This window comes from Cornus florida, unplaced genomic scaffold (assembly GCF_030987335.1).
Source record: "Cornus florida cultivar Cherokee Brave unplaced genomic scaffold, ASM3098733v1 CherokeeBrave_3.0.0_Hap2_Chr08, whole genome shotgun sequence".
NCBI lineage: Eukaryota > Viridiplantae > Streptophyta > Magnoliopsida > Cornales > Cornaceae > Cornus > Cornus florida.
In genome coordinates, this window is record NW_026775578.1 from 37832648 (window position 1) to 37897908 (window position 65261).

Consider the following 65261-nt stretch of genomic DNA (forward strand, 5'->3'; position numbering starts at 1 on the left):
TCGGTAGTTTTGCAACTTGCCGACCAATCCATTAAGAAGCCTAGGGGTATAATTGAGGATGTTTTGATAAAGATTGACAAATTCTTCTTTCCCGTTGATTTCGTTGTCATCGACACGGAACCGGTCCCCAATCCTAAGAGCCAAATTCCCGTTATCCTTGGCCGTCCTTTCTTGGCAACCGCTAATGCCAGCATCAATTGTAGGACGGGGATAATGAAGATCTCATTTAGCCACATAAAGGTGAAGTTGAATATCTTTAATCCCACACCCAATTCATTTAACAAATATGAAGGAGAGGTTGACGTTGTAGATAAATGTCATGATCTTCAATGTCAAGGAAATGAGCTTTTGTGTAAAACCAAAACCTCCAAAGGATCATCTTCAACCTTGCATTCTAAAAGTCTTGTTTCAAAATCTTGCTTTGAAAGGGCATGGAAGCCCAAAGGTTGTAATTACATAGACAAAGGATCAAAAGTTTCTTTTGAGCTTAATCCAACAAGTTCTTCAAAGAACCATTTGTTGGGTGGAGTTCAAAGCATCTATCACCCCAACAAGGAGGGGATGCATTATAAGATCTTTGATCCAGGCTAAAAGAGCCCAATGTCTTGCTAGAGACGTTAAAGACTAGTAAAGACATTTCGTAGGGTGTCAAAACCCTATTCCTCCCTCATTTTTATCTTTCATTTCATTTCTTGCAAAGTCTAGATACTTGTTTTTGGTTCTCATATGCATTGAAAGGAACTTTGGTGAGGATTGCATGAGCTTTCATGTCATTATTGAGCATTCTGCATAGTTCGATCGATCTCAAACCTGAGCTCGATCGATCGAACTCCATTCTGCATCCAACACTTAGAAAAAAAATTGACCTGCAGAAACCTGCATCCAAATCACCTCTCTGTCTTATCGTTCAAACTAATTCTTAGATCGATCAGGAGACCTTCGATCGATCTAACTTCCAAGTTCGATCGATCTCATGATTCAACACTTAGAAAAATTTTGAGCCTGCATCAACCTGCATATTTTACCTCTCTGTCTGATCGATCGAAACATTCCAAGATCGATCTAAAGTTCTTCGATCAATCCAACTTCAAAGTTCGATCGATCTTCAAGTTCCAACACTTAGCCAATTTTCTGAGCCAAAAACCTGCATATTTTTGCTCTCTGTCTGATCGATCAAACTCTTGTTTCAATCGATCTCAGTTCTTCATTTCATTATTTTGACTTTATTTTGACTTTTCAAATTTTCAAAAATCCAAAAATATTTTCACTTTTATTTTATTTTCATTTCATTTCATTTTATTTTATTTTTCAAAAAGTTTTCAAAAAAAATCAAAAATATTTTAATTAGTTTTAAATTATTATTGTTTATTCAATTAAAAAAAAAAACCAAAAATATTTTATTTTATTTTATTTTACTTTATTTTCCAATTTTTAATTTTAATTATAATTTCTAATTTTTAATTTTGCATTTTTCAAAAATTTTAAAAATCCAAAAATACTTTGAAGAGAGTTCATCAAAGTTCGATCGATCTAAAGTTTCAATTCGATCGATCGAACTCTGTCGGAAATGTTTTTAAAATAGACCTGGAGGGTCTCAAGATCGATCCAACCCTCCAAAACCCCAACCCCTCTTCGTCGCCACTGAGCAATCTCATTTTCCTCATCTCCGGCGAGTTCTCCGACGAGATCTAAGCGCCAATCTCTCTCTCCCTTCTCGGATTCGTCTTCCCTCGTTCATATTTCCACTTCTTCCTTCGATTTGGGTAACATACGAGATCTCACTTATGATTTAAGCTTCAATATGATGATTAGATGCTTTATATGTTGCATTCTTGCTTTATACATGATTGAATTTCCATTTTTGAAGCTTCGAAGCATTGAGTTTCCATATATATATATATATGTGTATATGTTTCATATATATGTGTATGTGTTTGATCTATTTTGGGAGTTTGGGCTTTGAAAAGTGATGATATTTGTTGATGTGTCGTGTTGATGGGCCCACGAACACGTTCGTGTGGGCCCCGTGCTTCCAAAGTCACAGATCTGTGACCTTTAAGTTTTCACCTTCGCACAGTTCGATCGATCGAAGTTGTATCTCAGATCGATCTTGAGAGATCGATCAAACTCATGTCTCAGATCGATCGAAGTTGTGAGATCGATCTCACTTATTTTCAATCGATCCAACTTTTGTGATCGATCTCACTCCTTTTTATGATCGATCGAACTTCTCAAATCTCACGCACACACTTCATTCATCATATCTTATGTTCATGCTATCTTATATATGCCCAATGCCTGTGATATTCCACATTGGATACATTTCATACTTACATTGTTTAGCATGTTTCATATCTTGCCACTCGCATAGATTCATGTCATATTTGTTTTGTCTATTTTACTTGACATTCATGTTTCTATATTATGCTTAAAATTTCTTATTCTGGCACTAACTCATATTACAAATTTTTCTTTTTCTTTTTGCAAGCCATGGTTAAGAGGAAGACCGTTGCCAACCGGCAACACGGGCCCCACCGACACATTAGACCACGGACAGAGGAGCCAGCAGAGCCCTCTCATGCACAGGAGGAGCCAGCACAGGCTACCCCACCTCAGTCAACATCTCATGAGGCTGAGGGTGACCATATACCATCCACCTCTACGGCTCATCCTGCATTTACACCATCACCATCTCCATCACATACTGGAGCTGAGCATTTACTTATACCAGCTCAGCCAGCTCATCTAGAGCATGATAGGCTCGCGCCTAGATATACACATATGACAGTCGACCATGAGTCAGCGTTCGACACCGACTTTTCCTCCGGATCGGTGCTGACCCGATCAGCCTACCATGACAACATTCAGAGGGGCCTGGCCACTATTCTTGCCCTAGTCACAGAGCCAGTCTACTTGCGGCTGGTACGGTTGTTCTACCAGAACCTCCGACCATCCCCGCGTACCACAGCAGAGCTGGTCACTTCTGCAGATGGCCATCAGATCACCATCACAGTGGACTCGCTAGCCCGCTCTTGCCGCTGTCCACACAGATGCCCTCCAGAGCTACAGGAGTTATATCCGAGGCTATACAGGCCTTCTTACGCCGACATGGCGGTATTTCTCACAGGTCACCATGCCACTGGCGAGACCTTCGCCACCCGCACATTTTTTCCAGATGACCTATGGTTTTTTGATTCCGTTCTTTTTCGGAACATATACATGGCCGGACATAAGATTCAGCGAAGAGGAAACTATTTGACAGCCCTCTACGCATTCTACACAGGCTATTGGGTATCTGTTCCCGAGCTCATCTGGAGCGTGATGATGAAGCTAGTCGACGAGTACATCAGCAAGGAGAAGCCCGGATGGGCTAAGTCTCTCCCCTTCGGCCACCTTATGACCCAGATTCTTATAGACCAGCGCTACCCTATTCATCCTCGGGAGCACCCCAAGAGAGGTTCCTGTCACTTCCTGAAGAAAGACTGGGACAAAAGCTAACGAGCCATCATTACTCGCCTGCAGGACCACGCAGTAGTGGCTGCAGCGGAGCTAGAGGAGGAGGAGGCACAGGCAAAAGCACATGCAGCAACAGCAGATCCCGCAACGGACGACGCACCAATCAATCCAGCTGCCAAGCATATAGATATTGACTTAGAGCGCCCTACAGATGATACAGAGCAATATTCTCCAGCCGGGTCGCCCATTCACGAGCAAGAGCAGACTCAGGAGTTTTCTTCTGATTCATCTATACCTAAGGCTCCAGATCTGACCCCTGGCTTTGGAGTACACCTGCAGACTCTTGAGGATGTTGTTGTTGCCATACGAGCTGATCTCACAACCCACAGAGCTGATTTTGCTACCTTCAGCACGGATGTCGCGACTATGTTCCGAGATCTATTCAGAGATATCCGCGGAGCCCGACCTGCCCATCCTACCTCATCCTCCTGAGTTCCCAGTTCCTTCTATCTCATGATCCCTCTCTCCTATTGATACTTTATTTTTGTCATTGTACAGTACTATTATTTTTACAGCCGGTCTGTCGGCTTTGATATTTTTGTTGTACCTGCACTTTATCTATTTTATAAATCTATTTTTGCTATGGATGTCATATGATTATATTCTCATATCTGTATATTTGACTACATCAGGTGCATAACAGTAACTTCAGTGAGAAAGTGCTACCCAATTTTCAGGACCACCCTTATACCTCTCTCATTTCTTTATCTGTTTATCACATCTACACTTGTATGTCCACTGTGCACTGATTGTCCCATTTTGTTATCTGATAAGTTTATCCAAATGCCAATTTTCAGGACCACAGTTAATCCCAAGTTTGGGGGGGCCATGCCACCCACTTCGGATACTTCAGTCCCGATCATTCTTGCTTAGTTGCACTGGTATACTCTTTCCTTTGTTCTCTTTGCACATTGAGGACATTGTGCCATTTAAGTTTGGGGGGAATGGTACTTTACAGTGTTTGTTAGTTTTAAATTCAAAAATTTTGAGCATGACTTGTGTAATTGAGGGATATTTCTATGAATGGTCCATATCTAGCTATGATTTTGATCTTTTGAGGACTATATTGCTTAAAATTTAAAATTTGCTTGACTTGAGAATCCAATACTCCTTGTATGCCTTGTGGATGCCATTTATGAGTAAATTTTTCAAAAGATTGATATCTTGCTTGCACTTGTAGTCCACATCATCTTGATTTTGTGATTGTTTTGAGATTCACTCTAGTCTTCTACACTAGCACAGGCACACACTCGCATTCATTTGTGGGGTACATGCTTTGTTGATTATTAAATTGGTTATATCCCAGTTGGGCTAGTAGTGCATTGAAAGCTTTCATTCTTGATAAAGGCGGATAACAACCCCTTTTCATTAAGTAGCCAGGATTCTAGCCTCATCAAGTATTGAACTTCTCGCGCCGAAAGGTGAGGGCCCAAACTTTAGGTTAATAATTGAATTCAAAAACAAAAAAAAAAAAACAAAAAAGTTGCAAAAGTAATAAAAAAAGTGAAGACTTCTCCCAAAAGGTGAGAAGTGGGAAATGATTAGATGGAGGTTGTTTAAATTTGTAGCCTAGTTGATTTGAGCTTGTAAGTCCGTAGGGGTGTTTGAATGCCTAATGCCCTAAAGCCGTCTGGTTTGGGAGTCATTGACCTAACGCTCGACCTCATGAATCGTTAGAAACCTTAAGAGATCAACACATTGCACCATGTTTCCATCTTTGATCCTATAAAAAAATTAAAAATTAAAAAAAAAATCGAGTGAAAAGAATAAGCGCACCTAGAACAATAAAGCTTTAATAAAAGGTCCACTTTTTGTCTTGATGATCGGTACTAGATTTGTGTGCTAGTTTGAGGGTAAGGATGTGATTAATTCTTTAGTTGGCTTAGATAGCAACATATTTGATGCCGGTCCACTCAAAAGGATTCTAGAGTTGTTTTAATTTGCATGATCATTTTCTTGATGTGTGGAGGACTATATTTGCTTGCTTGATGTTAAGATTTTGGGATATTGCTTGGAAATGTTTGAAAATTTGCATACCTGAGGTAGTTTTCTTCCAATGCTTGTTTGCAATATTGGTGCCTCTTTTGAAATAATGAGCTTAATGTTTGTGGGTACCATTTCTGGAAACCCTCACGAGACTTCACTCATCCACTAGGGGTAACCTAGGGGTTTAAAAGGCTTGTTGCATATGCTAAGTGCAATCACGTTCCCTACGACAGTGGCGTTATCCATTTATTGTTTTCGAGTTCATACTTGTATAGTTGTTCATTTCATTCCTTTACTTTCTAGTTCATTGCTAGGGACTAGCAATATTTAAGTTTGGGGATGTGATGAGCGCAAATGAAGCTAAAGGTGGAAAGCAGCAAAGTTCGATCGATCCAACTTCAAAGTTCGATTGATCGAACAGTGATCGATCTCAGCACCTCAAGATAGATCCAAGCCTTGACCCAAAACCAAAAAGTCCAAAGTTCGATCGATCCAACACCACCCTTCAATCGATCCAACACTTTTGTCCTTATTCAAATGATTGATCATATCCATAGCTATACCACCCACTAACCACTTTTATCCTTTTCCCAAAAATATCTCCCAAAGTATCTCGGATTTATCTTTTCCCAAAAAAAGCTCAACCAGTTAGATTGATCCGGCCTAAGTTCGATGGATCTCAGCCAGTTCGATCGATCCAAATCCAAGGTTCGATCGATCGAACTTCCTCCAGTGCAAAAAAGTTAAATTTCCATCTCATTAAAAGTTGTCCTTTATCTAATCATTAGGGAATATTGTGTGCACGACCACAGCTCATTTTTGGGTGTCATTTGACCTACCTATATAAGGATAAGGATTGCTTTTTACAAAGTGAGCTAATATCATTTTCATATCACAACTTTAGAGCAAGCTTAAAGGAGGAGGAGGCTAGAGACACCATTGGAGTTCTTTATCAACAAGGAGCAGATTTCTTCCATGGAATTAGCCCTTGAGGGTTGGAGCAACATCACCATGAGTGGCTAGACATCCTCTTGGGGCTAGAGTTAGCCCCAAGCATGCTTTCTATATCTTAATCTTGTGTATTATTGAGGGATTAGTGTTGTAATTAATGTTTTGACACTTTGATATATATAGATCTTGTTTATTCAATTTTTATGTGGTTCAATGCTTCCAATTGATTATTTCATTCTATCCATATGTCTATGTATGCTAGAATAGATGTTCATGTGCTTGTCTCTAGATTTTGTGCTATTGATGCATGTCTATGTGTATTGATGCTATAGATTTAGAGATTGTCAAAACATAGTACTTAATGGAATACTCTTGTGATTTTCTTGATGGTTCATACTTATTCCTTGATGGATTATGCCTCTCCCCTAGTTTACTTTCATGCCAGTAGTGTAGATGTAGTGTAGTTGTACTATAGTGTTAAATGGGAGGACAATCCATGCTTGTTGTTTGATGATCTAAGCTTTTGAATACAAGTAGCATATGTCTCTAACCTTGTGTTGAATTTGGATTGTGAGCTTAATGAAAGGATTAATGACTTGCTTTGATCTATTGTGCCTTTCACATGTTGTTTAGACAATATATGCTTCATTGCTTAGATATATTGCGCCTTTCACATGATGTTTAGACAATACATGCTTAACTAGTCATCCTTGCTTGTTGAATCAACCAAACACACACACACCAATATTGCAACACACCATTTGCCCTCATTAGTCACTTGTCAATGGTATAGAAATGCATTGCTTGGTGGTGATCTCTAAACCTTAAGATCTCTCTCTCTCTTACTTACTCTTAATTGCATTCTTTTGTTATCACTTAGTTTAATTTAGTTGCTCTCTAATCAACCAACCAACCAATTGTTTGATCACTCGACTTACTAGCCCTAATAGCGATTCCACGACCTTGTTCGATCCTCACAATCCCTTGGGACGATCCTTACTCACTCTTGCTACGTTAGTGGTAGTGGTGGTAGTGGTTCTTATAAATTTAAACATGACCTAAAAGGCTTTTCTTGAACTGCACATTCACTACATCAATTTGGCGCGTATTAGGAACGGCTCTATCCCGTCGTCACTCGATATATTGAGTAGATCATACTTGTTGATATTGTTGTGATATTTGTTAAGCATGTCTCTACTTGATTCCTCTATTGATGTTTTGGTTATATCTCATGTTCCTAATTCTGTCACAAACATGCATGTTGAGTGGTCTAAGTTGAAAAAGGGATTTTGAAATTTTGTTGGAGACAGTGAAACTTGCGGAGCTTGATAGGGATATTTGCAAGTTAGAAGTTTTAGTCACCAATAAAAATTTAGAAGAACTTGGCCATAAAAAATTGAACCTTTTTCATAAGAATAATTTCTGGAAAAAGGAACTTGAACATATTAAAGGCTTTAATAAATATATCACTTGAACTTAAACTTGATAATTTGAGTAGTAATCTTGTTAAAATCAGTTAGTCTTTTTAGAAATTTGACATTGACACTTGCAAATTTGATAAGTTGAAAGGAGTAATTAAGGATACTAGTAGTAACAAAGAATTTTCAACTTCAAATGATTTGTATTTTCAAAAATCAAAAGATATTTTTGTGAAAGTTAAGGCCAAACCCTCTGTTATCATTAGTCTACCCAAAGTTATTTTAATATGTCATTTTTGTGGAGAAAAAGATCATATCAAATATAAATGTCAGAAAAGGAAAATTGAATTTGGGAAGAAAAAGAAAAATTTGGAGAGTTCAAAGTATTTGCTTAATGAGTTGAAAGAAATTGAATTGAAGTATCATGAATTGAAATAAAAATTGCATAAATTGTTTTGCTTTAATTCTATGCATGAAACTCATAAAGCTAAGAAGAAGAGAAGGAACAAAAAGAGAGTCTCTTGAGCCTTGTGACACTTTGCCTAAAACAATAGGAAAATCATTGCATAATGAATCTAAAGGTAAAAAAAGATAATGTTGATAGGATGTTTTTTGACTTTTTCTAATGTGAGTTAGGTTACAAATTGTCTAAGTTGGTTTTGTCTCAAAATTGCCAAAGGGGTTGATTGTGAGATATAAAATTATAACATTAGTATATTTCGAAGTGAAAACTTGATGATTGAGTTGTAATTGTGTTTATCTTGAGTCTTGATCTTTTGCAGTTGAAGTGCAAGTGCTTCTTACCATTGAATCCATTGAGAACATCATTTAGTACAGGTAAGTGTGTGAGGAACACTCGTGAGTATTTTTAAAGTTGGGTATGAGAGCTTTGGTTAGAAATAGCATTCAATGAAGTCCAACCGGTTTCACTTCATTTTAAAACAGTTGCACTTTATGAGCAAAAACAGCTCTCAGGGAAAATCCAACCGATTGCACTTGGAAGTCCAACCGGTTGCACTTCCAGAAGAAAAATAGGTCTTGGGACTTTTGAAACCAAATACTCTTTCAAGTGGAACTGGTTTCCAACCTGTTGCACTTTGAAGTTGAACCGGTTGCATTTTCTTTGATGTGTGAAAGATCATATTTTGGTAACTTTTCAGTTTCCTATTTTTATCCAAAGTTGTGTGGCATTCCTTGCACGATTTTAAAGGATCTTTTACATATTGTAAGGACTCTCTACTATAAATATAACATTTTTATAAAACCCTAGGGGGAGTTTTTGATTGCTTCAATTGGAAAATCAAAGTTTTCATCTTTTACTCATCATTAAAGCTTTTTAAGTGATTTTTCAGAGAAATCTGATTGTTTATTTTTTAGAGCACGCACTTAAACACGAGAGTAATTAAGGTGATGTTTTTCCATCAACACGGAATCTTCAAAGTTTACATCAGATTACAAGTTGATCAGAGCAGCAAATTTTCAACAAACCTTCACAAAATTATGATTTGAAGTAAAAGAAAATTTCGATCACACTTTGAAGGGATCAAGACATTCTTAGAGTGTTGGTTGATCTACAAACAACCTTTCTACATATATCAAGAGTAAGCCTGAAATCGAGTATCTTGAATGGGAGAGTTGCAAAGTCGTGGATTGTCAGCAATATGATGTGAGCTTGAGTCACAGTCAAGTGTATTTTGCTTCAACCATAGTGGATTGTTTCATTTCAGGCAGCGTGAAAATCCTCAAGTTTTTCCAATTGGTTTTCCTTGCTAAAAACCATGCGTCATCTCTCAAACTCTATTTTACTTGTTTTACTTTACAGTATTTATTTTTGTGGTTGTGAATGTTTAATTGATCATAATTGTGGTTAATTAATCAATAGCGAAAATTGAGCAAGTTGACCTATTCACCCCTTCTAGGTCACTTAGAGTGATAATCACAACTTAATCCACTAACAACTTCCGCACCATGCTACTCACAAATACACCCAAAACTCTTCCTCAATCTCTCACATGTAGTCATACCCATTAGCACTAAGGAAACAAAATACATGAATATCCTAAGAAATTATTGGTTGCAACGTATGTACCACGTCATCGATATAACAAACCACTTGACTTTAGTAGAATGTTTCTATTAGTTTGTTATACCAATGACATGGTACAACTGTTATAACCAATAATTTCTCGTTATAGTATCATTAATTATTATGGCTTTTCTACATAATTTTGATTAGGGGTGGCAGTTCGTGTTCTGTCGTGTCAAGATATAGGTATTATAACAAATGGGTCGACACGAACACGACCCATTTAATTTTCGTGTCGAGTAGGATAAACACAAACACGACCCAATTATTAAACGGGTAACACGACACGACCCATGTAACCTGTTTAATAATTGAGTCGTGTCATGTTGGGTTCAACCCGACACGACCCATGTAATAATTAGGTCGTGTCATGTTGGGTTCAACATGACACGACCCATTTATCATTTTTTTTTTTTTTTTAGCATTTCTGAATGTGATAAATTGATAATCATGCATGATACAAATCATACAACACAAATTTTGGAATGTATAATAGCATTTAATGAATAAACTCCCATAATTAACAAAATGTTTCATCAAAAGGCCATCTTTTTTTTTTTCTTTTCTTTTTCATAAATCATCCTCCAATCCTGAATCTAGCAGAGAACTCTCATACAGCCTACAGGAGAAGCATAATTAACAAGAATCATTAGAAATTTAAAATACTTCCAACATTATAACCAAAAAATAAAAAAATAAAAAACCTGCACTACCGTACAAATGTCGATGACGGAGGACGGCGGGACAGCGGGACAACGTCGGGACCAGATTGATGTCGATGACGATAGGATGATGTCGAGGACGGCAGGACAGCGACACCTCACGTCGACTGCAGACCGATATCGATGATGGAGGACGGCGGGACGAGGTCGACTGCAGATCGATGTCGATGACGGTAGGATGATGTCAAGGACGGCGGGACGATAGGATGACGTCAAGGACGGCGGGACGGTGGGATAGCGGAATGACGTCTACTGCAGAGGAAGGATTTGGAGGCGGTGTCAGTGTGTATCGAGGATTTGAAAGAGATGAATGGTTTGGAAAATGGAAATGAAAGACTGAAAGAGGGACTGAGGGAGGCGCTTTTTAGACCAACTCTTGCTACTTATAGTTAGGGTTTAATGAATATTAATAGTGTGTATATACAAATTTACCCTTTATTATTTCATAATTTATAATTTCACATTTTAGATGGGTTGTAAATGGGTTGGGTTGTATCCATGTTGACACGACCCGTTTAATTAAATGGGTTACACGAGTTGAACCCAAACCCAACCCAATTTTTTCGTGTTCTAATCTTGTCAACCCTTATCCGACCCAAACCCATTTATACTAAATCCAAACCCTCTTATCTTGTGTCGTGTTAGTGTCATGTTATCGTGCCGTGTCCAATTTTGCCACTCCTAGTTTTGATGATCACACTTTATAATTTAGAATTATTTTACATTTGTCAACTCTTCAAAAATAAAAATAATCACAACATTAAAATCGCATTTAATACTTTTGCTTTTCATTTCTATCTCAACCCAAACAATATGAACCTTCTCTAAGTTTAACAATTATCATTCTGCTAGAAACATTCATCTCCATTTACCTTCTTCTTTTTTATGATAATGGTGGTGACATCGTAATTTATTACGGGGCACATGTAGGGCAGAGCCAGGATTTTGTGGTTAGGGGGCAAAACTTTGAAGCAACCATAAGACTAATTCAAGCCAAAAAAAAAAAAAAAAAATTACAATTCACTATATTCATACAAATATATATATCTAGCCAAATTTTTGCCAATTTATATTCATTATATTTTTGCCAAGTTTTTTTTTATTTTATATTTTATATCAAACTTCCGTAACACAAATAAGATTTAAGCCAAAATTTACAGAAGTTTCAAGTAAACAATTAGACTTTAATTTATAAACAAATACAAATTTGATGTAATAATAATACAAATTAATAATCTAGCAAAAACTGAAATGTATAATGTGTAATACATATTCAACTATCCATCTTTCATTATTTTCAATTATCAAATTATAGTACAATTGTATAAAGAAAATAATTCAAAAGTGATGCCTTTAATTCACAGGTCTTTTACACCAATCTTTGTCAAATATAAGCAAAACTTCGTTTGAACCAGTCACCAGTCTCATATTTCGAGCTACATAAAAATAAGCATATATTATATGTATAAAAAAAATATAATTATGTAATGACGTCCATGTCATTTTCCTTCATTTCCTTTTTCTGAAATTTTACGAATAAACTTTTTTCATTGAATTTTCTTTTCTGAGTTCGGTTACTTATCACTTAGTGTCGTCTCAAGTGCTCGGAAATGGTTTCCGAGATTCTTTCTTTTAGATTGACAACTTCCTTTAAGGACCGAGTCATTTCCACATTTTCATTTTTTGGACACCTCCTGTTTGTCATTTTTTTTGCACAACCTCACTTTTCATGTTCAGAGTTGAGTTTTGACTTCACAAGTTTTCATTTCAGTTGATTTCCTCAAAACACATAGCTTTACTTTTAGATAAAAGCTCGCCGGTTGTTTTTTTTCTCCCGTAGGGGCGTGGATAAAAGGATTCTTCAAAAACATTGATATTTATTAGGATATTTTTCATAAATATCTTTTGGAGATATTTTGATTAGTGGTTTTTAAGAAAATATCTTTTGGAAGATATTTTCATTCTGGACAGTTTTGCAGTTATACCTTTTTGTAGGGAGCCATTGTGCAATTAACAAAAGTTATTGCAAAATGCCTCGTTTTGATCTTGGATCCTCGTATGGGATTCATTTTCACTTTTCATTGAGTCGTGTGCTCTTAGAATTTCCTCACGGTCGTTTTCCCCAGTTTTAAGGTTTTCGGCGCCGGTTGCCGCCGAACTTGTTCGGGGCATATCTTTCTGCACAGAACTCGGTTTTCGACGTCGTTTCTTCCGTTATTCATTTTTTTTCATTTCGGTTGCAAATTTCATTTTTCCGAACCTGGTGGGTCCCTTTCAAGACACTTTCAAGGTTTTACTATAAATAGGGGGTTATAAAATTAAAAATATTTCATCATCTTCTTCTCACACTACTGCAGATCAGCCATGGCAGCCCAAAGGGGCTGCCACCCTCTTCTATCAAATTAACCTTTTTTCCCTTTGTAAAATGTTGTAGTACCTTAGTGTTTATCGTAGGCCTTGGCGAGGCGCTCCTTTCCCCCTTATTAGAAGCTGATCTGACCATTTTTGAGTTCGGGTTTGGATTTTTATCGTGCCTCAAGGGTTAAAGTTACTTCCCTCGTAGTCCCCGACATAACGTAGAAATATTGTCAAATTCGGAGCATTTTCCTTCCGGTGGAGATTTGAGATTTCATCTCAAAGTGAGGTAGGGGATGTCTTAGGTTTACATAATTGTTGTATTGATTGTTGTATGAGTTTATACAACTTGTATGTATGCCTAGGTATTTTATCTAGAATTTAATTTAATTATTTTCTTTGTATAAGATTTAATTCTCATGGTTGTATATAACTTGGAATTAAATTGTGGCATGCTATTAAATTAAGCCTTGATATGTTCATTAACATATATTAAATTGGGATGATTTGAATAAGTATTGCAATTTTATTTAATCTTTCACTTGTATGAAAATTTAATTTACATGGTTGTAACTAGTATGGAATCAACTTGTAATGTGATATTAAATTAGGTCTTGATATGTTCTTTAATATAGGTGAATTTGAGAATATTTGGAGTTGTTTTAAAATCTAAAGAAAATTAATTAATTACGTTAATTAATTTTATTTTAAGTATTCTACTCACTTAATTAAATTTTTTACTTGATATTATTGATGAGCTTGATATGTTCTATCATATGCATTAATTTGAGAATAATTGAATAGGTTTTGAGACTCTTATTTAATTATTGTTTGTATAGAATTTAATTCACATGGTTGTACCTAGTTTGGAATAAACTTAAAATGTGATATTAAATTAGGCCTTAATATGTTCATTAACATATATGAAAATGAGAATATTTGAATGAGTGTAGAAAACTTTATTTAATTATTTTCTTGTATGAAGTTTAATTTACCTAGTTGTGAGTTAGGTAGAAATATCTTGTAAAGTGTTATTAAACTAGGTCTTGCCATGACCTTTGACTTGTATTAGTTTTAGAATATTTGGAGTTACTATATAATCATGAGAATTTAGTTATTTAATTTAATTAAATTTCATTATATGCTTCCATTGAAGTAGTTAGGTATTGAAGTTGTTTTCATGTTAACTTGCAAATTTGGAACTTGTTGTATGATTACATTATAGTATTTCATGAGTAAAAGTTATATTTTAACTTGCTTTTATACACATTATATATTTGATATGTCATACGTCATTGTAGCTAGAAGACATAGGATGAATATTGTGTGTTTTACATGAGTTGTTTGTACATGGTAGTTGACTAATATATTGTGTATATGTATTATACCTTGATGCACAACTTGTTGATTTTAGGAAAGTGTGTATGAACATTGAAATATATTACGGCTAGGGCATGGCTCTAGTACGGGTGATGAGAGCTCCCCCTATAACATTTAGTATGCACTGGGGGGTACCCTGAGGGCTAGTAACCCTAAAGCACCAACATCTCAGTTTTATTTCAGATTTAGTGCGCACTAGGTAGTACCTGGCGGGCTAGTTGTTGGGAAACGTGCAAGTTTTAAAAACTTTTTGAGGGATTTTGATTCATAGATCTTGATTCATCACATAGAGACAAGTTTTATGTAAAAATAAAATATGATGTATCATTCAAGTAACAGATTGAATACTTACATCAAAGGTCTGTGTAAACATTTAAATCTTTCATCTAAAGTGAATGTTCTCACTTATTGTAGATCCCTTAGCAAGATGTCTTCTCCTCGGATCTCCATCTTCTTGGTAATTGTTTTGCCTTTAGAAATTACTCATAAGCCTCCATGAATGACCTTGGAAAACTAGGCTTGTGGGAGCCTCCGTTAGATAAGAACATAAACCCTAATTTTCTAGAGAGAGAAAATATATTTCTTTTTCCTTCTACTAAAAATCACACCTAAAATATACATAGACCATGTATATATATAGGCAATATAAAGATAAAGAAAAGGAAACAATAACTCATTCTCAATCTCTAATTCACATGTCTCAAATCTAATAGGATTCCAATATCAAGTTGGGCTATGAGTGAGAATCCTTTGGGCTTATTATTTTATTGGCTATAATGAATTAATAATTGGCTCGGTCCATGGACCCAATTAAATTAATTCATAAATTAATTTCTACTCCACTAAAAGAAATTAATTGAACTCCAATTAAATAATAAATAACCTCTAAGTCAATGTTACACTTTGACCCCTCTGTGCATAATTAGTTATCGGATAAATAAAGCCATCAATCCGACTACTTAATTAATATATTTATTTTGGTACTTTTGAATATTTCTGGCTCGATCACAATAAAACATTTGTTTGACAAAAATAATAATTTAGATAAATAAATATATAATAAATCATTTTGTCGAAAAACACACGAAGGCCTTCGAATTTATTTTGTGATCAACCATAATCAATACAAAATAAATACAAGTAGCAATGATGCAAATATCAAAAATATAACTCTTTAACTATTAATTACATAACTACCCAAAGTGTCGGTCTAAGGATCCCGAAGAATCCGCCGAACAGATCAAAGTAATTATTAATTAATAAAAGAGTTTATACTTTTCTCATGCTTAAGAGTCTAATGCCATGATGGTGATAGGGAGCAATTACATACGACGGCTCTCGCAATATATCTCAACCTAACGTGGATCCAGTTCAAGTCTTAATTAATTATGAGTCCATCCATAATTACCGATATGAATAATTTATGATTACTATGTATATACATGTATTGATTGCCATCACATACATATATAAATATCTCTTGTAATTAAATGGACACTATCAATTCCATAGTGAATTGAAACATAATACATTGAATTCACCAATTGTATAAAGCATAAATATTTCAGGATCGTCAGGAACATATGTCACTATAATCCAGATGGGAATTTGCTATGCCAGGGTATATAAATCCCAACAGCTCCCACTTACCCTCATAGCCAATTCATATTGCATCTAACTCCAATGTTATCCAGATGACGATCAAAATTATTGATCAATGACACCTTTGTTAATGGATCAACAAAGTTGTGTTCCAATGTAATGTTCTAGCCATGAGTACATTTTCTTGCCGGACAATATCATGTAAAACATGATACTTCCTCTCAGTGTATCTTGTTCCTCTATAGAACCTTGGGTCATTGGTTTTGACTACTTCTGCACTATTGTCACAATATAGCTCGATAGGCAAGGTAATATACTCCACAACCTCTAAATCAGTGAGATCAAACCAAAAGGCTTCCTTTGCTACCTTTAAGGCTGAAATGTACTCCACCTGCAGGTTTGAGTCAGCAGTTGAAATCTGCTTAACAATCTACTAACTGATTTCCCTTCCATTGAGTGAACATACACTGAGTAATGAACCTCATAGTATCTACAACTGATTTAAAATCATAACTAGCATACTTGACTAGAACCACATCATCATATCCATAAATGAGTATGAGATTATTGGTTCTCTTTAAAGTACTTTATGATATTTTTCACAACAGACCAGTTATCAAGTCTAGGATTGGACTGATATTTTTTTACTATCCCTACAATGTAGCGGATGTCTTGTTTGGTATAGACCATGGAATATATATATGAGACTCCCATATGTCAAAGCATATAGTTCCAGTCTCATTTGCTCAATCTCCTCTGCTAGTCTTGGAAAACTACTTATTAGAGAGACCACTCCATATCAATAAAGTAAGAACTCATTCTTTGAGTTATGCATACCAAACCTGGTCAAAAACTTTATAAAATGTAAGATTATTAAGATAAGCCTATTTTCCTTTTAACCTGATCTTGCAAAAGCTAGATCCTAGGAATATAGCTTACATCTTTAAAATCCTTCATTTCAAAATAATTGAACAACTACCTCTTTACTGATGACAAAACTTTTCATATCATTCTAAATGAGTAGGATGTCATCAATATATATAGAATTAGAAAAATAATGACATTCCCTTGTACACTCATGATTTATTCACTAAGAAATCTTCTGGTATCTTTTTGTAGATTAACTTGCATTCCATAGGTATCACCCTACTAGAAAGTTCTACAAGATCCCAGATTTTATTAGAATACATAGATTCCAGCTCTGATTTCATAGCAACTCGCCAAAACGATCTGTATCCATATCGGTTCACGCTTCTGTGTAGCTTACTGGGTCCAACTCATGTTTAACAGGGATGTCCATAACGGTCTTACCAAAAAACATGATTCTGTCGGATTAGATGATAATCCTCCCACTACAATAATGTACCGATGCAGGAATCTGTATATTAGATGATGCTGACGCATCAATCGGGAATTCATATATTATTCTCAATCTTTATAATAAGTGTGTTCATATGTGGTACATCTGGTACTCATACCATATTCTCTAACATTATGCTACTAGGTATGTGATTCATAATATGATTCTCCTATAGATAAACAGTGAGTGTAAACAATCAACTTTTATCATTGAGATCATAAAATAATCCATTCTAGTGCCTTTAAAGTAGCTATCAAATCTATCATGCGTATGATCTGCTTCCAACTCATTTATCCATATCAAGCACACATGTACAAGACTACCCCATATGTGCATGTGATTCAAACTAAGATTTAGTCAAAAACACAGCTCAAACGGTATCCTTGAGACAGACTAAGATGGAATCCAGTTCTTAATGCGCATCGATATCATTAATGCTAAACTTTAAAATGAAAGAGATAATTCATCATATATCTAACCATGTTAAGCGAAATTCTGTTATTTCTATTTGACACCTAAATCAATTTAGCGTCAATTGCGAAAAACTGGTACACAACACCCTCATTGACCATATAGTCTTTGCACTATCCCAAGAAATACTCATATCCACGATTAGATCAAAGTGTCTTGATAAGTTTACCTAATCTATGCTGCACATCAATCTTAACAATCTCACAATTTACCAAAAGTTTAAGACTTGTGTCGCATCAGGTAAATTTATCCAAAACGTGAGTAAACTTGCTTGGATGTTCATAAGATCATACGTGTTTGTGTGTACCGACTCCAATTGTTCTTTATGTCTATTTCATTTAGCTTATTAAAGCCATTAGGGTTATCTATCTTTCAAAACAGGATTCACAAGTTGGTTTAGGCTCCTCTGTCTCACTAGGTTATAAACCTTCTTTGACCAATTTATGAATCTTATTTTAACTGATTATAACTCAAAAATAGATACTAAAAATACAATGAGTCATGAATAACAAATTTTCTCTTAACATTCAATCTAAAATATGCAACATTAGTTTTTACATCCTGCAAATATTAAGAGCTTGTGATTATAGTATATTAACCATCTTTCAATGCACCAGAAGCAATCGCACATCTATTCAATTTTATAAAACCAGTTTTACAAAATAAAAATACAGTTTTTATAAACAAAAAGTGAAACAAGAATTAGATTACGTCTAACATCTGTGCATAAAGATAGTTCTCTAATACTAATATCCTCATACTCTCTAATTTCAGATGTAATACTCCCACTGATTTAGCTTCAACCTTGACATCAGGTCAAAAGACAAATATATATCCATATCATCGAGGCTTCTGGATTCCTGAAATCCTTGCAACGAATTGCAAACATGTTTAGTGGCTCCAGAATCTATCCATCAAGAATTAATAGATACAACCACATAACATGGCTCAATGATTAAATATACATTTTTCTATGCCACGTCATTGCTTAGACAGTTCGTCCTTTAGTATCTTAGTTAGCGACAAAAGAAACAATTTTCTTCGCCCTCAACATACACTGCCTTATTCCCTTTAACCTTTTTGAATACCCATGTTTTGTGCTAGCCTAGTCCTATTATCATCCTTCTTCTTTCCTTTGCCCTTCCACTTGGGCCTAGAAGAAGATGGTATAGACTAGGTTAGATTGAAAAGAATGCCTATACTTTTGATTATCCCTTCATTTGTTACCAATTCTATAAGAATATCAGCGAGTGTGAACTCAAGCTGATTCCTTATTTAGTTCACTCTAAAAGAGTCGAACGAGTTTGGTAACAAGGCAATAATCATGTCAATTTGAAACTTACCATTCAAGTCAGCCATATTGACCTCCAGTTCAATTTTTAAATAATAAACAATCATTTTTCAAAATCCGATATCAAACTGGAGTTCCTCAAGCTATCTTGATAGTATTTAAATTTGACACAATACTTAGGCATATGCTCTATCTAATCTCACCAAAACATCTCATTGACATTTAACATGATGCTTAAAGAAAATAAAATAATGCAAATATTAGCTTTGGAGCATATGCGAGCTAAACTCTAGACTATTGTACCAAGTCATATCATTTGCCTTATCTAATTTATTAAAAGCATTAATGTCAAATTCGGTATCTCAAAGTAAAAGGATTAAGTTTAGGAGTAGAAAATACATTTTGTACCCTTACGTTGTGAATAAAATATCTTAGTTCTTTTTCCAGTCATTATAAATAAGGTCCAATATCATAGAATATGTAAGCAAGCGGATAAAATGGATTAGACATAATTCATCTGAATATAAATGCATTCATACAATATGCAAGGTGAATTATTAATACTATCATGCATATTTAAAATTAAAATGAGTTTGTTAACCACATAATATAATAAATCTCAATCGAATAAGAGATCATTATCATTATTGGTGAACAATCCCTTTTAATTAATGCGGATCCCTCAACTCTGTAGCATAATAAATCAACCAATCAATATGTCAATAACTTATCCTGTTGGAGGAGTTCATTATTACTATTGTTGAGATTCATTTGCTATTAGGCGAACACTTCCATTAAAATAGTATATGGGTCCCTTAACCACTGTATAAAAAATCGGATAACCAATACACCAATAACTTATTCGGTTGGCGAAGTTCATTATTGCTATTGGCGGGCAAATCCCATCATCTCCATATCTCTTAAGACAATGTTTTATCTATCTATATGAAATGATTCCCGACTATGTTTAGCCTTTCTAAAATCACCTAGTGTAGACCACCCGTTGGGGAGCTAACACTATTGATTTTAGATTGAGTGTATAACGTTGTTAATGTTCTAATGAAAAATAAAACATTAAATATCTTGACTCTTGATATTATAATCTAAACTCTTTAAATCATGCGTAAGGCCTTATTTTTAAAGATCTAATTACAATGAATATTTAATATTTTAATTTTCATGAGACAACCATTCTTGTAATATTAAGATTCTTCAAATCATGTGTGGGACCTTATTTTTTAAGATCTAATTACAATGGTTTTAATAACGAAGGCCATGGGGTAATGTATAAAAATCCCCGCTCCCACTTAATTTTTTAATCATTTATAATTAGAGTTTTTAATTTATTCATCTACATGATATGATGCATGCAAAACGTCTTGATTTTAATCCAATTAAATTTAGAAAATATTTGGACTTTAAATGATTCACTAATATTTAATTTGAAGCACACTTTAAAAATAATTTACAAAAATAAATTTTCGTTTCCCAATAAGTGTCCTCAAATTAATTAGTAATCAAATCCAATTAATTTTCATAATTTAATTAATATAAATCAAGTCATTTAATTAAATATCATGGATCCAATGTATGAACAATAATTAATTAATAATTATCTATTATATGCATTTCATACATCACATAAATAAATAAATGATAGAGCAGATAAAATGGCCAATGGATTTAGCTTTTAACATTAAAAACTAAATAATTATTAAGTACTATAATTATTGCACCCCATTAAACTTCCACTATTTTTACATAGCAGAAAATAACTTTAAAATCCAATTCGGGGCAATAATTTACTCATTAATGAGCAAAAATAGCACAATATAATTATTAAACCAAGCCTGGAAGTCCATCACTAGTTCCTCTGACCCAGCAAAAGTTTAGACCAGGTTCAATGCACCATAACACACCATCACACGCCAGCCACGCGCCTCACACGCGCTTCACGCGCATAGATGCGCTTGGGAAAAATTGTGGCGTGTGGCACGCGTTGCCACGAGCCAAGTGGCGCTGGACTTAGCTGGCACGTGCACGCCATGCGCTGTATGGTTGGGGTGCGCCATGAGCGCACCATAGGCGCTGCTGCACTGAATCCTCTCACCTGTTGATGCTGATCTAACGGCTGTAGGTGCGCGCGCATGTGGTTTGCGCCGCACCGGATTCTTCGTCCACCTTCCGGCACCGCCCTTGCTGCTGGCGACGCTTCGGTGGCCGGAAAACTACCGTAAATTCCAGAAAATATATAATAAATTCCAAAAAATATAAATTAAGCCAAAAAAATTTCAGAAAAATTTCGAAAAAATCCGAAAAAATTTCAGAAAATTCCTGAAGCCTAATTTAACTTTTGGACCTTCTTGAAGCTTCATTGCATTCTTTGATGAAGATTACATGCTTTAAAAATATTTATAATTTGAAATATAATGGAAAAAATTAAATTACATCATTAAACTTTCAAACGGCTAAATCAAAGACTTAATTACATTCATCCAAAGATAAAATTACATTCAAATAACCTATAAGCTTCATCCATGACCCAAACACACATCATCATCCATTCACAATTATACATACATCTTCATGTATCAATATATATCAATATATTAATTCATTCATCAACATACATTAATATATATATATATATATATATATATATATATATATATATATAATTTGGATCCATGATGATGATTTTGATAAATAAAAAAAACATAATCTCTACTAATGAATCAAACCATGCTCTGATACCACTGTTGGGAAACGTGCAAGTTTTAAAAACTTTTTGAGGGATTTTGATTCATAAATCTTGATTCATCACATAGAGACAAGTTTTATGTAAAAATAAAATATGATGTATCATTCAAGTAACAGATTGAATACTTACATCAAAAGTCTGTGTAAACCTTTAAATCTTTCATCTAAAGTGAATGTTTTCACTTATTGTAGATCCCTTAGCAAGATGTCTTCTCCTCGGATCTCCATCTTCTTGGTAATTGTTTTGCCTTTAGGAATTACTCATAAGCCTCCATGAATGACCTTGGAAAACTAGGCTTGTGGGAGCCTCACTTATATGAGAACATAAACCCTAATTTTCTAGAGAGAGAAAATATATTTCTTTTTCCTTCTATTAAAAATCACACCTAAAATATACATAGACCATGTATATATATAGGCAACATAAAGATAAAGAAAAGGAAACAATAACTCCTTCTCAATCTCTAATTCACATGTCTCAAATCTAATAGGATTCCAATATCAAGTTGGGCTATGAGTGAGAATCCTTTGGGCTTATTATTTTATTGGCTATAATGAATTAATAATTGGCTCGGTCCATGGACCCAATTAAATTAATTCATAAATTAATTTCTACTCCACTAAAAGAAATTAATTGAACTCCAATTAAATAATAAATAACCTCTAAGTCAATGTTACACTTTGACCTCTTTATGCATAATTAGTTATCGGATAAATAAAGCCATCAATCCGACTACTTAATTAATATATTTATTTTGGTACCTTTGATTATTTCTAGCTCGATCACAATAAAACATTTGTTTGACAAAAATAATAATTTAGATAAATAAATATATAATAAATCATTTTGTCTAAAAATACACGAAGGCCTTCGAATTTATTTTGTAATCAACCATAATCAATATAAAATAAATACAAGTAGCAATGATGCAAATATCGAAAATATAACCCTCTAACTATTAATTACATAACTACCCAAAGTGTCGGTCTAAGGATCCCGAAGAATTCGCCGAACAAAACAAAGTAATTATTAATTAATAAAAGAGTTTATACTTTTCTCATGCTTAAGAGTCCAATGCCATGACGGTGTTAGGGAGCAATTGCATACGACGGCTCTCGCAATATATCTCAACCTAACGCGGATCCAGTTCAAGTCTTAATTAATTATGAGTCCATCCATAATTACTGACTATGAACAATTTATGATTACTATTTATATACATGTATTGATTGCCATCACATACATATATAAATATCTCTTGTAATCATAAGGACACTATCAATTCCATAGTGAATCGAAACATAATACATTGAATTCACCAATTGTATAAAGCATAAATATTTCAGAAACGTCAGGAACATATGTCACTATAATCCAGATGGGAATTTGCTATGCCAGGGCATATAAATGCCAACACTAGTAACCCAGGATCACTTGCTTGGTCATTGAGACCACATGTTGATGCGACCCGACCATGTGCACAAAATAATGCACAACACTTCGGTTTTGAAAATGGTTTCAAACAGGCATCATACTTTAAATTTATATAAAAGCCGCTTAACATTTATACCGTCAAGTATAAAGTGAGAAGGGATCGTTCCTAAGGAATTGAACACGTGTTGAGATTAAACTTGATTTTAGTGCTAATGAGATTGCACAAGAGAGAGAGAGAAAGAGAGAGTTGAGAGAAAAAGAGTTTGGTGAATTGATTAAATAAATTACAATGCCAGTAAATTAAACTAAGGGATTAAAGAGACATGAAGAGAGTCTTAGGGTTAGGATTCACCACTAAGCCCATGCAATTAACCATTTACTTTCAATTAATGGAGAAATCATTTGTGTAATCATAGATGTGGTTACATTATCATCACAAATCACAATTGTAAGCATAGATTATTAACATCAAGAACGAATTGTCTACCTAATGATAATTAAACTAAAGTGTAGAACCCATTCAAAACTACGTCATAACCCACCATACACATTCACAAATATATCCGATAAGAGCACACATCAATCAAGAAGATAATATTAATTGCAATTAGAAGTATGGATTAACATAATCAAGCACAAATTGCCTACTTTACTACAATTAACTAATGACAAGTAAGCTAATTTGTAGAACAACCCATCAAGATTAAGCCTTTATCCATCAAATTAATTGACAGTTGTATCAAATAAGTATCATGCTTTGGCCATCACTAAACACAGCTATAAGGAGTATCTAGTGTAGAATATAATTCTAAAGTAATCACACATAGACATGCAATTTACATATAGAATTAATGGAAGAATTAAGTTTAAATCATCTAATGAAGAATTAAATCACTAATTAATCATACATAGATATATAATCAACTAAAGATTTCAATGAAAGAATTCATCAATACAATCCTTAATTTGTCAAATCAAGCATGTATATATAAAGAAATCACAACGCCATATAATTAATTACAACATATTAATTCCCCAAGAAAAGAAATACAAAAGTTTAGGTTATATGAACTTAGGGCTCATCCAAGCCCTAAGTGAAGAACTAGCTCATGGAGGAGATGATCATGGTGTCAACAAGCTCCATCTCCATCTTTTGGCTCATTCTTTTTCTTCTTTCTATTGTAGATAGAGAGTTTGTAACACTTCTTGAAACCCTAACTTTTTCTTTCTTTTGCTTTTTCCAGAGAGAACAATCTCTCTTACAGAAAAACTAAAAACTAAATAAATAATCATAAAAACTCTCTCTACAATGGGTCTTTGTTTTTTCCTTTAATATCCACATTATTGGAGGCCTATAGTTCACAAAATAAGCCCAAACAAGAAAATCCCGTAACCAAGTAAAAGCTAAATCCCGCAATGCTGCTAGGGGCTGGGGATCGATCCCCTAGCCTTCGGGATCAATCCCCAAGGGGTATTTTTTTGCACCTTTCTGCCAGTAGTAGGGGATCGATCCCTCACTCTGGAGGATTGATCCCCCGGTGCTAGAAATCTCTTTTAAGCCCCGTTTAACTCCATTTTGGCCCCGGACTAATCAGTTTGCTTCTTGATCGTTGGGAATATCATCAAAGGCCCGGAAAAAGGTAGAATTGACCGTTTTTTGAAAGATAAGGTCACTATACGAACAATGGGCTGTGGCCTCTTTTTGCCATTTTCTAAGTTTTTTCCGATTGTCTTTGCTTGTCTCCAAAAAGGCTTTAATGAACCAAAATTAGTCTGTTTGAACCTTATTGACCTGGAACTGACAAAAACATAAATTAGAACTAAAACATGAAAGTAAGATAGATGTAAGGACTAAAATACCCTAACTTAGTTGCTAAAATGTGCAATATTTAAGCACTTATCACATATCATTTGTCTTTCCGCCACTACTTGATTTCGCTTTCAATTCGAAGTTATTTAATATGGATTATTTATAGCTTGTGATACGGTGTTTGACATTTCAATTAGGTGTTGTATACATGTGCTTAGTATACTTGCATGCCATGCTTTTTAACACAAGTTAATAACATTAAATTATCATAACTTGTTGTTTCCGTATTTTAGATTTCAAGTTGTTAACTTTGATAATCTATACCTTGATGCGTTGTATTAAAAGTTCTAATATTAATTAAAATTGCATTGATAATGTAATTTGGGTATTAATTGTTTAATGTAGCCTAGGATGATTCCTTAGACTCATTTAGAACATAGACGTTAGATGGCATAAACCATTTCAGTTGTTTTCGCATTTTAGGTTACAAGTTGATAACTTTGAATACGTATGTCTTGTTGCGTTACACTATATGCTCCTATATTGTTAAATTGTATGAATGATGTAGTTTACGCTAAAAATGCTCTAAGGTAGCTTGGGATGCTCCCTGAGTCTTACTTTTGACATAAACGTTAGGTGGCATGACCGTATGAATTGATTTATATCAACTTAATAAGTTTATAAAACGCTAGGTTTATGCATGCTCATCTCCTACGAGTAACTTATGTTACTCACCCATTTCCATAGGATCTCTTCATTTATGTATGAAGTGTGGACAAGGGCCAAACGGTCCTTCGAAACCATTTGATAATTTTTAGTTTTAAGTTTCTCTTTTAAAATTCATTTTAGGTAAAATTTGAGGTTTAATAAGTGATATTTTGTATTTAGCGACCATTGAGGTCGTAGACCATTGGAACGCGTGTAAATATGTATATTACGTTTGCGTGAATGCTCACCTTGTACAAAATATCACTTTTATATGAAATGGATGCTTGTTGGTCTCAAGTTTTCCATTTAAAATATTTTCTTTGCATTTTGAGGTTCGGATAGGTCGTATTTTGCATCAGGCATTTATGGGGCCCACGGACCATTCACGCGCACTTAAAATCACTAAATACATTTGCGTGCATGATCGTTTTAGCACAAAACACCATTTAGGGTTAAATGAGCACTTGGTGCAAAGTTGTTTATCTTTTTTTCTTAATTCTTCTTCTTCTTCTTCTTCTTCTTTTTTTCTTTTTTTTTTTTTTTTTTTTTTCCACCTAAACTGATTTAGGAGCATTTTGGGATTTTTTTTTGAAAAATAAATTTCGGCCTTGACATGATCACATAAAAAAAAGTGATTTTAGGGGGTTTCTTCATAACATTTTTTTAGAAAATGCTGTCTCAGTCTCGAAAATCCCGCGTCAAATCTGATTTTCTGTGCGCATATGCATTTTTTTTAAAAAGTCTATTATAAGGGCATTTTGGGGATTTCAATTCAAAAATAAAATTTTCTTTTAAAATGGTCAGCTTGGAAAAATTATTTGAGGGGGGTTTCTTTTTTATGTTTTTCTAAAAAAAAATTGTTTAGTGCCTCAAAACGGCACACAAATTTCAGCATTTTGCCAAGGTCACTATTCACTGCTGTCAGAACACTGTTCATTACTATCAAAACACTATTCACGGTCGCGGCGACGTCAAATCTTTTTTGGATTTTTCTCTTCCATCCGGACTCCGAATCAAGTGATTCTTGAGTCTAACTTGATTAATTTTTTGTTGTCTTTCCAATGGTGTGCTCGGTAGCACCCAAATCTTGCTAAAAATTACTATTTTGCCCTTGGGGCTAAACTTGTTCGGTTTTCTTTTTTTTTTTAAATTGCTTCCGCTATGCTTTTTTATGAGCTTCGTGACTTTGAAGGAAGTCACGAATTTGTTTTGGGAATGATGTACATTTCCAGAGATGTTACTTCCTTGTAAAAAGACTATTTTGCCCCTGGGGTCTTATTTGGTCTTTTTCTGATCTTTTCTTCCGCGTTCGTTCTCGTGGAGTTCTGTGGCCTCATAAAAGGTCACTTTGGTGTCCTACGGATGTTTGTATATCCCTAGAGACTTGTTTTCTATTTTCGCTTCCGCATTTCGGATCCGTTATCGGGTCAAAGTACGGTTCATCACAAAACATACTGCCTTGAAAAACCAAGACCGTCACAAATTAAATACTCCTTCCATCCCAAAATAACACAGTTCCCAAAGCAAAAAACTATTTTGGGAGAAATGGAGTAATTTATAAGGTATTCGAGAATCTGACCTATTAATTACTCACTTTTGAATTTGATTTCTGTTAAATATAAAAGAGAGAGAAAAACGTATATGTATTGATGTGTAAGAGATGTATACAACAGGGGTTTATATAAGAGGGGTTATGTGTGATGAACAAGTAAACCTTATATATATATATATGGTAACTATATATATGGTAATCCAATACAAGGTTAGAATATATTATATAATATAGTAATAATAAATTCTACAATATATTTTAACAACCTACTTCAAAATCAAGGTGGATTGAATGAAACCATTTTGAGTTTGGAAATGAGATCTTGAAAGCGGTATGACGGAAGCGATTTGGTGAAAACATCAGCGATCTGGTCATGTGAAATGATGAACCGCAATTGTAAGGTCTTCTGAAGAAGATGATGACGAACAAAATGACAATCAATCTCAATGTGTTTAGGGCGCTCATGAAAAATATTATTTGTGCAATTTGGATTATACTTCTCTTATCACAATACATAGGAGTGACAGTGGATAAAGAAACTCCCATGTCTTGAAGGAGCCAACGCAACCATAGAAGCTAAGAAGTAGTATCAGCAAGCGCCCTATATTTAGCTTCTGTACTAGATCGAACAACCACAGTCTGTTTCTTGCTACGCCAAAATAACATATATATAATATATTACATAAAGTCTATAAAGATTTTCAAATAAGAATAAAACAAAAAAGATACTTAGTGATTGGAATATGATAAACTAGGGTTTGCTTAGTATAAATTTGGGGGATTGTATTAAACCTCCCTTGACTTAAAGTGTTTTGCAATAAACTCCTTTTTATTTTATTTTTTGCTAGAAAACCCCCTCAACTGATCAAAGGGGTTATTTTAACTAAAATATTCCCACCAAGTCAAGGGGAGTTTTATATCATTCAATTGTTTTTTTTTTTGTAATTAAAATATATTTTTGTCGATCTAATTGTTTGATCAAATGTCCATCTCATACATTTATATATATGCATTATATAAAAAATATACTCTCGGTAATCCCAAGGGGTTGACCTAGTTGAAAAGATTGGGCTATGGTGACTTATGAAGTAAGGTCTCAGGATCGGTGCAAACAATTTTTTTAAGAGGTATGTGAATACCAACTAGGAAAAATAAAATATAATATGAGTAAATATTGTCAGTGTATGACTTTTGTTTTTTATGGTTTTCTTTAATTAAAATTATGGAGATGCATGAAATAAAATATATAATCTTAAATATTATTATTCAAGAAATAAAAATTGATTTTTTTTTTTTTTTGGTGCTAAATTCACACAATTGGGTGAATTTCATAAACCCCTGACTTGGTAGGGGTATTTTTGATAATAAGTCAAAATGAAACTCCCTCGGTAAGTTAGGGGTTTTTTAGTACAAAAAATAATTGGAGGGGTTTACAACAAAATGCTATAAGTGAAGGGGATTTAATATAATTTGCCCTGGGCAAAATTATAATTTATCAGTAGGTGACTTTTTCCATCTCCGCCCAGCAACCGCGTCCATTTTCAATAGTAACCTCCATTGTGATTCCCAAAATCATTTAAGAACCTGTAACCCTTATATAAATATAAAGAGGACAAGAAGGCGTGATGTTTTATCATTCCTAAACATATTTATGATGATAAATTAGTAGAGTAGTAACGATATGATATAAGAATCATTACTAAATTAGGTCAAACTCTTAGCATAAAAATTAAAAATGAATTAAAATTCTATATTAATTATTATTATTATTTTTTAACAACACTGAAACATAAACAAAACATTTTTTTTGGTATGTCCTATCATATATTTTTCATTTTTACATAAACAACTTGTAAAACCCTTAAATTTCGTATATTATATTTTATTATTTATTATTTATTATTTGAATGTTAAATTAAAGATATTAGAGTTTTTAAAATTTAAATTTCAAAAAGGAATCCTAAACTATCACAACCACAGTTATAATTATCTTTTATAACTCACGCCGTATCAGTTCTATAGAGAGATTATTTGTAAAAAAAAAAAAAAAAAAAAAAAAAAAAAAAAAAAAAAAAAAAAAAAGAAAGAAAAGAAGAGAGAAGCGTGAGATATTAAGAGTGATATTTAAAGTTGACGTCTGTGGTAGCCAGAAGGTAGACGGTGATTGAGAAATTGCCTAGAGAAGAAGGAGAAATTATATTTCAATAGTCGAGTCTGAAAAGGAAGGTGAAACGATATTTGAGGCAAGTTAACCTTGCATTGTACTTTTATATATATTTGGAACTTGCTTTTGATGAATCTTGTATGTTTTAATAAATAGTAGGAATATATATATATATATATATATATATATATATATATATATATATATATATATATTCTTAATGATAGTTATGATTAGGATAATATAGTTGTATAGGTTGTTGTCTTGAATTTAATTGGACGAGAATTATTTATTACTAAAGATTAGATAAAAATTCAATTGTAGAAACTTTGGTTATTGGTTTTGTTAAATTTGTAAAGATTGGTTATGTTATTATTATTTTAGTAAATTGATATATAAGGTTACAAGTTACGATTTATTGATCCCACCCAAACAATCAGAATGATTATTAATATTTAGTTATTGTTATGAACTATTTGTCTGATGTAATCTATGAGATATGGTTGGAGGACTAGATCATAGAATTATAAATTGTGTATTATGTATATAAACTCTGGATCTATATATATACATATATACATGTATGTATAATTCTTGTAGGCATGTACATGAAAGCAAGCATTTTTATATGGATATATGTATATATGTTTAGATACGAACATGTGAATTGGAACTGAGCCATGTCTACTAGTTGGCAGTACTATTGTAACATGATTAGGATTTATATGATTTAATATTAACCAAATTGAATACTCTTACTTTTTGGTCCTTCATACCTCTATATATATATATAACTTGCGAAAATTGAGTTTAGAGACTTTGTCTGTCTGTGATTGATATATATATATAAAGTATTGCATTGTATACATTATTACTTTGGTTCATGTTAATCATGTAGCAGGACTGGGTAATGTGTGCATTAATGGCATATGTTTATACATATGTTTATTTGATATATTATACATGTGAGTTTAGTCCCTAATTACAGTGACTTGTACGCACGTGATGGCTAGATTGCAAGTTACTCTTTTTTTTTTTCATATTTCGTTGATATTGAAAACAGATTGAAATAAAATACTATTTGATTAAAGGAAATAAAATAGAATCCTATTTCTTTATATTTTATTATTATTCTTTTAAATTGATTTTTAAACTAAAGGAAATAAGGAAAAATAGTATAATTATTCTAAAAATATTGGGGTATGTCCAGAATTTGGTACTCTCAGTGGTTGGGTCATTAGAGTTCTGTTTTTAAATTAAAAGTGTATTTGGGTGCATTAACTATTAATTTGAATTATTAATTAATGATATCTCCCATAATTCACTATAATTAATAATGATGAGTTTGGATTAGTCGGAGGGCAGTCAAGGACTGACCCTATGATGACTCTTGGGTATGGTCAGGGACCTACCTATTTGGGAGTGCACTACCCTTTTGTTATGGCCATGGGTCTAATGAGCCCTTATTGTGTGGACGTGATCAGGGATCATCTGGGAAGTAGACGTACAATCCAGCCACACGTGTGTTTTTGGTAGTTAGGGACTATACGATTCACACCATTTTATTGGACGGGAGCCCGGGGCTCATGTGAGATATGCCGATTTATTAAAAATAAAAGATGGTTATTCATTAAGTTTGTAATTAACTGGGATATACACATTTGAATAATGAACTTATTTGAGTTGCTTATATATACAGGAATATAAGGTAAGGTTAATTTGCTGAACGATAATTGTGTTTAGCATTTATTGCTGAGCTTGTGAGCTCACCCCATTATCACATTTCAGGTACACGTTGAGTAGGAACGTGATGGGATTACATGATGGTGATGGATTTTGGCTTGTTTGTCGCATTCTTTGGTTTAATTCAATTTTCGTATTGTAATAAGAATGACGATATTTTTTTTTGAGAGTTAGTTCATTTTGTCCAATTATCATGGATTATTTTTGACAAGGTTGTTTGATATTATGGTTGTATCGATTTAATAAATTAGAGGGTGGTTTTCATCTACTTCTTTATTTAATTATTTTTATTGTAAAATTGTGGTTGTATAAGGAAAGTCATGTCAAATCTTAATACGAGATAAGAGTTCATGTATTTAGGATTTTGGGGCGTGACAGTTTGGTATCAGAGCCTAGGTTAAGAATTACCTGGCTAAGAAAAGTGATAGTAAAAATAGGAGCATATACTTATACAAATTATTGCTCTCTTACCATGCTCCAGTTTAAGTATAAATTACTTGTGAGACTTATCATTGACATTCTTTACTGAAAATAGGATGTCAGGAGCTGGAAGAGGCAGAGGACGACCTGCTAGAGGCAGAGGTCAGGGAGGTGTTGGTCGTGGTAGTGTTAACCATGACGATGTTCAGTTGGAGGATGCACCTCATGTGCCGAATCCTATGATTGGATTTATCAGAGATATCCGCAAATTGGGGGCTGTTGAATTTGCTAGAGCTACCAATCCACTTGATGCTGAGAAGTGGATTGAAGATATGGAAAAGTATTTTGAGATGATGGACTGCACTGAGGTGCAGAAAAGGAAGATTGGTGCATTTCTTTTATCTGGTGAGGCGCGCCAGTGGTGGCAGTCAAAGACCAGGATGGTTGTAGACATTACAACTATGACCTGGGATGATTTTAAAACTCGGTTCAATGACAAATACTTTCCATAATCAGTGAAGGAGAAGAAGGCAGCAGAGTTCACGCAGCTGGAACAAAATAATGAGATGTCAGTTAGTGAGTACGAGAGGAAGTTTACAGAGCTATCCCGATTCGCTCCTCACATTGTTGCGAATGAGTTACACAAGGTTAGAAAGTTTGAGCGAGAATTGGTCTCTTATGTGAAGAAGTTTGTGGTGGGTCATCGTTTTGACACTTATGCTAGAGTGGTGGAATGTGCTGTGGCAGTAGAGGAGAATAATAACATTGCCTTTCAGAAACAGAAGGAGCGTAGGGCAGAACAGAAAGGTAAGGGGGCTAGCAGCACTCAACAAAATCAGAGTAGCTCTCAACAGAATCAGAAGGGTCAGCAGCAGCAGACTCAGAGAAACTAGCAGGGTCAGTCTTGGCAGAGAGGTAGACAAGATTGGTTAGCAGGGAAACGGTAGAGAGTTGGTGAAGGTGAGCAATCCACCGCTTTAGTACCAACCACACCTCATGATGCACAGCCATATCAGTTCAGCGGGCATTGCTACAATTGTCGTGAGCAAGGACATTTGGCTCGTAATTGTCCCAAGCCTCACAAGAATAACCAGCAGAAAGGTCAGGCACCACAGCAACAAGGAGGTACAAGGGTTTATGCAGTTGTTCCAGATGGGAGACAGGATCGTGCACCACCAGCAGTGGAAGGTACACTTACTATTTATGGCAGTATAGCTAGAGTACTATTTGATTCAGGTTCTTCATATTCTTTTATTGCACTATCATTTGTGAATACGCTGGGAATAGAAACTGGACATATAAGTAATGCCTTATCTATTACAACCCCACTCGGGAGCGCGACAACACTTGATAGAATATGTCGTGCTTGCCCTGTTACAATTGGGGAGTTGGAGTATCCTATTGATTTAATAGTATTACGTATGAGAGAATTTGATGCTATACTGGGTATGGATTGGTTGGCTAGATATCATGCTCAGTTGGACTGCCATGAGAGGATTATTGTATTCTCAGTTCCGGGACAGTTTCCTTCTCGATATAAGTGTGGGGAGTTTGAGGGCACCAAGACTATGGGATTTCTGGCCCACATCGAGGTGGTTGAGCAATGCGTGACTATAGAGCAGTTGCCTACAGTGTCAGAGTATGCAGATGTGTTTCGGGATATTCTGGGTTTGCCTCCTAGGAGGGCAGTGGATTTTTGCATCGACCTCACTCCTGGTATTTCACCTATCTCTAGGGCACCCTACAGAATGGCGCCAGTTGAATTGAGTGAGTTGAAGAAACAGACTCAAGAGTTGCAAGATCCGGAGGTTTATTCGACCTAGCACATCACTTTGGGGAGCACTTATTTTATTTGTCAAGAAGAAGGATGGGTCACTCCGCTTATGTGTTGACTATCGTGCGCTGAATAAGGTCACTATTAAGAATAAGTACCCATTGCCACGCATTAATGATTTGTTTGATCAACTCAGAGGGGCGCAGTTGTTTTCTAAGATTGACTTGAGGACTGGGTACCATCAGCTGAGGATTAGGGAGGATGATATTCATAAGACTGCCTTCAGGACTCGTTATGGCCTCTATGAGTTCTTAGTCATGCCTTTTGGGTTGACTAATGCTCCGGCAGCTTTTATGGATTTGATGAACAGAGTGTTTCGACCTTACTTGGATCAGTTTGTTGTGGTATTTGTTGATGACATCCTGATATATTCCAAGACTAAAGAGGAGCATGAGAGACACTTGAGCATTACACTTCAGACTTTGCGTGAGCATCAGCTTTATGCTAAGTTTGAGAAGTGTGACTTTTGGCAGGAGCAGATTCAGTTTTTGGGCATGTGATCTCTAAGGATGGAGTTTTAGTAGATTCTGCCAAGGTGGAGGCTGTGATGAGTTGGAAACGGCCTACTACTGTCACTGAGATTCGTAGCTTCTTGGGACTGGCAGGATACTACAGGCGCTTTATTGAGGGTTTCTCTAAGATTGCTGCACCTTTGACCCGTTTGACTCGGAAGGATGTGAAATTTGTTTGGGATCACCGCTGTGAGCAGGCATTTGAGGAGCTGAAGATGAGATTGACTTCGGCACCAGTTCTTACCATTCCTGTTAATGGTGAGAGATTTGTGATCTACACAGATGCATCACTTCAGGGTCTTGGCTGTGTTTTGATGCAAGATGATAAGGTAGTAGCGTATGCCTCTAAGCAGCTTAAGCCACATGAGCAGAATTACCCTACACATGACTTGGAGTTGGCAGTAGTGATTCTTGCATTGAAGGTGTGGAGGCATTATTTGTATGGCGAGGAATTTGAGTTATTCTCTGATCACAAGAGCCTCAAATACCTCTACACTCAGAAGGAGTTGAATATGAGGCAACGGAGGTGGATGGAGAAGATGAAGGATTTTGATATGACTCTTCAATATCATCCTGGAAAGGCGAATGTGGTAGCAGATGCCTTGAGTCGGAAACCGAGATGATTAGTTGCCTTTATGATGATTCGGGAGTGGATGATGTTAGAGGCATTGGCAGAGTTTTCTATCATGCCGAGTTCTCAGAGTACAGGGGCTATTCTTTGTAGTTTGACTGTACAACCTACTTTGATCAGCCGGATCATTCATTTTCAGACTCAGGATGACAAGTTACAGACCAAAGCAGTTGAGTCTGTTAATGATGAAGGTAATGTTGACTGGGCGTATGGAGCTGATGGTGGTATGAGATTTCGAGGTAGGCTATGTGTTCCAGACTTAGCAGATCTCAAGAGAGAGATTTTAGAGGAGGCACATCACTCTAGGTACACAGTGCACCCAGGTGGCACTAAGATGTATCATGATCTTAAGAGACAGTTCTGGTGGGAAGGCATGAAACGTGATGTGGCAGAGTTTGTATCTAGATGTCTCACTTGTCAGCGAGTGAAAGCTGAGCACCAGAGACCAGCAGGACTATTACAGCCTTTGCCTGTGCCTGAGTGGAAATGGGAACATGTGACGATGGATTTTGTTGTGGGGTTACCGAGGTCGATACATAACCATGATACAGTGTGGGTGATAGTGGACCGATTGACTAAATCAGCTCATTTTTTACCCATTCGAGCTACTGATACTGTAAAGGAATTGTGTAAGATCTACATTAGAGACATAGTTAAGCTTCATGGAGTGCCGGTGTCTATTGTCTCAGATCGTGATCCTCGTTTCCAAGCAGCTTTTGGTACTCCTTTGAGTTTGAGTACTGCTTTTCATCCTCAGACCGATGGCCAGTCCGAGAGGGTCATTCAGGCGTTGGAGGATATGCTTCGTGCTTGTGTGCTAGATTTTAGGGGCAATTGGGAGGATTACATTCCATTGGTTGAGTTCGCTTATAATAATAGCTATCAGGCTAGTATCGGCATGGCACCATATGAGGCACTTTATGGTAGACCTTGTCGTTCACCTGTATGTTAGGCTGAGGTTGGTGATGGTAGTTTTTTGGGGCCAGAGTTGGTGCAAGAGACTATGGAGAAGGTTGCCATCATTCGAGATCGACTTCGCACAGCTCAGAGTCGACAGAAGAGCTATGCAGATCGACGCCGTCGTGCTTTGGAGTTTAGTATGGGTGACTTGGTGTTCTTGAAAGTATCACCAATGAAGGGGGTTACGAGATTTGGTAGGAAGAAAGGGAAGTTAGCTCCTCGATTCATTGGACCTTTTGAGATCATAGAGAGGATTGGGGAGGTGGCGTATAGATTAGCTTTACCACCCAGACTATCTACTGTTCATGATGTTTTCCATGTCTCCATGTTGAGGAGGTGCTTGAGGGATGAAACTCAGGCCATTGACTGCACAGAGGTCCAGATTCGTCCTAATGCAACCTATGTTGAGATGCCTGTTCGCATTGTTGACAGTATGGTGAAACAGTTGAGGCGGGCAGAGATACCTTTGGTGAAGATGCAGTGGAATCATCAGGACGAGAGAGAGGCTACTTGGGAGCTAGAGTCAGAAATGAAGGAAAAGTACCCACAACTCTTCGAATAAGGTATGCAAATTTCGATGACGAAATTTCTTTTTAGGTGGGTAGAATGTAAAACCCTTAAATTTCGTATATTATATTTTATTATTTATTATTTATTATTTGAATGTTAAATTAAAGATATTAGAGTTTTTAAAATTTAAATTTCAAAAAGGAATCCTAAACTATCTCAACCACAGTTATAATTATCTTTTATAACTCACGCCGTATCAGTTTTATAGAGAGATTATTTGTAAAAAAAAAAAAAAAAAAAAAGAAAGAAAAGAAGAGAGAAGCGTGAGATATTTAAAGTGATATTTAAAGTTGACGTCTGTGGTAGCCAGAAGGTAAACGGTGACTGAGAAATTGCCTAAAGAAGAAGGAGAAATTATATTTCAATAGTCGAGTCTGAAAAGGAAGGTGAAACGATATTTGAGGCAAGTTAACCTTGCATTGTACTCTTATATATATTTGGAACTTGCTTTTGATGAATCTTGCATGTTTTAATAAATAGTAGGAAATATATATATATATATATATATATATATATATATATATATATATATTCTTAATGATAGTTATGATTAGGATAATATAGTTGTATAGGTTGTTGACTTGAATTTAATTGGACGAGAATTATTTATTACTAAAGATTAGATAAAAATTCAATTGTAGAAACTTTGGTTATTGGTTTTGTTAAATTTGTAAAGATTGGTTATGTTATTATTATTTTAGTAAATTGATATATAAGGTTACAAGTTACGATTTATTGATCCCACCCAAACAATCAGAATGATTATTAATATTTAGTTATTGTTATGAACTATTTGTCTGATGTAATCTATGAGATATGGTTGGAGGACTAGATCATAGAATTATAAATTGTGTATTATGTATATAAACTCTGGATCTATATATATACATATATACATGTATGTATAATTCTTGTAGGCATGTACATGAAAGCAAGCATTTTTATATGGATATATGTATATATGTTTAGATACGAACATGTGAATTGGAACTGAGCCATGTCTACTAGTTGGCAGTACTATTGCTAGAAAACCCCCTCAACTGATCGAAAGGGTTATTTTAACTAAAATATTCCCACCAAGTCAAGGGGAGTTTTATATCATTCAATTGTTTTTTTTTTTTGTAATTAAAATATATTTTTGTCGATCTAATTGTTTGATCAAATGTCCATCTCATACATTTATATATACGCATTATATAAAAAATATACTCTCGGTAACCCCAAGGGGTTGACCTAGTTGAAAAGATTGGGCTATGGTGACTTATGAAGTAAGGTCTCATGATCGGTGCAAACAATTTTTTTAAGAGGTATGTGAATACCAACTAGGAAAAATAAAATATAATATGAGTAAATATTGTCAATGTATGACTTTTATTTTTTATGGTTTTCTTTAATTAAAATTATGGAGATGCATGAAATAAAATATATAATCTTAAATATTATTATTCAAGAAATAAAAATTGAATTTTTTTTTTTTTTGGTGCTAAATTCACACAATTGGGTGAATTTCATAAACCCCTGACTTGGTAGGGGTATTTTTGATAATAAGTCAAAATGAAACTCCCTCGGTAAGTTAGGGGTTTTTTAGTACAAAAAATAATTGGAGGGGTTTACAACAAAATGCTATAAGTGAAGGGGATTTAATATAATTTGCCCTGGGCAAAATTATAATTTATCAGTAGGTGACTTTTTCCATCTCCGCCCAGCAACCGCGTCCATTTTCAATAGTAACCTCCATTGTGATTCCCAAAATCATTTAAGAACCTGTAACCCTTATATAAATATAAAGAGGACAAGAAGGCGTGATGTTTTATCATTCCTAAACATATTTATGATGATAAATTAGTAGAGTAGTAACGATATGATATAAGAATCATTACTAAATTAGGTCAAACTCTTAGCATAAAAATTAAAAATGAATTAAAATTGTATATTAATTATTATTATTATTTTTTAACAACACTGAAACATAAACAAAACATTTTTTTTGGTATGTCCTATCATATATTTTTCATTTTTACATAAACAACTCTTGCTTGACTTATCAGACACCTAACACGGCAATCAATTGTATAAAGATTGCCAATGGTTACTTTATAGTGACATTAAATATTTTTGGAGTTAAAAAACATTATAATTTTTCTAATTAAAAAAAAGAAGTGAGATGTTAGAGAAAGCTACAAGTATTATCTTTGATTTGGGTAGGATGAGATGGCCATTTCAAATATTTTGTATAATTCAAACCTGTTTTTTTGAACTAATTTTGGTGGTAGTAAAGAAGAAATTTTTGAAAAGAAACCCTCCCCATCTCTTCCTTTTAAATAGTGTTGTGTTCCGAATAGTTTTAAATTTGACCACATACTATGGTTTTAAAACTTATACTAAATTTGTTGCAAATATATTTTGGTTACAAGGTGTGTTGTACCATGCGGAAAATTATCATGGTAAATAATTCTCAAATTTTTTTGTTCAATGTCAATGGTTAGCTATTAATTTGAGTTTACTTAACATTCAAATTATTTTGACAATTTTAAGAAGTGAATTTGTTTTGGGATGTAAATATCATTTTCATTTTTGTGACAATTTTATGAGTACATTTTCATTTTTGTGTTATGGTCAATGTTGGGTCTATGTGTCCGTTACATCAGAGCCCAAAATTGAAAGAGAAAACAATGACAATCCAAAATGAGCCGGGTTGTTGTACCAATGTTTTGGGCTTTTGGACTAAATATATATATGTGTGTGTATATATATATATATATTGTGCAAGCAGCACAACAAATGAACAATCACACATCCTACTTTGTCACTTTTGGGACTCAAAATTTCGCTATATATACAATATTTAGAAAATGGATATTTTGATTGGTCAGCAAAGCATCCATGTGCCATTGACTTGCTCATTTTCTCTATAAGCATGTTTTAAATTGCAGAGAATCCTCATCAACCTTTGTTTTCTTGCATTTACTCATATTCTCTATAGAAGGAAAAACTCCTAAATTTTTAAAAGTTTGCAGATAAGGTTAGTCCATCAAATAGTTGTGATGGAGAAGAGAAATGATATTTATACTCATGTATAATGAAAAATAATAAACTATATAATAATATAAAATACCAATTCACAAAACTGTAACATATCAGTATAACTCACACATACAATATGATGGGGGTATACAAACGAATTGATTTATATAGATCAAAAAAAGGATATAAGAGTATTTTAGTCAATAAGAAAGGGATAATAATGATTTCATAGTTAGATTGTCACATGAACAAGATCACTTTTCAATTATTTTTTTCAACGGTTAGTATGGCAAAGGTTGAATTGCAAGGTTTTGAAAAAGAAATAATAATAATAATTATTATTATTATTATTATTTCTTTTTCAAAACCTTTATTATTATTATTTTGTAATTTAATCCATGTTTCATTATTCATTGTTCATTATTATAGGGTGTGATTTTCCTTATTAATGTAGGAGTCCAAACTTGCTTAGTGTGATATGTCAAATGATGGCCAGTTGAGTTGCTCCTATATGGCTTGTTTTCGATTAGATGGAATAGATTTGATATTTTTTTTCTGATTAAATCTCTAATCTATGTCGATTTTTATTGTTCCCGACTTAATTTAATCTTGTGCGGGGTTTGAGTATTTTTTTCCTATTGAAGGTGCTTTGTGGATGTAACTTTAAAGTTATTACCTTGATAATAATCAGATCTTTGAGTCACTCTCATTGTTGTTCTTCTCTCCTTCAATAAATTTAGAATCTACTTGATTTATATGTCCTTTATCTACTTGACTTTTGTGATGAATTAACCTTTATGTCTTTACAATGATTAAAAATAATAATAATAACCATCTGCTCGCCTTATTTTTTTTTTATTTTTATTTTCTCAAAGTTATTACTACACACAAGTCCAAAATGGGTCTTCATTCCTCAAGTCCTAATTGGAGTACGATTTCGTTTCCTAGGTATCTAGGTGCTTTAATGTGCGTGATAAGTCAACATTCGACTTTATAATTGGTGGAGAACTGGCCATCAATTGCATTGACAATTTAAATAAAATTATTTAAAAAAAAAAAGGAAAAAAAAAATCTTTAAAAATGATCCTCCTTAGTCAGCTTATTTGACGGACGCACTTTCGAAATATATGGATTCAATTTATTCCCCTTATCTGTCTCACTTCACATTGGATGTTTAGGGTGCTTTAAGAGGTTCGGTAATATTATCTTTGACTAAATAAAAAAATTATTCCCCAGTTTATATAAATATTTCCAATTAAATCTTGAGCAAAAATGGTCTCATGAAACTTGCTGGAAAAAAAAATCATAACATTGAAAATTTTATGAATATGTGTTTAATGTCGTACTGAAATTCATGAAAATTCTTTTAAAATTAGTTGAGCTAACAAATTTAAAGGCTTACCCATTTGAAGTTACAAAGTTTTTGTTGACTTCGAGTTACTACTATTTGCAAAATAGTTATCAATAAAAAAACTAACCTTACCTACTCTCAAATTCCAAGCCATATTTCATGATTGTCTACAACTTCTTCTAACTTATACATATATATCCATTTTATTTTCTATTCAGATTTGATATAGAAAAAAAATTTAACATTCTTACTCGTTCGAACTCGCAACGCTTTTGTTGCGATCAGACTATTCTGCCTACTTGGAAAGGCAACTAACAAAACACTTAACATGATACTAAATCAAAAATTAAATCTAACTCTAATATCAACCCTAATAAATGAGTATTTCACGATTAAAATTTAAAAATTATTTAACTATTAAATAAAACTAACATCTAATTTATATATTACTCATTTCAATTGTCATCGAATTCGACAGAAAAACCTAACATCAAGTGATTGAATATTTTATATAAATATTGTTGGTTGAAGGAGCATTATTGTTTTAGTCAGCTTTAGGGTCACCACTTGCCAGTAATATAATTCAGCACAGCATTTCTGACTTCGGCTTAGTTGAAATTTGACCGGAGACCATTTCCTCCAATGGGGTTGGTGATGGGTCGTATATATTAATTATTAATACATGGATTTTGACTTAATTTTTCAATAATTTAGATTTCATTATTTGAAAGTTACTCCAACAATACACGTGCTTCACAAGTGAATATTATTACTATCTTATTTTTAAATCAAAATAAATTGACAAAACCTTGACATGACAAATTTTGAAGTATGTTGTTCTATTTTTCAGCATTTGATTGTGTGTGAAATATTTTAGGAAATATTTTTAAAATAACAAAATAACTCTAAAATCTTCAAAAATATCCTATAGTATTTTCAAAAGGGGAAATTCAATGTGTTGTATACTTGCTCTTTCAAAAGTCAATTGATAGATATACACTTGAAACTTTGGAAGTCATATTTCTAATAATAAGAGTATATATAAAAATATATATAAAGAAAAACACACATATTTTTTCACTTATAGAACAATACTTGTACAATTATAAATATGCAAATATAAAAAATGTATAAGTATATGCAATATTGTAATGTATATACACATATACATGCATATCCTTATGTATGCGTGTATATACCCTTTGGCCTGACCAACGCTTCTACTACTCTCTATGGTTTGATGATTTTTTTTTAATTTTTTTTATTTTTTAACCTCTACATTGACTCGTTTACTGTTGTTTACCTAAATGATACTGGTATATATAAACCAATAGGCCAGTGACCTAGCGATATTAAACTCTTACTTCTCAAAGAAAGGATAGAGATTCGGGTCTGAAGACATGTGTTGTGTGCGATAATCAATTAGGAAAAAAAAAAAGTGTGTTATATATAATTAAGAGTCATTCTTAAATAAAAAGTGCAATATAATTGACACAAAATTAACTAATGCATTTAAATCGGTATCACCATGTTATTGGTCCAGGACCTATTATCCAAGATTATGTAATAATTTTTCATATAATCAGATTTTGAAAGACACGCGAATATAACATCTTAAGTTGATAAATATATAAATATATATATATATGTTTAGTCTTTTTTTTTTTTCACGTTTAAAAAATGGTGATTAGTTTTAAGATCTCCTTTAAATGTGTTTTTTTACAGAGAGTATCAAAATTATCCAATTGTGGGTTAAAGAGACAACACATGTGCCACGTGCTTATTGATGACAATTCTTATTTTCTTCGCACGCGATACACACCATTCTTGTTGTTTTGTTATTAAGATACTGAAACTCTTGCTTTGGAATCAGCCACTCGTGTCTCGCGAGCTTTGGTGTCATATATTTTCTAAGAAACTGTATACGACATATATATATATATATATATATATATATATATATATATATATAACATATATATGTATTTTTATATAATATTTCTAACAAACAAGGTAGAGTAAAAATAAAATAGGGAATCATGCCGTGAAGAGTTTTAATAAAAGGAAATACTTTTCCAAAAGAGAATCTAAAACCCATTAACACGAAATGAACACAAAAAAGTTCTAGTTTAGTAATATCTTCATAATCTTTCAAAAATGGAATATTAGAATTCAAGTTTTGTGTGTAGAGTTTTTTTGAAAAATAAATAAATAAATAAACATGAGATGAAAATAACTAATAAACAAAAATGATTTCTTACGTCGCAGTGAGCAAGAAATTTATCCAAAATTTAATGATTTTTTTTTAACTGTTTAATCAATTATTACTTTGATATAGATGACATTACTCTTTGGTAAAATTACTATCCTGTCATTCAGGGGAATGTCTCCATTGCACTATATGTGACTTCGTGCTATTTTTTTTAAATGGAGTGATTGACAATGTGTTTTTTAAAATAAAAAAATTTAAAAAATAAGGGATTTATTTTTAAAATTGTGAACAGGACACTTATTTTGGAACAGAATGAGTAACTTTACCTCATTCAGTCCCATAAAAAAGTGTCATTTTGGGACGAAGGGACTAGTAAATTATTGCTTAAAATATGATACATTCTTTTCCTTCTTTTTTTTTTGTGAGTCACGATTCATCAAATATGACATTTTTTATGAAATGAAGGGAATAATAAATTATTGCTCAAAATATGATTCATCCTCCCCCTTGTTTTTTATACACTATTCTGAAGTTTGAGAAGTGGTCTTAAAGAAACAATGCATCTCTTTAAATTCTCACAGGGGTAATTTTGAAATTTCAAATGAAGACATCCATTTAATTGCATACCACTTTAAAATTTCGATCATTAATTTTGTTTTAAGGGAGCATGTATACTTTGGTAAGTCATAATGGCAAGTGCCAACTCATAAGAAAGTAAGAACTAGGATAATGGCAAACATTTGAATAAGATATACTCAGTATAATATATATGCAACAGGTATTATCGCAATAATATTTTTCATATGTATTATATGATATTCCTATGGATGAGTTATAAATTAATAGTAACAAAGAGAACTTTACTTCTTGATCCCCGAAGTAAAATTTTATTAAATAATTTATTTAATTTTTTACACGTTTTGAAAAATTGTTTTAATTTCATGTTTAAATAACAATGTTTGGTACCTCGTTTCATGAAAGAACTGATATTTTTTAAAATTATAGTAGTAATTATTGAACAATATTTATCTATTCACAGATAAGTAGGTGATACATTGATGTGGTTTAATATGACATATATACTTCAATATTTAATTACAAAATCAATAAATTAAAAAATAATTTTTTTGAAATAAATTCAGTCATTCTTCCCTTATTTATTACTTTTTAATTTTTTAATTATTAATGTACATTTATGATTGAACCACATGAATAATAATTGTCTATAATTATTTTCCTTCTATTTTGAAACAATAATCTATCTCCATTATTTTTTCTTGAAGTACGTTATGTATCGTTTGATCTGCTTTTGGGAAGTTATAACCAAGATAATTTAGATAAGTATAATGTAACATACACAAAAATGTATACCAAATATATATATGTATTTTGGTAAAGTACATTTTATGCATATATATATATACATATACATATACATGTGAACATACAATTTTGGTAGGTAGTGATTATAGTAGTATACAAACGCAATGGAGAATAAATGCATGTGAGTGTGGGCAAAAAAAAAATCAACGTTGATGGCGGAGACTCCAACGCTCGGATTCTAAAAAATGTCTTTGTTAGCCTCCTCACACACATATCTACAAAGACTCTTCACTATCAACCTCTGCTCTCCCAAATCTCACTCTTCTTCAACTCTTCTTCCCAAAAACTCTCTCTCTCTAAGACCCATCACCACCTTATCTCCCCTCTCCGCTCACTTGTCATACTCTCGCTCCTCCTCTGCCGCCGCCGCCACCACCAGCACCACCGCAATGGGTGACGCCGCCACCGACGCAGGCATGGACGCTGTCCAGAGGCGTCTCATGTTCGAAGACGAGTTAGTGCCTTTGACTTTGATTTTCTTCCATTGATTGAGATTTAGAGCATTTTGATTGTGATTGTTGTTTGATCTGTTTGCGTTGACTTGTTTTGTTGAAGAGAAAATTTGAACAGGGGAATTTGTATGAAAATATAGCATCGAGGGTCGTTTTAGTTTTATCCGCAAAAAAATTAGAGAGAGATTTCACAAACACACATATACACACACTGGAATTTCTGTGTGAGTTTACATCATTTCATACGTATGGGAAGAATTTTTGTTATACTAACTTCAATTCATTTGGCTGTGATTATAGTGATTGTTTTCTGTCTTTTGATCTGTTTGTGTTGACTTGTTTGGTTGAAGAGAAAATTTGATCGGACGAGAGAAATTTGTGTGAAAATATAGCATCGAAGCTGGTTTTATCCGCGTACAATTAGAGAGAGATTCCACACACACACATATGTATATACACTGAAATTGCTGTGTGAATTTGCGTCATTACATATATATGGGATGGGTTTTGGTTATATTACCTTCAATTCTTTTTCAGATCGATCATTCATGTGATACTAAATTGGGTTCAACATCTTAAAGTTGGTCCTACTGAATCTATGATTGGTGATTGATTTGAAAGGTATTGGGAGAAAAAGGATTACGAGGAAGGAGCTAACCCAAGCTCTTCTTCTTCATCATCATCCTTTTTTTTTCCAAATGAATGGGGCCGGCCACATTTATTCTCTTTCTCCATTCTATGAGCTAACCCAAGTTAGAAAACTTTATTATTTAAGGGGTATTTGGTTGGGGTTTTAATGATAATTTATTGACAGAGAAGGGTTCTTGCTTTTGTTTCTTAAGAATGAAAATCAAGAAATCTTCTGGATAAATTAAGTTATATATGAAGTTATGAACTTCTTAAATGCTTTTACCTATTTTAATTATTTGCCAGAAATGAAAAAGAAAATTACATGATTATTTAGTTTTGTTCCAAATAGTGCACTATTGATGAGCATTTAGGCTTTCCTTTCTTGAAATCTCGGAGATCCAAATTATTGAAAGAACCACAAATAGAGATGAAAATATTCATAGGGGTGCAATTTCGGTTAAATTTGTTTATTCAACTATTCTGATAATTAAATTTGTAATTCCATCATGTACATCAGCTATCCAAAAATGTCACTGAACATTGCTAGTATCATATGGTGGTAGTGCAAAGTGATAGGTTTCGATTTTGACTATTATGTTTCAAAGATTACTATTTTGTTTTCCTTTTTTTTTTCTTTTCTTTTTTTTTGATAAGAAACACATTCCCTCTCTTTTCAATCTATAGACTGAAGTATTATATGTTTTTTTTTTTTACTCAGTATCATATTTGCTTGGTTTTTAGTAACAGTTTTTCTACTCTCAACTTCTGCAGATGTATTTTGGTGGATGAGAATGATCGTGTTGTTGGCCATGACACGAAATACAACTGTAAGCAGGATTTCCTTTTCACAACATTTTTGAGTTGATAGTCTTCAGTGTTGTTATTAGCAGTCGGTCATAACTTGAACATTAACTTTCTTTTACAAGGCACACATTCTTTTCTTGGTAGTTTTGCAAGAGTGCGTGCATGTGTGTGTGTTTTTTAAAAAATTAATCGGGGTTTTGGCTAATGGCATCCTATGCCGGTGTATGGCTTGGCTATTTTATATTTCTAGAAAATTGTAATAGTTAAATATTCTCCTCACTAAGATCTTTCTTTAATGTTACATCTCAGCCTGGTTTTTTATTTTAATAATATTAAACTTGCAATAATTGATCAGTGTATAGTAACTCACCAACCATTATTAGTAAGGGCACCTGATTCTAGTTTGGGTAAATGAAAGATAGGCTAATTTGACAAGATACGTCAAATAAAGTTGTATATAACTTCCATCATCCAATAGAGATATTAATTTTTATTATCTGTATAATCTTTTTTGTTTTAAAAGCTATCTAAATAATTTGACATATTCTTAAAATAAATGGTTATAGCAACAGTGATATTGCTTGGTGCAATGGAAAACACTCGGGCTATTCAAGTGTGGCCGCGTGAGAGTAGCCATATTTATGTAATATAATACCAAGATTTTTATTCCTGGGTAATATAATACCAAGAATTAGGTCTGTATCAAAATTTGCCAACACCCGCATAGGCAGGCAGTGCCAATAATGGGTTATGACTTTCATGGCCTTTTAGTAGCGGGCTATCAAGTGTGAAAACATGAGAGTAGCCATATTTGTCTAAAACAATGCCAATAATTAGGTTTGTACCAAATCCACCTTGCCAAAACCTGCATAGGCAGTCTGGGCCAATAATGGATAATGACTTTCATGGCCTTTTGGTAGTGATGATGGTGTGTCAATTTTGCTATAACAGATCACTTAATTCTAGTGTGGCATTCTTGTTCTGTATTCCTTATGCTTCATTTTAATGCTCCAAACTGATGTACCATATTAATCTTGTTCTAAGCATAATCTCTTCAGAGGATTGCAGTTCTATTAGGAATATTTGTTTGTTTACCAATATCTTTATTAAAAAACTGTGCTGATTCTCCAATCAATTTGAAATTTTTTGTGATAAAAAATTTGGCATCAGTTTGATAAGACAATGTTCTGCTCTGTAATTTCAAGAGAGTATAAAATTAGCTGCTATACTGCAATCCGCTTCCACTGATTTAATTACACATGAAGGATTCATTCAGTTGTGCCCTAAAGAAATGCATCAGAGAAATTGTGAGGATATCAAAATATTTTAGAATAAGAACATACAAAAATTTGAGAAAATGCCATTTCTTCTTCTCTCTGTGTATGTGCGTGTATGCATGGAAAAAATTAGAATTGAGTTAAAATTTAGATGCAAGAAACTTATCCACAAAAAAAAAAAAAAAAAAAAAATTCAGATGGAAGAAGCAATTCTGCAGCATTCTGTTCAATAGACGTTTAATAAATATGATATATTCAGTTAAATACAACAACCAAAATATTTTTTACTAACTCGCATGTTGTTGTAGGAGCCTGTAAAGCATATAATTTGGTGACAAGAAACTAAATGACGAGACAAATAAATATTCATAAAATTATCACTAGCAATTTGTTTTCAAAATGTAAATGTTTATTGCCTTTTCTAACTTGAAAAATTTAGCACTTTTTATGCATGTGGATGACATTTATGTGGCTCTTTGTCTTTCTTTCCTTTATTTATTTTTTATTTGATTTTTTATGCTTTTCTAATCTGCAGGTCACTTGATGGAAAAGATTGAATCTGAAAATTTGCTACACAGAGCTTTCAGTGTATTTTTGTTTAACTCAAAATATGAGTTACTCCTTCAGGTATGTGTTTTAGTTTTTGGAATATTTAGTTGGAAATGTCAGTGTAATTGATTGCAATTATACGTGTTGGAACCTATGACTACTTATTAGCTTATTTCTTTGCAAATGATTTACTTTATGGGTATAGCATATGAATATATGAGTGACGGTTTGAGCTGCACAATGATTTCTTTGTAAGGTTTGAGTTGCATAAAGATTTCTTTGTAAATTTTAGATGTGTCGTATATAAAAGAGTTTACCTATGTGGTTAGGAAAGTGATGTTAAAAACGGAAGGAAGTCTAGAGATATTGCACCTGGTTGTGGAAAAACATGATAAGTAGAAGCTTCCTAAAATAGAGTTTAATATAGCTTCGGTTCCTCGTTTTAGTAACTAGTTTTGATTGTTTCTCTGTGTCATTATTGAGCTAACTTTGGAAGACTAATGTTAAAGAATAAAAGAGGGAAGAATATGACGATAAAATGAGCGATTGTTCTAAAATTAGCTGATGTAGGATAAAGTTAGACCAAGTAGAGACTGGTGGACAAAGTAAGTATTGTTAATTTTGTCGTTAGCCCTATTAATATTTAAGAATGCACTGACTTACAAGTTCTTCAACCTTATGAATAATAATATAATAATAAATTTTCTTTCATGTTCCCAAGAAGAAAATAATATATTATTTCTGCATATATGTATTTTCATAAATGTATACATAATTTTGTACATTTGTAGGTGCTCTAGTGGTGCTTTAAATGTTAGGTGTGTTTTGAAGTTTTTTTCTCTGCGGTTTTCTGTAAATAAGCTTGAAATACATGAGCTATGAGGCTTAAAATTCTGTCACAGTATCTACGAGGTTCTCGGGTTACTTGGTCCATAAGCAAGTTATTTCTGCCTAAAGCTTATTTACCATCAAGTAAAAATAGAAAGAAAAAAGTTGCAGTGAAAAACCATAAACCTAACCATATGCAAGTTATTGATCATGGTCTTTGGTTTCTTCAACATCAGCTGATTGTTGACCTTTCTTTTGTTTCCAACATTCCAGAGGGTGGCATCCTAATCTTTCAGCACTCTCTTAAAAAAGTTTTCCCCTTTTGTTTTGTAGTATATGTTTTATTTTTATTTACCCTTTGGTTGTTTTCTTGTAATCATATTGTAGAGTCAGCCATCATTTGAATTTGCTGTAGGTCAAAAAGGTTCCCATACATTGTATATGTTTTGCGAGTATTGGGAGGATATTTCTTGTTAAACTTTGTATTCTCTTTTGTATGTGTAGCAACGGTCTGCAACAAAGGTCACATTCCCTCTGGTGTGGACAAACACCTGCTGCAGCCATCCGCTATATCGAGAATCAGAGCTTATTGATGAGAATGCCCTTGGTATTCATTTAAAGATTCCATTGCAAGGCCATTTTTCTGATTCACTAGGCCCTTTCTTTTATTAAATTCTATTTCTAATTTCTTACCAGGGGTGAGGAATGCTGCACAAAGGAAGCTTTTGGATGAACTGGGTATTCCTGCTGAGGATGTGCCAGTTGACCAGTTCACGCCACTGGGCCGCATGCTGTACAAGGCGCCATCTGATGGCAAATGGGGAGAGCATGAACGTAATTTTTCTTTCTTCAATTAATTTTTAACTTCATTATTTGTCTGCCTCATCTTTTTGAAGTTCTGACTTGGGCCATGATTTAATTGAGGGTTGGTCCCAAAAAAAATTCAGTTGTAGAGTAAAACGAGATTGACCGAGGCATTGGTCATGGAAATATTTTCTCATGTACTTAAATGTTGCCCTCCCTCTTTTTGTCAATCTGCAGTTGATTACCTACTCTTCATTGTCCGAGATGTTAATGTGAACCCGAATCCTGACGAAGTTGCTGATATTAAATATGTTAACCGGGATCAGTTGAAAGAGCTTTTGAGAAAAGCAGATGCTGGCGAGGGGGGTCTGAAGCTGTCCCCATGGTTCAGGCTAGTTGTGGACAATTTCTTGTTGAAGTGGTGGGAGCATGTTGAGAAAGGGACCATCCAGGAAGCCGCCGATATGAAAACCATTCACAAGCTCATCTGAAAACAGCAGTCGGCTTGAGGTGATATCGTGTCATGACATTTCAAGTAGTTTCATACTAATAAATATGGAGGTGCAGTTCCAACAGATCATCTTTGCTGGGTGTGTAGGCATTTTCTTCTTGTTACCATAATCTGTACTGTTCGTGTCTAAACAGATTTTAATTGCTTGTTTGTTAAAAATTGTACTAAGACAATGTATTATAGATTTGGCTTTATGCTTTTGATAATTCAAAACCATATTGTCATATGCTTGTGATCTCTAAGATGAGTTTCATTATTTTGATGTGTTCTGACTAGGATGTTGGGATAGTTTCATTATTTTGATGTGTTCTGACTTGGATGTTGGGATATTGATTCTTCGGTTGGCTTATTGAACAGTTTGATTGGAGGGATTTTTTTATTTTTTATTTTTTATTTTTTTTTTGTGGATGTTTAGGGGAAAAAAAAAGTTAAAAAAAAATTTGAGTGGGACCAATTTTTTAAATAGCATATTTTGATTGGTTGGACATACTAATGACATGATATGGCTCTCCAATATTTTTTGGATAATACTTAGTTGCTCTCGTGTTATTCTTTATGTGAACCAATAACAAATGAACGTGTCTTCTTTCATTACCAAATCAGAGTTGGTGTATCATGCTTTCTTTCATTACCAAATCAGAGTTGGTGTATGGATCCTATTATGTCTGTTATCAAATCAAATATGGCTGAGTACATACTTTCTTACCAAATCAGAGATGGTGAATTAATTATCATATCTGATTTGGTAATTAAAATATGATGTGTTCATTTATTATTGGTCCACATCGGTGATCAGATAGTCTAGATGGTGTGCATGTGAAGACCTACATCTCCACCAGTGTATTAAAAGACCCTTTTGTGCAAAATATACACAATGTCTAATTTTATTTTATTTTTCTTTTTATCTCCAACAATATGTTAAGATACATTGTCACTAGACTAATGTGTAAAATTATTGTGTATTTTGCATAACCTTTTTATACAACTACATCAACATTTTTTCTCTTCAACCTCTTTCTCATTTCATTAACGAATCAACTCTATATTAAGTGTAGATTTGTAAAAGTCAGGTGGGGTGTGTAAAAGTCACGTGAGATCTTGGGCACACGTATTATAATTGAAATTAAAAATAATTAGTTTGAAAGTTTTGTATAAATCTATTATGACAGATCAAATTTACACCAATATATATTTATATATAAACAACCATTGAGGAGATGCTCAGTATTATCCCACTTATTCCGAATTTTTTCACTTGGAAAAGAATTTCCTTTTTAACTTTTTAGAGAAATGGTGTTCTTGATGGCACTTGTAAGATGCATTCATGGTCGGTTCTAATTTTGATATAGGAAAGTCAACTATTGGGCCAGTAACTTTTTTGAGTATTACTTTGTAGATCATTAAAGGCAATGAAAAAAATAAGGTTGTTTGAGTTTTTAAAGTCAATAGTGAGGTCAAAAGATAAGATTGTCAGCCATGGACTAACCTGTAATAAGTAGTAATTTAATTGCCACTTGTAGGATATTGTTCAATATAGAAATAGTCATCTGACAGCAGTGGTGACCAAAATGCATACAACTGGTCGTCGAAAATATTTTCATTCTCTAAACAGCTGCAACCTCAAAATAATGATAAATGTAAGTATATTACAAATCCAATAAAACGATGTCATTTAATCAAAAGTTACTCCTAATGATATTAAAACCAACTTGGTACGATGTATTTAACAAGAGTAATGATAGATCTTTCGATTTCAATTGTCGACTTCTCCTTCGAATATAACGTGATTGGAAATAAGTCGAAGAGAAAGAAATGTCTACAGGATTTTTTTTAAAAGTTCCAACGTGATTCAATCACGTTGTATTCGTAGGAAGAGTCGGTAATTGAGATCGAAAGACTTATCATTTCTCATTTAAAAATTGTATTATTGGGTAACTCACGCGGAAGAGAGAGTGAATTTAAGAGTGACAAAATTTAAGTCACCCAAAGTAAAAATAGGGGAAGGGCACTCGTTAAACATGATAGTGGGAGCGCACTCAGAGCGCGAGAATTGCACTTGTTGAAAAGAATTGTATAACTTAAGTATCAGGTCTTCGATAATGTCCCAAAAAAAAAACAGAAGCACTAGAACGAAATTGGTTTCACAAAATTATAAAACTGCTCTAAACCGTGTGTGGCTCATCCAATATTCTCAAAGAAGAGGTGAGAGGTTCAAGTCCCACAATGTGTGGGTGTGCGAGTATTTGTAAAAAATAAAAAATAAAAATAAAATTAAAAAAATAAAAATAAAATTCAACACCAATATTGAACCTATTTTTTAGTATGCCACATTAAATTGTGCCTCTATATATATATTACTTTTAAAATAAGTTGTTGAGTGATTAATTGACGACTTGAATTTCTCGGGAAAAAAGGAAATGCAGTATGCGAACGCTCTCTTTAATGAGTAAATTATACCCACATCCCTTAAAATTTCCTCTAATTACACATGAGCATCGAGATTCGCCTGATTTTGAAATGAATGTTCATAAACTTAATTTCAAACTTGTTAGCATTTCAAAGTTTGAAAAATAAATTAATACTAGTAGCATTATTAGTAATTGAATAAAAGTAACAGGATTCTTATTTTATGAAGACCGAATGAGTGATACTGTTACTAAATTGAGAGAGCTTAGCAAAGAGTAGAATGTTTGCGAAGATTATGTAGTTCGATTGATCACAAATGTAAAGCAATACTTTCTTTTTAATAAAATTAACATATTTAATTACATACTCTATAATATTTTGTGACCGCCTATTATCAATTTTTTATAATAAAATTAACACATTTAATTACATACTTCGTAATATTTTATGGCCACTTATTACTTTCTTAAATTCCTTCTCCAAATTTATACTCCCTCCGTCCCAATATAAGTATCGCTTGTGGGGAGTAATAATTTTTAAGGGAACACGTGGGACGATGTATTATTTGTCTAAAAAATTACTATATTGTCTTTTTAAGTTTTAAATATAAAAGTTTGAAATTTAAACTTAAAGGATATTTTTGAAATGATATAAAATATATTGTTTGAAAAAGGAAAATAGACACTTATTTTGAGACGGATAAAAAAAAAAACATGACACTTATTTTGAAATGGAAGGAGTATTAAAGTTTGAGTGACCACATATATGATGCAGCAAACTCACAATCACTGACGCACACACGTCCAGGTTTCGTCTCATTTTCAATATTCAACGCTGTATATTAATTGTTCATGTCCCATCACTCACACACGCGTATATAATATATACTGTCATTATATGTATGACCACTACTCACATATATAAGCCCCCAAAAAAAAAAAAAATTACATACAATTATATGTATAATGACAGTAACGTCTCACACACCATCACATGGGACATGAATTTGGGGATTAGGATTTTCGTCCTCCATTCAATGTATGATGTCTAAGGACTCATTGTAAGACATAGTAATTAATTAAATTATATTATTTTGCCCCAAAAAATATATCTAAATATCATTACTTATTGTCTAATACTTAAATTATTAATGCCACAATTTTAAATTGACAAGGCAACAATTATGTAAAAATATTAAATTCTCAATTTAATAATATTATCTTACATTTTCAATGTAAATGTATTGTGTAAGTATTATTACATCATTGTTGTTGTATAGTTATACTAATATTATGCAAGTGTGTTACACTGTTAATTTAATATTGTGCAAAATGAACATAATTCGAGTAAGAAATAAGACTAATACACATTTGATATACTTTGTACAGAAAATTGAATTATCTCATGGACGATCTATAGACTTATTATTTAGATAATTATTCGGTTCACGATGATTTAAATTTATTTGACACGTGATAGACTAATTGTATTCAAATCTTTTATAAATTTTGTTTTTGTAAATTTATTAATACTCTTGTGAGGTAATTTTTTCTAACTAATTAGGAGGGACTCTGCATACGCTATGTGAATTATGGATTGGTCCAAAATTATATATATATATATATATGCATATATGTATATGCTGCACATATATGGTTGTTTACATATGTTGTTTCTGGTTTGTAAAGGCATACGCAAGAGGGTCTCATAACCCACTACTACCCCCAGTAACTTTCCAACGTCACCCCACGCGCTTCACAGCTAACACAGATTCTCTCCTCTCTCTCTCTCTAAAACTCCATCTCTCTCTCCATTTCCACTTTCAGGAGAGAGAAGCTCACTCACAACTTCACACTCAAAACCAATCTTCTTTCTCTTTGTTTGTGGGTTTGATCGTGATTGGGATTCAATTCAAGGTAAGTTTGAAGTTTCTTTCTTCCGATAAATTTTATTACTTATCCTGATCTGATTTGCTGTTTTACGGATAATCTCGGATATTAATCAGATTTAGCGCTAATTATTGATTGAATTGTATTTTCTGTGATGGATCTGTGTCGGTAATTTGTTTGTTGTTCGCTGATAAGATTGTTGTAATTTATCATTACTCTTTTGATTTATTGCGATCTTGAGCTCCAATTTGTTTCGATGAATAAAAAATTAATTCTTTCGTTTGTTCTAAGTTTTTTTTCTTAGTTTATTTGTAATTTTGTTCGGATTTGTTATCAAATTGGTGGCCTACGAAACAGTGATCCGGTAAATTAGTTTGTGAAGGCATTGTCCCAACTGTTTCAATCAGATGGGCTTGATTAGCTTAGATTTAATTGTATCTTTGGTGATCTTAAGTGGCGGATATTATTATTATTATTATTATTGTTTTATGATAAGTATTTTACTTTAGAGGGCCAAGGTATAAATGTATGATTTTTTTATTTTTTTTATTTTTTATTTTAATAAAACAAATAGAAGCTTTTTCTATCAGATATAACAATTTACTTTTTAATTTATTATTATTATTTTTTTAAGAAAATGACTAATTTATTCTTCACACAAATAGGAGTAGATTGGAAATTTGTTACTACAACATATCATTCATTGACTCCTTTCTTCGGTGCAATCATGATCATGGATTTGATGGCTTGATAATGCATGAAAAAGGTGACAACCTGCCGAACATCCATAAAAATGATTAGCACCTATATATATATATATTTAAAAGAGAATTAGGATTTAAAAGTTTGTTCTTTGCAAATTAAAAGAAAAATAGAGGGTCTTAAAGAAAGATTGGAAAGTAAATGGAAAAACAATGCTTTTGATGAAATGTCCATAAGGAGCATTTTCATGTGTGGATTTGGTTCTTGCCGTCACACAACTAGAAAAATAGGAGTCGGGATAAAAGAACAATGAAGATTTTTTATTTTTTTTTATTTTTATATTTTTTATAACTAAATGGTTTGAGTGTGTGTTGAAAAAATGGTTTTGATATGGAGTTTTTGGAAACATCTTGTTTTGAACTTTAGTGGCTTCAAGAGGATTTACACATGATTGTTTTTTCTTTTAAAAACAAGAGAAACAAAGTAGTGGATCTGCTTGAAAAGAAATTGCTTCACTAAACGTGTTTCAAAATATTTAGAAAAATGGAAAACAGATTTTTTTTTTTCGAAAAGGCAACGGAAGCAAGTCTTAGGGGCAAATTTTTGTTGTTTGGAGCAGGGTATAGGAATATTAAAAATGCGCATCCAAAAGCATGAAAATGTTTTGAAGAAAATGTTTTCAGAATATTAAAAGGAGAAGGTAGCATTAGGGCCCTATTAGACTTCCCTTGGGTGGCTTCTCTAAGAAATGGAGATAATATATCCACCCATTGGCCTTCTCAGAGGCTACTTTTGAAAGCATGAGTAGTGGGGAAAGGTTTTTCAAAAAATAATATCATTTTAAGAAGCAAATAAAGCACATTTCTGGAAGAAAAATTGGCAGAGAGTACTGAAACTGCTCCTGGCTTTCATTGGATGGACTTTTGATGTTGTAGAGTTGTAGCTCCATCCCTTCATCTTATTTATTACTCAAAATAAAAATAATGTTGAAAAGGACAACAAAGATTGCTTTAACAAGGAAAAATGGTTATTAACCTTTTTGTATATATATATTTTGATAAGTAGTTATTAACCTTTTTATGGAGAGAGTTAAAAATGGTTATTAACCTTTTTATAGAAAAATAGAAGTAGAGAAAATATTAAAACTACTTTAATTGTGGAGAAAGTTAAAAACCTTCGTTTACTTGTAGCAAAGTAAGAAAGAAAGATGTAAGGAAAAAATAAATAAAATCAAGCTCATAAGCAAGAAAACTTTTTTATTTTAATTTTTTTAAAGTCTTGTATGTCTGTGTGTGTGTGTTTTTTTTTTTTTAATAAAAAAAGGTGTCCCTTTTATTCTTTGGTGTTTATTGTTTAGGAAAGGTTTTTCCTCCTTATTCTCCTTCACATCTGTTTAAAATTTTGAAAGTCCCCATGACAAGTCAAGCATTAACTTCTTTGGATTATAAAAGAGCAGACGGTCGCAAAATAAACATAGGCTTCAAGGAGTAGAAGAAGAGATAATACTTGGAAATTTAAATTGTGGAAAAATTTCTACCTCATTTAGCAAATACAATCAGAATAATAAATGGGAAAGGTATCTCTTATTTCTTCTCTTTCTTCTCGGTCGATCTTCATGTCTCTAATCTTTAAGAGCATACTTGGAGTGTTTGAAAGGTTGTAGGGAGAGAATTTAGGTATATACTTCAGCTTGCAGAGAGGAAGACTAGTGGTAATTTACTAATCTATATTATGTGAAGTGTGCAATGAAGGAATGGAAGGGGTATTAATAGGCGTTGCGAGAATTTCTTGGGTTATTTTGGTCATCTGGTGGTTATTTTGCACAAAAAAAGGTTGTGTCATGTCTCTGATAATGGTTTGTGGATTTGTTCATTATAAATTGAAAATTTGTAGAAGTTGATGGATCAGGTCTAGACACTTCGTGATGTGTGCCTCAATTTCATTCTAGATGCAACTGTTGTTATGTCCACAAGCTGTATCTATAGTTTTGCTTATCTTGGAGCAATATACATATTAATGGGTGGAATCTGCTGTTGATCACTGTGAAGAGAAGACGGATGCAAGGGCTATGAGGTTGTTGATGCCTGATGGAGTGATGGGTAGAAATGACTGGTGATTTCCAGATTTTAGTGTATCTAGTGATAATGTTGTTGTTGGAGGCAAATTAATGGATTTGGATTCTCAGGTTTGCAGTCTTTTACTCTTTCCCTGTCGTAGTGGATTATTAAGCTCTGGACCAGTCTGCTGCAGTTTTTCCTGCTTGGGAGTTGGGTTTAACATGTAAAACTTTTGAATGTCATGTGTTTGGTTGGTTTTATTTTCACTATCTTGAGATTTATTAATTATAATTGATTAATGGAAAAAATAAGAGATCTAAATTGAAAAGAAACTATGCATCCACCTTTAGGTCCTCATGTCAAAAAATCTAATTGACCTATTGGCTGTGCAACTTTCACCATGTCTTCAACCTTTCTTCTCATCTTCTTGAACATTCATTAAGGCTCTCTATGGTTGATGGTTCTTTTTGCAAAATACTTGGGCACATTCTGTTTTTATTATTTTTATTTTTTATTTACCCCTGATATTAACTGTTGATGAAGAGATGGAACCATCTGAAGCAAGCATTCTTAATGGAAATCATGTCATAAATCCAAATCATGGCCCAGCAGAGGAGTTATGTACTATTTGGAAGAAACAATTAGAATTGTTGATATGTTGCTTATGCCTAGATGTTGTATGATCAGTTATCAACTGTCACTCTCAAGTTAATTATCTGTACTCTCAATACAATAATAGCGTTTCTCACATAAGTTGGAATTTTCAAAATTTTTTATCTTGCAAGAGGTTTGTCTATCCATTGATAGCTATGATGTTTGATACTTTTTATTACTAAATTTTCAATTTGTAATTTGATTACAGAACCATCTTGATGCCTGAAAAGGAACTGATAAACTGCTATTTTAGCCAGCTATGTGATGCATGGTCATATTTTTTAATCAATATTTATATATATTTCTAGTTATATAGCTTTTGCCGTATAGGGCTTCTTATTCTAGTTGGAAAAGCGTTTTTTCGAAAACATGGTGAATTTCTTATGAATCCTTCAGTTTAATATGTTCTGGAGGAAAAAAAGAAGTACTATGTTCTTGTTAGCAATGTAATAAAAACATGATGTCCATTCTTTCCTGAAGGTGATCGAAATAACATCATGGCATTGGTCACAACTGCTGAAGTTTGTGATGCAAACCCACAGCTCATTGTTAGTGGTGAGCTCCGTGCTCTCCAGCCAGTTTTCCAGATATATGGCCGGCGCCAAGTCTTCTCTGGCCCAGTAGTCACCCTCAAAGTATTTGAAGACAATGTTTTGATTCGCGAGTTCCTTGAGGAGAAAGGTAATGGCAGAGTTCTTGTTGTTGATGGAGGGGGAAGTTTGAGGTGTGCAATATTGGGAGGCAATCCTGTAGTACAAGCTCAGAACAATGGATGGGCGGGTATCGTAGTCAATGGCTGTATAAGAGATGTTGATGAAATCAACGGTTGTGATATTGGGGTGAGAGCTCTTGCTTCCCATCCGATGAAAGCTAATAAGAAGGGACTGGGAGAAAAACATGTTCCGATTACCATTGCTGGGACTAGAATCTGCGATGGGGAATGGCTTTATGCAGACACTGATGGAATTCTGATATCTAGAGGCGAGTTATGTGTTTGAGGATGCTTCTCCATTGGCGGCTGTATTTGCCTTTCGTGGCTAGTAAGTTACACACTTGTAATGCTTTAATTTGAGAATTTGTCTATTTATGATCATGGATGAAACTTCTGATGGAACTGTGTACTACGCTATTAATCGGTTATAATGGAAGTGTGTTAATTTGTTGTTCTTTCTTAATAAAGTCCAATATTATCATGATTGTATTGATGGCTTTTAGGTATAATTTGTCCCAAAGGTTGATCTGATTTGCGACTGCGCGCGAAACAGATTCTCTCTAAATCTCTAATAAACTAAGGTCTGCTGGGGTCTAATTTTACACTCGAAGGTAAATTTAGCCCTCAGTTAGCTAATTCATTTGGGCCCATTTAACAATATAAAATCTTTGAATCTTTTATATCATATGTGTATCTCAACGGCCTCTTATCCCATCTTACCTCTTCTCTTTGTGCTTGGAATGGAGACATTATCATCTGTGATTTGCTCCACCATTTCATCGAATCCAACGTTCAAATTTCATTGGAGATGTAGCAAACTCTCCTTATTTCACTTGATTTTTGCTATCACATCTTGCTTTTGTCCTATGGTAACCTTGAATCTGTTCAGGTTTTTACAACTGCCTTAACCAAGTTCTTCTCACTCTTTGGTCTCGACCTCAACCTCTCTTAGGGTCCTTGTAGTCCGGTAGTACTTTATCGTCTTCCAAAGTCCAGTAGTACAACTCCCTTCTCGAGGAACACTCGAGGGGATTCAAGATTAAGCCGTGTGTACTCGTGAGCAAGCTTGAAGCTGCTAAAAGTCGTTCATGAAGGGTAACCAAAGTTTGGACATACAATCAACCCTAAAGCATTCCTATTTCATGCAGTACTTGAAAAGTTACGCATGAACATTCCATTTCGTCAGCAAAATCACGTGATTACGACGTGCTCTTCTCCATTGCCCTTTTGATTCAAACTCAATTGTGAATCCAACGACGAGGATGATGTACATATATAGCAACTGCACTCAACATGGTGGCGCGTCTAGTAGCAGCGTCGTGTATCTTCCTATGGAGGGATCAATTTACCGTGATCCACTGCCCGGGATGGTGGAAAACAAGATGGTCATGACCCTTGATTTGTTCTACTTTCTCAAGGACCAGACCAAGAAGGTTGGAGCAGCATTCATATATAAAACCGCGTAGAAAAAATGACAATAGAGCTAAGTACCCTACGTGGGATGAGCGGTACAAGTCTCTCCTGGAGGAACAGTTGAGGGGATTGAGCCGAGCGAGAGCAAGCTAGAAGCTGCGAAAACCCGGGTTGAGTTCACGTAAGGAAACCCAGGTTTGGAGATACAATCAACCCTAAAGCATTCTTGTTTCATGCAGTGCTAGCTTGTGGAGGTTATTCACGAGCATTCCATTTCATCAGTGAAACCACGTGATTTCATCGTGCCCCTCGATTACCCTTTTGATCATCAGACTTACAAGGGACTTTCAATGGATTCATTCACATTTGTCTGGAGATTGTCCAGAGTGTAGAGAGAGTTAGGACTAGAATGTTTGAAAGCTTGTAAATATTGTGTGAAGAAGATTATAAGAGTATAGAAAATTTTGCAAAGTTAATTATAATATTTGTACTCTAGATATGAGGCTTATATAGGAGGGAGGTCATTGGTAAGCAACTACCTCCAAATATGAGAGAGAGTATTTGTTTGAGCTGTAATAATAGAAGTATTTTTTTTTTTTTTTTTTTTTTTCTCTTCTCTTCTCAATGTTATCTGAATAAAGAAAATATATTTCTTATTAATTTTTTCTAATGGTGGATGGCCTAATGCCTATGACCAAACTTGACTAAAAAGTTGATGTACAACATGAATGATAATGCGATTATTTGTATTTATTAAGTGATGCTAATAAATTCAGCTATTAAAATTCAAATGGTAACAAATAAGTTCCCTGATTTAAACTTCCGAAAAAAAAAAAAAAAAAAAATTCATGAAAAAAAAAAAAATTGTTATTTCCAATTTTTAAAACTCATCCTCACTTGTTTTTGCCAGTCTAATAGGGCGGTACACATTCAACAGTTTGGTTGAGATCAAACCTGACACCACCTGGTCTACCATGCTGGTAATTAAAGTAAAGTAAACACATCGAGTATTTACCGCAACTTGAGTATGTAATTCTTCAAGGAAAATATTGATTAGCTGCACCATTCACTAAAGATATTGAATTGGAAATTATTGTAATACACACAGTTAAAAAGAATAGCTTACTTGAATCCACTGTAAGTTTTCTATATACCATGACCTCAAATCTGCAAAGCATGACATCAATGTTTCAGTCAGTTTTTTATTTTTAAAAGTAACATAATTATTGTCTGAATAGCTACTATTAAATCTTCACTTTTATAATGAAATTACAGTCAGGGTTTTTTGCTTTAGTAAAACAGATCAGTATACTTTTTTTTTTTATTATCAAATTAGTAGCATTAATTCATCAACAGGAGGGATGAAATAGAAATTATAATAGCCAAAGTTTAGGCTAAATTACCTATCCAAAAAAAAAAAAAAAAGAAATAAAAAAAGAAAAGAAAAAAGATAAATTACACTTCACTTGCAATGCATGTGGATAACACCAGGGGCGGGTTTAGGTAATTTAGCCTAAACTTGCAACCCAATTTTTTTAAACACCTCTTACACTAAAAGAATCAAATTTAGTAAAAAAATTATTAATCCTTATAACAACATACCATATTCATACACACACATACATAACTATTATTTGTTATGAATGAGAAGAGTGGGAAAAAAAATTATTCATCCGAGACAACTCTTCTTTTCAATTTTCTTTGCATACTATTTGCAGACACGTTTTTAACAATATACATAAAAAAATGCACAATTTTTTTTTTTAACAATATGTTTATATTATTTAAATTTGACCACATACAATGGTTTAAAAACTTATATTAAATTTGTTACAAATATTTTTATATTATTACCAAAGGACCAATTGGCCCACCGGTATCATCCTTTTCTTTCCAAAGGAAGGTCGGGGGTTCGTGGAGGTACGGTGTTTGCTTCAACTTTCAAAAATATATATATATATTTTTATATTATTTTTAAATTTTAATTTTACATTACAATTTGGCCCCCCAATTAAAATTTTCTAGCTCCGCCCCTGTATAACACTTCAGTAGGCCTTTTCAAATTCCGAAACTATGGGAAGAATAAGGAGCATTGGAAAAGGAAAACAAGAAAATTTTAAAAATAAGAAATCATTCATATTTCTTAATTGAAATTATCTAAAGGTTTAACTTCAATTTGATCATGAAACAAGCTACAAATTCATATTTTAGAATCAAAACTAAAAAAAAAAAAAAAAAAAAAGAAAAAGAAAAAAGAAATACAAATGTCTTATAAACAGTTGAGGTGCAGGGGGAAGAAGAAGGGGAAGAAGAAGAAGAAAACAACCGAGAAATAAAGTGCCAAAAAGAAAGTGAAATTAATAATCCAATTGTCGTCTGTGAAGGTGTAATGAGTTAGTACATTATGCATATTATATTGTGGGGGCATTTTCGCTTATGCAATTGAGTCAACCTTATACATTAAGCATTCAAACTCCATTACACTAACTTAAAAATAGCTTTTGTTATGGCCATTGGGCTTAATTAATTATAAATTTAAACTCAATAACATCTGAATACTAAATACATTTAAATAATTCTTACTCATAATATCATGAATTTATTTAACACCTTAATTAATAAATAAATACCAACATATTAGTACGAATTCATAGTCCTAATTATGATAAGTTGCAAACATATACTCTAATTTTCAACCTCAATATCACTCAATTCCTCGTACCGATTCCAATCCTATTCTGCCACCACTCATTATTGACAAAACATAATACAAGTGATCCCAAATTCACCTTCTGTAAACAAACCAATTATCCTGCACACATTATATGTAGTTCTCTATTTTCAAGAAAACCCTTGTCTTAGTTAGAGCTGTGTCAGAACAATTGGAAGGTCAATCTCATGACTCGTCACCTTCTGTTCCTCCTTGTTTGGTTGTGTCCTTGTTCCTTTTGGTTGTCCTTGTTTTGATGCTGATGCATCCGTTACCAATTAAACTTCATTATCATGCCCTCTGAATAATACCCCATGGTCCCGCCACCAACATTACCCTTAATTCATTCTTTCGAATTCAGTTTAACAAACAAAAACAGCTCTGACTTTTGGCCAAAAACTCCTGGTGGCCCGCCACCATCATACCATTTTCTCTTCTTTACTAAACTAACACTAAAACACAACATATCAATAACCCCAAAATCAATCATTAGAAATCTAAGCTACACTGAAACTCCAATTAACCCATATGCATGAACCTTTGATAGTATATATCTCCTCACTTCTAGTATGGCTTCTGCCTTCAACAATAAATGTGTATACTTTGTCTTTCACCAATCATGATTAAATAATCAATTTTGACAACAAAAAGAAATAATGAAATAAATATAAATTTTAATCAATTAGTAACTCCATGTATAATCTCCATATCTCTGGCTAAAAAAATAACTATACCAATCATAAGTTTTACCGTTAAATCATACATAATAATTTAACAAATAAGACATAAATAAATACAAGGTTACAAGCAAGAATTAACTTGCCTGAAAAAGAAATCTGTTTAAGATTCTTCATTTCTTTGAATGGTCGTGTAAAATTCACATAATAGTAAGATTCTTCATTTCTTTGAATGGTCGTCTAAAATTCACAGAATAGTATCGTAGGTAATACAATGCCGATACACTAAGTTCAGATATATAACTAATGGTTGAGTTCAATAAGAACTCTTTAAAAATCAAACTAAACTGAATGATAGAGTTATCTCCGTCAAATAACCTAATCATTCCTTATCATAACTTTCTCTCCTTTATATATATATATATATATAAAACAAAGTTAACTAATATGAGTGTTAAAAATCAGGGTTGTATATGTAACACAAAGTTAACTAATATGAGTGTTAAAAATCACGGTTGTTACAGTTCCAATGGGAGACAACTTATATAATGCATTGCAAATTACCTGCTAAGCATTACAGTTCATCTAGAAAAACTAGATAGCTTGTTATTCTCCTTCACCATCTCTCTGCAGCAACCTCAACTGCAATCCTACAATCTGGATCATTACTTTGATATGCTGTTTGTCTGTCATGTTTATCAAATCCGAAGCCTTCCAGAATGATCCATAGCTTATGACTCGTAAGTTTCACATGTGTGAGTATCCCTTGTTGTATTTACCAGTAGTCTCCGCAAGAACAGTGCCCATCCTTGAAATGATGAAATCGATGAATATCTCTAACAACTATTTCCCTATTTAAAAGCTGAGAAGTGTACTTCATGAAGTTATGACAGTCAGTACAAATTCTGAGGTTTTTCATAACTCGAAGATGTGTTCCACAACTTGTGCTAATAAGACCATATGCAACTGCAAGTTTCTCACTGTGGAAACCAAGAATTACTTCCTTTTGTTCTTCTTCTACATCTTGCATCACCTGATTTGCGTCATTTGAATACCCGATCTCCTTTAATTCTTCAATTAGCTTGTCTAAGTAAGAATAAATTTCAGCTTCTTGGAGATGGGACCTATCTCCCATAACAAAAGTATGGACTTGATTCTTCAATTGAATCCAAGATAGACCCGGACGTTTTTTAACTCCCCTTTCTTGCATTAAAGCCCTCAGTTTAGCAGCCTCATCCCATTTGTGGTTAGTAGCACAAGTGTTCGATAACAAAATATATGGTCCAGCTTCAAATGGTTCAAGTTCAAGAAGTTTCTCACAAACCCACCGAGCCATCTCAGCCTTTCTGTGAACTCTGCAAGAAGATAAAAATGCTCTCCAAACCGCACTCAGATGAGAGATACCATTCTTATAAATAAAATCCTTTATCTCCTCGAAACGACCAGCTCGGCCAAAAAGATCTACCATGCAAGTGAAGTGTTCAACTCCAGGCTTGATTCCATACGCTTCATTCATCAACCTAAAATATCTGCAGCCTTCTTTTTCCAAACCTGCATGACTACATGCAGTTAAAACCCCTACAAAACTCACTTCATTCGGTGTAATCCCCTCATTCAACATCAACTCGAAAAGCGAAATCGCCTCCCTTCCTTGCCCATGTAAAGCATAACTAGATATCATTGAAGTCCACAACACAACATTTTGAACCTTTGTTTGTATGAAAATCAACCAAGCATCATTTAACTTTCCACATTTGGCGTACATGTCAACCATTGATGAACCCAAGAAAACATCAGGTTTGTGCCCAGTTTTCAGAATATGGGCATGGATCTGCTGACCAAGCTCCAAAAGCCCAGCATTAGCACATGCAGAAACAATGCTTGTGAGAGTGAATTTGTCCATCTCAACCTGTTCATAAACCATAGTGCAAAAAAATTTCAAAGCCTCTTCCAATCTACCATTTTGAACGAACCCACTA

The 65261-nt window shown here is 33.5% G+C and overlaps 3 protein-coding genes and 1 pseudogene across 3 annotated transcripts in view; 3 read left to right on the top strand and 1 right to left on the bottom strand.

Moving 5' to 3' along the window:
- The first annotated feature begins 2781 nt into the window (after positions 1-2781).
- LOC132270072 (uncharacterized) lies at positions 2782-34699 on the top strand (annotated as a pseudogene).
- A 9650-nt stretch (positions 34700-44349) lies between these two features.
- Positions 44350-50288, top strand: LOC132271332 (isopentenyl-diphosphate Delta-isomerase I-like). The gene is made up of 6 exons (XM_059772681.1): positions 44350-44661; positions 46061-46116; positions 47906-47997; positions 49252-49354; positions 49444-49581; positions 49789-50288. The coding sequence occupies exons 1-6, from the start codon at positions 44393-44395 to the stop codon at positions 50040-50042; spliced, it is 912 nt and encodes a 303-aa protein (XP_059628664.1). The 5' UTR covers positions 44350-44392; the 3' UTR covers positions 50043-50288.
- Positions 50289-54140: 3852 nt separating this feature from the next.
- LOC132271333 (putative 4-hydroxy-4-methyl-2-oxoglutarate aldolase 2) lies at positions 54141-58949 on the top strand. Its single transcript, XM_059772682.1, has 2 exons — positions 54141-54384; positions 58251-58949. The coding sequence occupies exon 2, from the start codon at positions 58268-58270 to the stop codon at positions 58766-58768; it is 501 nt and encodes a 166-aa protein (XP_059628665.1). The 5' UTR covers positions 54141-54384; positions 58251-58267; the 3' UTR covers positions 58769-58949.
- A 4606-nt stretch (positions 58950-63555) lies between these two features.
- The window catches only part of LOC132271334 (putative pentatricopeptide repeat-containing protein At3g23330), a 3238-nt gene continuing 1532 nt past the window's right edge, over positions 63556-65261 (bottom strand). Inside the window, exon 1 of the mRNA XM_059772683.1 lies at positions 63556-65261. This exon is cut by the window's right edge and continues 1532 nt beyond it. Within this exon, the coding sequence (XP_059628666.1) occupies positions 64058-65261 (1204 nt within the window). The 3' untranslated portion in view covers positions 63556-64057.

Excerpts from the sequence above, each read along its gene's own strand:
- LOC132271332 (XM_059772681.1), top strand. The coding sequence starts at position 44,393 with ATGTCTTTGTTAGCCTCCTCACACACATATCTACAAAGACTCTTCACT. Across the intron at positions 44,662-46,060 it reads CGTCTCATGTTCGAAGACGA|ATGTATTTTGGTGGATGAGA; the intron begins GTTAGTGCCTTT and ends CAACTTCTGCAG. Across the intron at positions 49,582-49,788 it reads CAAATGGGGAGAGCATGAAC|TTGATTACCTACTCTTCATT; the intron begins GTAATTTTTCTT and ends GTCAATCTGCAG.
- LOC132271333 (XM_059772682.1), top strand. The coding sequence starts at position 58,268 with ATGGCATTGGTCACAACTGCTGAAGTTTGTGATGCAAACCCACAGCTC.